Genomic DNA, 71,678 nt, shown 5'->3' with positions numbered 1-71,678 from the left:
CAGTCTGGCCTGTGGTTATCGGTTTTCCCATAAGAAAGTACAGATGTAGCAGGCAAGCATTCAGTCCTTGTAAGGCAGGGAGAAAATAGTGAGTATTGCCTTCAGGGCATTTATGAAAAGCTGTCAGATTCCATAGATAGACAGTGACAGTAAAAATGACACCAAGGTGACAAGCTGGGGACCCTGAAAAGACTCCTGCCTGACCTGAGTCAATGGCAGAATTCCTAACAAATAGTCAATGGGCCAAGACTACCAGAAGGAAAAAATGATATGAACCTAACCTATGAACCAGGAAATCCTGCCACCAAGGAGGTTTTCTTGCTTATTGAAGAAACATTGAGGGCGGGAGCTCTGAACCAGAGGAAGATGATGATTGTGAGGAGGATCTAGCAGTGCAAGAGAGCAGAGTGAGTCAGGGTGTGAGAGGACAGCTCCCACGAATGTGTAAGATGGGTCCTGAGGGCTGATGCTGTGGAGAATTTCAAGAGTGTGCCATGCAAATGCAAACAGGAAGAAGAGGCGCCTCGGCTTGGTGCTTTCTTTGGTAGAGAGTTCGAGGGATCTGTGTTCTTAGTTTGAGCCCCTGCCGTTTAGGCTATAGATCAAGGCAGGTCACTTAGAGCGGGAAGCAGGGAGGAGAGAGGACGCGCTGGGAACATACCAACTGTTCTACATGTGTCATTTAATCTCACAACCCTAAGTAAGCATGTTACTGTCCTCATTCTGCAGATGAGAAAATTGAGACATGACAAGGGTAAATAGTTTTTCCAGTGTGAGTCACCTATTAATTTACAGCCTCTGGATTTATAGGCCTGTGTGACATCACGGCTCCATGGATGACGTCCATTCAATCTCCTACCAATGACCACCACATCAAGCCTCTTTTTTTTTTCTTTTTCTTTTAAGACAGGGTCTCTCTACATAGAACCCTGACTATTTTGGAAATCACAGAGGCTAGCCTGCCTCTGCCTCCAAAATGCCAGGATTGAAGGTATCTATATGCCCAGCCAGTATATGCTTTTTTTTTTTCAGCATATGCTTTTTTTAAAAAATATTTATTTACTATGTATACAGTGTTCTGTCTGCACATATACCTGCAGGCCAGAAGAGGGCACCAGATCTCATTACAGATGGCTGTGAGCCACCATGTGGTTGCTGGGAATTGAACTCAGGACCTCTGGAAGAACAGCTAGTGCTCTTAACCTCTGAGCCATCTCTCCAGCCCCAGCATATGCTTTTGACTGCTATTTCTCTCCAGCCCAAGAAAAACATTTAAAACTTTTGGATACTTGGAGAAATAATATGTGAAGGTGAATTAAAAAAAAAAAAAAAGGACAGTGATGGCCTACACCTTCAGTCCTAGCACTCTGGAGGCAGAGGCAGGTGGATCTCTGTGAATTGGAGGTTAGCCTGGTCTACATAGTGGGTACCAGGACAGCCAGGGCCATATAGGGGGAAAAAACAAGACCACAAAGCAGAGCTCTGCATCTTTTACCCCTTTGCAAGTTGTTCCAACTGGCACCTCCCTCTGCAGCCCAACTATGGGAAGCAGCCATGAAAGCCTCATGTTTGATTGACAGGGTCCTAGTAGGTCACAAGCTGCACTAGAACATTCCCTGATGACTGCTAGAAGAGAACCAGGGAAATACTGCTGTACAGCCAGCAGAGAGCCACCCAACTTCACCGTGATCTATTGTGCAGCCTTCTCCAGAAAACTGCAGACTCCAGTGTTCTACAGCACAGCTTGAGAGTCCCTGCCCTGCTGTCCATATGCTCCCCCACAAGGAGGCTCCTTTTTTTGGTACTTCCTTTTCCACCAGCATCCGACCATGCTCTGCATTTACCAATAAATATAAGCTGCCCCTTGTCCTTCTCCAGCTCCCGCTAATTGCTATGTCAGCACGACTCTCCAGACAGAGCGAGAACCTCTCCAACTGCGGCCCTGATGAGTACTGGTCTGGGGACCACTGCTGCAAGAACTGTAGAGCAGGTGAGTTCTGCAATGGGACCCAGTGCCAGAACATAGACATGGGTGGCCCCACACCAGAGGCTGGACAGGATGAGGAAGGTGTGGGTCAGGGAGTTCACCTCAGCCACTATCTACTGGCTCAAACTCTAGGAAGTACTTCCTAACCCAGATACACAGACACCCCCAAAGGCGCCCCTGTGTGTGTTCAAGAGAGTTGGTGTGAATACTACCAAGGCCTCACTAGTGGAAGCTCACCCACCTATCCACTCTCCGAGGCATGAGCTGTGGCACCCAGCTGAGAGGAAAGTGCGGAAGGGGAGCTGGGAGGATTAATATTGCCTGCCTGTATTTACGGCAGGTGCCAGGAGCCCTCTGCCATCAGTCATGGCAGGGCAGCTCACCAAGCTGTCATAGGCTCTTCACAACTCATGTAGTCACAGACAGTGGGCTGCAGATACTTGGGGTGGTCCAAGGCCCTAGTCTGTCAACACAAATATATGAGAAATCACACCATGCCCACGGTGAATGAAGGCTCTCTTAGCAAGCCCATCCTGTGGAACACCCAAGCCCACTGAAGTGAAGCTGTCCTGGACCCATGACCCACCAATCCCCCACTCTGTCACCCCGGATAAATCATTTAGCTTACTGTTCCTTAGGCTCCTGTGCTAGGAGGAGTCTCCTTGCAAAGTCCAGTTCCCAGCTGTTGAGAAAACTGAGCAATTTTGGGTTCAGTGTAGACAGAGCCATGTGGGGCCAGAGTGAAACTACTTCCGGCTGTAAGCCTCAGTTTCCCCCTCCTTCCCCCAGCCCTGGGGCAGTGCCGAGGGGCTCCTCTGGAGACAGTACACAGAGGAGTGGTAAAGATGCACACCAGCCCTTGCCTGTCCAGTCTCTCAGGCTGGGTCCCATGAGGCACACCATGGCAGCCCTCGCCTGTCTGTCAATGTCAGCCTGCTACCTCCTGACATTCCTTCAGGAGAAGGTCATCCCCTAATACCAGTAAACAATTAGCTTTGAAGCCAATGCTGCAGAGAGTGGCAGGCACTACAGGGCACTGTACTCTGTCACCCCAAACTGGCCACTCATGTCACCCTCAATCCCAAAATTTGGAGCTTGACTTTAACATTCTTTATGGTCACTCACTTTCCCATTTCAAGATAGTTTCAAAAAGGAAACAGGGCTGGAAGGATGACTTAGCAGTTAAGAGAGCTTGTTGCTCTGGCAGGGGACAGGAGTGTGTTTCCCAATACCCACATCAGGCTTCTCACAACCACCTGACTCCAGCTCCAGAGGATCTGTTGCCCTCTTTGCTCTCTATGGGCACCTGCACATACTGTGTACACAGATAGATAGACAGACACACAAATAATAAAAATAAATCTTAAAAACAACAACCATCGAGCCGGGTGGTGGTGGTGGTGCATCCCTTTAATCCCAGCACTCAGGAGGCAGAGGCAGGCGGATGTCTGTGAGTTCGAGGCCAGCCTAGTTACAGAGTGAGTTCCAGGACAGCCAGAGCTACACAGAGAAACCTTGTCTTGAAAAACAAAACAAAACAAACAAAACCATCAACTACCATAAATGAAAAATTATTGATGTCCAAATAGATACAAGAAGCAAACACCGAGACTCAGTCAGCTGTCTGCTAGGCTTGACTCAGTCTCCTTCTACTAGTCTCTCCTCTCCAGTGGACTATGCATGTCTGCCACCTGCTCATGTCTGTAGCTGTCCTTTGGAGAATACATGAGAGTAACATGTTTGCTGGACTTGGTCCTTTTCCCCATAGTTAGTAGTTTATAGTTTCCTTTACAATTAATAGGAAAGGAAATTCCCAGTGCCACCTGAACACTTCCAAGTCGGCATCGGAGAGCCTGAACCAAGAGGAACAAAATGGTTCCAAGAGAACCTGCTAGGATGAAGAACTGTCCTGCCTTTAGGAAAGGCATAAGACACTGAGCATGGTGGTTCACACCTGTAGTCCCAGCATTGAGAAACTGAGGCGATGGGATTGCCGTGAGTTCCAGGCCAGCCAGGACTACTGACAGAGGCTTTGTCTAAAAAAAAGGTAGAAAGAAAGAAAGAAGCTAAGCTTAAACCTATAATCACAGCACTCAGGAGGCCAAGGCAAGAGGATTGCTATGAATTCCTGGCCAATTTGAGCCATACTGTATCAACACTACCAATAACAACAGAAAGATGCCTGAGGAAGAAAGTTCTTGTTCGGTGACATGTTTGTGAGGCAGTCAATGAGGTTTCACCTGGGTCCCAAGTGCTTCTCAGAACACTGGGACTGCCACTCAAAGGAAAGGATGTGGGGCTTGAAAGGCAGGAGTCAGTTACTTATGACTTAGAAGCTGAGCCCTGTAGCGAGTCGGAGGAGCCCATTCTATTCACCACTGGTTCTCTGGCTTCCTCGACCCCCGAGGGCCAGAGAGCCACAGGAAGGAGTGCAGCTCAGGGATCCAGCGGCCCTTACAAGTCCTCCAGCAGTCTGTGGCAGCCCAGATTACTTAGAATTTGTGCTTAAGACATAAGCCCACCTAGAGCAACCTAGCCCCTTCCCCCTGTGTGCCTGGAGCAAGCTGATCCCTGTCTGCCCTTATCCACAGGTGAGTTTGTCCAGAGGCCTTGCAACATCTCCCACACCCTAGGACAGTGTGGGAAGTGTCAACCAGGAACGTTCACAAGGGCTAGTAATGGCCTAGAGTCTTGTATACCATGCTCCAGCTGTGATGAACGTGAGTATGTGACTGAGCAGAGACTGGACTAGCACTTTTGTCTTTGAAAACTGCCAATAGAATCAGAAACACGTTAGTGTTAGTCCAGTACAGGGATGGAGTAGCCATGGCTGATGGATGCCAGGATGCATTTAGAGAGTCCCACTAAAATTTGTTTCTTATAGCTGGGCATGGTTACGCTCATGAGTTCAAGGCCAGCCTGTTTACATAGTGAATTCCGGGGCAGCAAAAGCTACACAGTGAGACCCTGCCTCAAAACCAAACCAAAGCAAAAATTATTCCTTAGGAGTGAGAAGGACTCAGAGTAAGAACTGTCTCAGAAAATCACAATCACAAAGACAGCCTTCCCCCTTGTTTAGATATTTTTCTTCTAATTGTCAATTGAATGCGGAACCTAGTAAAACACATGCAGTTAATGAGAAAAATCGCCCCTCCAAGGATAGGCAGCCACGTGTTCAAGTTCCCAAACAAGAGCTTCTAGAGCAGAGCAGTGGGCATGGGGATCCGGGGAGGCCTCTGAGAGAAGAGGCACATGGCTGCAGGAGTCACTGAGAGGATCCGGAAATGTATGTAATAAAATCAGTTTTCCAAAAACTTGAAGCAGGCAGGGCGTGATGACATATGCTTTTAATCCTAGCACTCTGAAGGCAGATCTCTGTGAGTTCAAGGCTAGCCTGGCCTACATAATGAGTTTGAAGACAGCCAGAGCTACATAGTGAGACTCTGTCTCAACAAACAAAAAACAAACTTGAAGCAATTGCTGGAGCCGGGGTAGCAGCTCAGTGAGAGAGTGTTTGCCTAGTATGCAAAAGACCTGGGTTTGTTCCCTGACAATACGGGGAAAAAATTGTTTCGGGTGTGCACATGTATGCATGTATGTATGTGTATACAGTCCTGTGTCACTGATATTGTTAAACTAAATGGCAAATACCTCTGTATCATGTGCCTCGGCGCTGTCACATGCTTCTCCTAAATATAAAGATGGGAGCAGGCTGAGCATAGTGGCACACATCTCTCTGATCCCAGAGCTCAGGAGGCAGAGATAGATAGAAATGTCACTTCAGTGTGGCCAGCCTGATCTGTCGAGTTCTAGGCCAGCCAGGACTACTTAGAGAAATATTATCTCAAACAAAGAAACAAAAGACAGAACCATATTCCACAATCACAGATCCCCTGATGCTGCAAGACATCTGCAGAGAGCCGGGCTGGGAGTCCTCCTTGCCTATGCCCACTGCTGTACTCTGAGAATGGACATGGTCTAGTTTCAGAGCACTGTGAGTGAAAGGTTTATGTACTCCGATATTGGGTTTCTCCACTGGTGCAATAAATCCAATCAGTCTGAATTAAAGTCCAGGTTTTCATCTGAGCAAAGCATTCCCAGGTGGTCTCAAGAAAGGGGGGAAACCTTGAGGCAAGTCTGTGAGCCGGACCTTAAATACCCTGTAGGTGGTCTTGAGGAGCTCCAGGGGAGGAGATGCTGCTTAGCGTGCTAAGGGTGGGGTTTGGAGTGGGGCTCCAAACTGGAGATCCCTAACAGTGAGGGGTTGACATTCGGCTGAAGGTTTGTGGTGCACTGAACTACAGACACAGGAACACCTCAAGTGGGAAAACCATTTTTTCTCATAAGCCACTGAGCCAGTCTCAATTGAGAGAAGTGCAAGGTCCCACCAGGGATCCAGACACATGGTCACTAGTTCTTCAGCAAAGAGTGAGGTAATTAAATAAGGCAAGTCAGAGATGTCTGGAGATTGTTGTAGTGGATAGCCATGGCTACCCACTACAGATCGTGGCCTCAGGGAAGGGAACTTTGTGGGGCAGCAGTGAACATACAGGTCAGGCCCACCTGTGATGGAGGCCTCAGGGTAGTTTGATGCTGTTGTATGGGATGCTGACCAATGAATCTCCCAAGCCATCACCTACCTCAGGTCTGGGTACCACTCTGGAGTCCTGAGGGTGATCGAATGTTCATAGTAGTTAGTCCTGTTGTGTTCAGTACATCTGTGATGGCTGGTAAAGCTTGTACTGGGACATGCTGTTCCTCTCAAATGATGGTGGGGTCTCTATGCGTATTTGAGGATGCTCATCTTGACCTAACCCTGCTCTTCCCTGGATTGCAGGCCAGGAAATGGTGGCTGAATGCTCTGCCACCATTAACCGGAAATGCCAGTGCCAAGCGGGCCATTTCTATTTTGAACCAGAATCCTCTGAAGTCTGCCGCAGGTGTACCAAGTAAGAACATTGTGGCATGGGTCGGTGGTGGCTTTATACATTGTTTGAGTGGCCTCTAATATCCAGAGAAGGGGACAATCTGTGTCATTCTTTGTCAGGGGTACTATGGGGTGGGGACTCTGTGGCCTGGATGGTGCAGGTCTTATTGCTAGACATCTCCAAGTCTAGTGCCCCTTGAGAGAAAGTAGATATCCCTGACAGAGACCCAGTTTTTCTGAGTGATGTCTTCCAGGAGGTTTCTTCAGTGTACTGGGATTTGGGAGGACTGGAGAAAGCCTCGTTCATTCCCAGGAAGGTAGATCTGGGTTAAACTGTATGGGAAAAGACTTCAGGGCAAGGTTTTGGGAAAATTCTGTCAGGTGTCAGATGGAGTTGTTGCATATTCAAACCACTAGGGGGTGTCAGCACAAGCCGCAGGCCTGGGGAGTATTGTTGCTCCCGGGACTATGAGATCTGAGTCCCTGATAACAGCAGGACAGGCCTCCTTTTTCTTACTCCACCAAAAGAGGAGGCCACCAAAGAGGCTATGGACATCAATGTAGGAGGGAAATGTAGTAAATTTTGTATATTTAGTGAGAACCACACAATAGTGTCTGAGACTCCAGTAGAGCTGGTAAGAGCTGTGTGGCCAGGGCCCTGTTGCAGATCTTGGATCACGATGCTGCCTGATTTGGTTTGGAGCTGGCATCAAGCCTTTCTGGGCATCCTCTGCCACTGACTGGCAGGAAGAACTGAGGGTATCTCTTTCCAGGTGTCCCCAGGGAACCCCTGTCCTCCAGGCATGCAACTCCACGGCGAACACGGTGTGCGGTCAGACTACAACAAGTAAGATAGATGTATTTTTAGACACTATGACTATCTTCTTATTGAATGAAAATTTACATACCATGGCATTAACTGTTTCAAAGTAGACATCAAAATAACACTGAATACCAGCCCTCCATCTGTTGTAAAATACATGTCCCCTAAACAGAATCTCTGTCTCTGTCAGAACTTAACCCTCCCAGGCCAATCTGCTTTAGTGGCCTGTCCTGTTCATATTGTTCAAAGATGTAGAGTCACCACATTTAGCTTCTGTGTCTGGATCCTGAGCATCATGATTTCTTGTAAAATATTTTACATGGATGGGTGTTTTGCTGCATATATGTTTGTGCACCATGTATACACAAGACGTGACAGATTCCCTGGGATTGGAGTTACTGATGGTTGAGAACCACCATGTGCATGCTAGGAACTGAACCTGGGTCCTCTGCAAGAGCAGCCAGTGCTCTTAATGACTGAACCATCTCTCCAGCCACCTGAGCATCACGGTGTTTTTTAATAATTTATTTAACATGCATTGGTATGAAGGTGTCAGATTCCCCTGGAACTGGAGTTATACACAGTTGTGAGCTGCCATGTGGGTGCTGGGAATTGAACCTGAGTCATCTAAAAGAGCAGTCAGGGCTCTTAACCACTGAGCCATCTCTCCAGCCCCTGAGCATCATGTTTTAAGGCTGATCTAGGTTGAAGCTATCAGGGCCTCATTTTTTTCATGACTGAATCATTATCTACAACCCACATGTGTCTTCATTCACGTGTTAATGGAATTTTAAATAGTTCTTTACAATAAGTAGACCCTTGAGCTGAACATTGTGTAAGGAAAAGGCAGCCTCTTCAACAAATAATGCTGGCAAGAACATACATGTGCGAAAGAATGAAGCTGGATCCTTATTTAACAATGTGCAAAAATTAGGACTTGGCTGAAGCCCAGTGGTAGAGCATTTTCCTAGCATGCACAAAGCCCTAAATTCAATCCCCAGCACTCCAAAAAGATACGGTCAAATTCAACTAAGACACGATGGCCCTGGCCTATAATTCTAGCACTGCACAGCTGTGAATGTCAACAGCCCAAGAGGGGAAAGCAACCCAGGGTCTGCAGGAGGATAAATGAACGAACAAATACAGTATGTATATTCAGTGGAGTAGCATTCTCTCTTGAAAAGGAGAGACACTCTGACACAGCAGTATAATAAGCCTTGAAGACAGTGTGCTAAGTGAAATAAGCCTGGCCCTAAGGGACAGTGTGGTTGTACCTAGGCAGTCCTGGAGCAACAAGCTGACAGAGGTGAAATAGAGAACATTGGGAACCACAGTCTGGGAGCAAGGCTGGGAAGTTAGTGTCCACTGGGGGCAGAGGTCAGTGAGGGAAGATAAGAAACTGGTGTGGAGATGGCTGCACAGCCATGAAAAACACCTCAGATTAATCAGCCGTGTTCTGAAAGTGGTGAGATATTAAGTTTAGTGTGATGTGTGTTTTACCAAATTGTATAATAGTCAAGAAACTCTTGGGAACGAGGATGTCTCCTTCCTGTTGGAACACAAGGCCAGTCCTTTCTGTTCTCAGGAGCGCCAGCGTGATGGCCTCCCTCCTGCTTGTGTTAGTCCGCTTTGTATCACTGTGATAAAATGCTGGCCAAAGCAACTTAATGAGAAAAGGACTTATTTTTACTTGCTTACAGCTTACAGTCCATCGTGAAAGGATGTGGGCAGGAACTGAAGCAGAGGCCATGAAGAAATGCTCCATGGCTTGCTCCTCATGGCTTGCTCCTCGTGGCTTGCTCCGTTGGCTTTCGTAGACTGCTCAGGAGTGGCACTGCCCACAGTGGGCCTCCTCTCTTGATTAGCAATCAGGAAAATGCCCCCACACACTTGCCTACAGGCAATCTGGTATAGGCATTTTCCCAGCCAAGGTTCCCTAGGTCACCCTAACTTAATGTCAAGTTGACCAAAAAAAAAAAAAAAAAAAAAAAAAGACCCAGTTCCACCTGTGCTGGGCCTGTCATCAGGCCTCTGCCATGCCAGGAAGAAGACCATAGGCTTCCCATTTTTCCTTCATCATAGACTGCCAGAAAAAAATGTCTGTTCTTGACTTGACCAAAATATTTCTTGTTTTTCCCACTTTTAGATCACAGAAACCGGCTATACCTACTACTTATTGTTTTTACAATCTTGATTATTATTGCTGTCTACCGTTACCTGAAAAAAGAAAGGTCCTGTAGATGTCTAAGTGATGAATTAACTGAAGGCACGGCCTGGGTGTGCGAGTCTAAAGAAGGTCAGAACAAATGGCTAACCATGGGGCCTATGAGCGTACCAAAGAACATGCTGGCCTCCAGACCCGCTCAGCACCTGTGGCTCTTCTCACTACACCCCCTGCCCTAAACTTCTCCAGCTCCTGGGCTCCCCTTCCCCCAGCTCCCCATCCCTATATAACCCTGCCATTTCAGCCATGTGCCTTCCTGGTTCTCCCTCTCTGGACAGTCTCTGGCCCCCTCTTTCTTAAGAGATCCTTTCCTCTCTTCCTCTCTCACCCCACCCCCTTCTCATTCCCTGATGCAGTCTGCTGGCCCATGTTTAGTCTACTACTTTCTCTGCTCTGGACTCTTCCAGATGCCTCTAGCTGCAGTCTCCCTCATGTCTGCAATAAAAACCTTCCCCCTAACCATTATTGGAGCGGACACGTCCTCACTTTATACTACATCTGGTGCCTGAAACCTGGGAGGAGCATAGGTGAGCCCCTTCCAAGGGCCTTGGCCTCTCCTAATTGAAGCAGGCTGCTGATTTGACTTTCCTAAGGCCTGTAGGTATGAATCGCTTGCTTCTGCTGGCTTATGCTACCCCCCATAGTGGACTCCTGTTCTAGAGTCCACCTCTTCAGCCCCTGCTTCCTTCCACTTATTCTAACCATTTGTCTCACCTTGCCTACTTGGTAAGTTTCTTCTCAGCCTCTCTGGCTCCTTGGTCCTGCTATGCCCTCTTGGGTACCCACTGCATGGGCATCTCACTGCTAAGAGAGTTGCCTCTCTTCCTCTGTTGGAACCCTCCCTTTTCCCAGCCTGCCTCTTCAGCTGTTTCCTTCCCTACCTGCTCTACCCACTCACCTCTCCTCCTCTACTGGGTAAGTGTCTCCCTGGAGCTGCCTGTAAAAGTCACACCGGTGTGCCAGGAAGCTTCCTCTCGCCTCCAGGACCCCCATCACGTGGGAAAGGACGCCTCTCCTCTATAATTTGGGATATTTCTCTCTGACAGGTCTCTCAGTCCCCTTGAGGGTGCCCTGGATTGAAATTCTTGTCACCGAGACACTTACCCTTCTCTCCTCTGCCCTTGTCTTTTCTCTCTCAGCTCCCTCCTGGAAGCCCTGCAGCTTCCTTCTGCCCTTTTGGGCCTCTAGGATGTTGGACTCCTCCTTCAGTTGCAGTTACTGTTTGCAAGCCTTTCCTCACCTCCCCTTCAAAGCTGCCTGCTCTGTCTGACCCTTCTTTCCCTCCTCCTGGGCCTCTACAGCATTGGAATCCTCCCTTGGATGGAGTTCCTGCTTTCAACCCTGTGTCTGTAGCTCAGCTCCCTCTTGGAACCTTCCCTCTGGTGGAGATCTGGCCTCTGACCCTTTCTCTTTTCCTCCTCGGACTCAGACATTTCTTTAAAGCCTTATTGTCTTACCGTAAATGGCTTGGCCTCAGTACAGGTCACAAAAATGACACACTTGATTTCTAAATTCTCTGATGTGGTAACAACTGCTGCCACTGCACAAACAAATGATCCCCAAGTCTCTTATACCTAAACTTTCTCTGCTGTACACTTCCTAAACTCTCTTTTCTCAAAGCTTTTCCTACTTTTGAAAATCTTCTGTCTCTATGATTTCTTTGTTCTCTGCTCTCAAAGAAAATCTCTTAAGACTATTGTGTAAACTGTATCTCAGGATTTGTATGTACTTAAGGTATAGTTAAAAATTTGCAAAATCTGCCGGGTGGTGGTAGTACATACCTTTAATCCCAGCACTTGGGAGGCAGAGGAGGGTGAATCTCTGTGAGTTCAAGGCCAGCCTGGTCTACAAAGTGAGTTCCAGGATAGGCTCCAAAAGCTACACAGAGAAACCCTATCTTGGAAAACAAAACAAATGCAAAATCTGTAATAAAAAGTTAACATAAAACATATAACAAAAGGCTGATAGGTAATCTTAGTTTGCTACAGCATATTATATATATATATATAATCTGCTGCTGGGCATGGTGGTGGTGCACGCCTTTAATCCCAGCACTCAGGAGGCAGAAGCAGGTGGATCTTTGTGAGTTCGTAGGCCAGCCTGGGCTACAGAGGGAGTTCCAGGAAAGGTGCAAAGCTACACAGAGAAACCCTGTCTCAAAAAACCAAAAAAAAAGAAAGGAAGATCTGTTATAGAATACTGTATCTGAATGTGTAACTGGGATTAAACTCTTGTTTAGGAAAAGAGATGTTTTTAAATAGCAACTATGGCTGAGTGGTGGTGCATGCTTTTAATCCCAGGACTTGGGAGGCAGAGGCAGGTAGACTTCTGTGAGTTCGAGGCCAGCCTGGTCTTCATAGCCAGGGCTGTACAGAGAAACCCTGTCTTGAAAATCAAAAAAAAAAAAAAAAAAAAATCAACTATGTGGCTTGCCTCCATCTTTGGCTGATGACATGTTTTAATGGAAGCAGTAATGACGGGCAGCCATCTTTACTAAGGCTAAAGAGCACATGTAACTTCACCACCACCTTGATTAAGATAACCATGTAGTATAAACCAACTAAGGCAACAATCATAAAACTTCTTAGTCCTACTGAGCCCTCTGCTTACCATTGTATCTCCTTTTTAGGCTAAGGAGGCAACAGCAGGTAGCCAAATTATTTTGGATTAGGTTGGATTTTGTATAATGATAAATTCCTTAGGTTATAGAGGTATATTCAGGTTAACAGAAACTGACTTAAAGATGTCTAACTAATTATGTCTTTACTAACTGCTCAACACCAGGTTTCTAGAAAATTTTAGATAACTACAATCTAGGCTTGATGAATTAGGGATATTTGATAAATAAGGTTTATACATTCCTAAATTATAACAGTCTGTTCAGATTAACAAAAGCTGACTTAGAGATTTATGTCTAACTACCTATGTATTTTCTGTGTTCACACCAGGCTTCCAGAAACATATAGGGAACAACATACGTTTGATAAATAAGGTATATTTGATAAGTAAGATTTTTAAATTCCTAAGGTCTGTTCAGGCTACCAGAAACTGACTTGAAGATATATGTCTAGCCTCTTTGTCTTTGTGACTGTATTTATGGTTTAAAATTTTATTTGGATGCTAAAGGATCTTCAATTCAAGCTTTTAAGGCCCAAACTTAACAGGGATAAAATTGTAAAATCCTAATCTTGTATAAGCTACTAACTAAACTGTTAAAGATGATTAAGACATGTAAGTTAATGCTTAGTCACCTTATAAGTGATCAAATTTTATTTAATGTGCTCAGAGCTATGCTCATAGTCATGCTAAGTACAAATGTAATTCATTTACAGGAACAAGCTTTATTTAGCCTCCTGTATATGTTTTCAAGATTAAGCCTATAGCAAGTAACTAAAAGTTTGATTAAAATTAGGTAAACTAAATAGATGGTCCTTAAACTCCTCAGAGATCTGCTGAATATGACATTTAAAGTGTTTAATGAAAAAAAAAAACAACAACAAACCACCAGATGATAGACAGAAATGCCAGATATTAGTATTGACCCTAAGGTCTCCAAAGAAGAAGATGGGGCACAGATGGCTATGCCTGGATTGTGGTAACACTAACCACTGGGCAAAGAACTGTTCCATGCCTCACACACCATCAGGGTCCTACCCAAACTGTGGCCAGTGTTAGGTTGATAGCCCTCTCTATCTCACCAAGATAGGTCAGTTTTCTCAAGTTCCTCCTGCGTGCCACAGGGGAACCTAGGGTAACTGTCCAGGTAGTGGGTAAGTCTCTGTCATACAGAGGCCATTTGGATTACACTGCTCTAACGCATTCTTCTCAGATCTCTGATACTGTTGATGGCTAACTGTAGCATCATCAGTTTAACAGCAGTAAGCACTCAGCTCCTCTCACGAGGCTGCTGCTGCCTGCTCAGTCCATTTCATACGTAAAAATCAGACTCAAAGACAATTTACCTTGTTGGCTGACTTCACACCGAAAGAAATAAACTCACAAAACAGGTTTCAATGTAACTTCTTACTATTCCTGAGTACCAGTGACTGCTACTAATCACTGGTATCTCATGGTAAATTATTGGATGGAAAGAGAAAGTCTTTGATGTTTATGTAAGTTGTGGGGGTCTAAGAATGTAATTTAAGGTATGTAGATGCAAATTGTGAAGGTCTGAGGATGTAAAAGCTTAAGTGAGTTATGAGGGCCTAAGAAAGTGATTTAAGACACATAAATAAATACAGGTTATAAAGGTCTGAGGAGGTGATTTAAGGTATATGAGAAATATTTCAGACTGCTTTCCTTCTTGCTATGCTATTGTTATACTAAGACTTCAAAACTTCAGAATTTTAAAATTAATCAATGGAGTTCTGATAAGCTATCAATCTAGCCTATTATCATAGTCACAAGCTCAAAAATTTAAATGCATGAGTCTGCTGCATTTTCTATAATGTAGATTTCAGTATAGATTATAAACAGTGGTAATGCTGACATATCTAAACCTTTTATCCCTTTTTGTAAACCTAAAAAATTCATGTCAGCTTCAGGGAGTCCTGACTTGAATCCACCTGTCATAGGTCAAACAGGTTCCAGATAAAGACTCCTGTCAACCAACATTCTAAGCTACCCACCTACTGCCTATTCTTGAGAGTAGGCTTTCTGTCTCTCTGTCTCTCTGTGTCTGTCTGTCTGCCTCTGTATCTCCTCTCTCTCTCTCTCTCTCTCACTCTCTCTCTCTCTCTCTCTCTCCTCTCTCTCTCTCTCTGTTTCCCCTAGTCTTGGGACTACTCCCACACCCTCAGCTACCCGGACCACAGGCCTGGAAGTTTCAAGTGTACACCCCTTATTTTCCCCTAAGTTCCTTAACTTTACCTTCTGACACTAGTCTGTATCTGTCCAAATAGATTTGCAAATCAACTGAAGACTACAAACTGCTCCAAATCAAAACCAGCTGCCCTGGACTTACTGTAAACTGACGAAAACCACAGGTGCTTCTGACAGGATTTCCAACCAGCCTGAACCCTTTCTTGACCAGCAGTTCCAGACTACTCCAAAGCAGCCTGTTCTTCCTGGCCCTGGTGTTCCTGCAGAACCTGAAACAGACGTTTGCCAGCCTGCACTCCTCCCCCTCCCTGGCCTTTGACAAGCATTCAGACTTCCTGGGTCCTGACAGTGAAGCCTTCATTTCCACTGAGAAGCAGTTACATTATGTTGCCCCTTATTAGCAAAAACACAACATTTTCCCCTTTTTGTTTAAATAAAAAGGAAAGATTTTAACTCTAGATAATACTCTATTGTATGTAGTAAAACTATATACAATAAGAATAATTATCAAGTAAGTATTACATTTACAATGCCCATTCAATTTGTTTTTGGCAGACTTCAAGAAAATACTCCATTATTTATCCTATCTTGGTGAATTCAAAGCTCTGTACCTAAATTACCTTCTATCATGACTAAGGAAAACTACAACTACCTAGTCTTCAACTCCATCAAACACCCCAGGAGGATAGATGTAATATTATCTGATTAAACAGGAAGTGCAATGCAAAATTACACAAGTGACAGAGACATCTGGCTGCCTGGAGAGTCAGTCACCTAAGGTTCCTCTATAATGTTGGGGCATCCATCTTCAACCTACAGGCCTAGGATTTCTGACAGACTTCTGTGAAGCAGGAGTTTTGAAGGACTGTCTCACCTTGTTTTGACAAAGTTCAACAGTCTTTTCTTTGTGTCTTATTTATATAGTTTGTACAACATACTGTCAGCAGTCAAGACAAGAGCAGTTTCTTGCTCAAAGGGCTAGTTTTGCTACATTAAAAGCAAACTCGATAGGGAGTTTCCTCGATGCCCATAATCTTCTCTGAAGTAAATTGGTGCTGCCAGGAGCATCACTGTCATGAAAAGCCCTAGGTTAACAAAACATTTAAAATACCATATTCTGTAGTCTTCTATAATATTAGAGGGACCAGCCTTAATATTATATATCCCAGGGGCTCAAGAGAGAGAACTACAAACAGCGAGGACTATTTTTGGGAGATAGAATCTCAGCACACCGCGCTCTTAGTCCAGTCATTTATTTTTCCAAATCTTCCCCTCCCATGCTCTGCTTGCACACTTACAATCAGTAATCCCTTGGCAGTGCAAAGCCAGGCTCCCAGGGTCCAACGGAGGGTGATAGGAATTACATAGAGGGACAATATATTATTAATTTATTAAGACTTATTTATTTTATGTATATGGTGCTCTATTTGCATGTTAATTATCATTTGCAACCCCAAAGGGAAGTGAACAGTGGGGAAATGAATTAACTAAAGGCTAAATTCGGGTAATATCTAAGAAGAGGGATCTTATGTGCTCAACTATAGTCTTAAATGTGATTGGTAGAAAATGTTAAGAATCTATAAGTTGCTAGGTCAATGGGAGAAAATAAAACTATCTTCTTTTTTCCTTTGGCTCCCATCTGTCCAAGCTATCTGCCATTTTTTTCTGCAGGGTGGGAGAAGGTGTAATCAGTCGCTAGGCAACCTGTCTGTATACAACTAGATGCCTCTGGTGATAGTTAAAGGGAGATCTGGAACTAGAGGTAAGATTTGGGAAAGGAGGAAGTTAAGCTTAATTGGCACATCCGCCAGGCCTTCTCAAATGGGTAATCTAGATGCTTAAGTCTGTTCTTAGAGAGTACAGAGGTATCAATGACAAGGTACTTTCCTCCATCTGGGGATGGACCTGGCCGGATGCTGCCAATGATGATAATTACAGGGAGGCTTGAACTGGGGTTCTGGCTGAGCATAGCTGTCAGCACAGAAAGTTATCTAAATATTCCTAGAAGTGGTTAGGTAAGTAGTTAAAGAAAGGAGGGTCCAAACTAAATTGTGTAAAGCTATTACTTAACGTCCACCTGACCTAGGCAGTATCTCCTTGTGGAATTTGCCTTAAATCAGAAGAATAGCATATGGACTGTATTACTGTTAGTCCTTGAAAGTGGCTAAGGGAGATATCTGATTCCAGAGGAAGCCTTTCCTGAGGCTGTTCTCCAAATACCTTGAATGTGTATGTCCAGAGAGTGACCAGTCCACACTGTTAGCCCTTCTTAGGGAAAAATCAATTGGGAAAACTATGAAGGCACACATGATTTTCATAACAGAAGACAACTGATATATAACAAGCCAAGTAACACCAGAAGCTCCTTGGAATTTGGCTTCCTCTGAATGAATTCCTTGATCCCTTCAAGTAGTGACTCTGCCATAACCAGCTAAATTCTTATGATACATTCCTGAGGTCCGTAGCACTGTAGGTCTTTGAAAACCATTTATCTATCTAAAATATATTTTTTATTAATGTTTTTTTTAATAATTTATTAAGACTTATTTATTTTATGTATAAGGTGCTCTATCTGCATGTATACCTGCACACCAGAAGAGGGTATCAGATCCCATTATAGGTGGCTGTGAGCCATCATATGGTTGCTGGAAATTGAACTCAGGACCTTTAGAAGAGCTGCCAATGCTCTTAACCACTGAACCATCTCTTCAGCCCCTAAAATATATTTTTGTATGACCTTGAAAACATACCTAACACGACTACAAATTTAACTGTTATACCTGTTTAACTACTAACCTGTGTTCCTTAATTATCCTAAATGGTTTATAATAATAGCTCTTAAGGACTTGAACTTTACATTACATTTCTAAATGAGCTACATAGGTACAATACCTTAAACAAGAGTAGAAACTTCTATACAGTATAGCAAAAATAACCTTAACTTTGTATCAATATACAAAAATCCATACCAATGTAAAATATCTGAAACTAGTGGTTGTTCAAAAGTAGACTCAAAAGTCCATCCTTTTATCCCATCATTTCTACACTATATCCCTCCCTGCCTTTTCTCTTCAGAAAGAGACCCCTGAATCTAATCTCCTTTGTTCAGCTTTTTTCCTGACCATTACCAATAACAACCTGAAACCAACCCCCAAACGATAACAAACATCCACAACTTACTGGATGACTGTGGTGGTTTGAAGGAAAATGGCCCCCAAAGGGGGTGGCACTGCTAGGAGCTGTGGCCTTGCTGGAGGAAGTGTGTCACTGTGGAAGTGGGCTTTGAGGTCTCTTTTTTCAAGCTTCAGTCAGGGTGCAATGCAAGGCAGTTAGCCAGTTTGGGCCTAGTACCTTTTTTTTTCTTTTAAATAACAATTTATTTATCTTTATTTTATGTGCATTGGTGTATGCATGTATGTCTGTGTGAGGGTGTCAGATCTTAGCATTACAGACAGTTGTTAGCTGCCAGGTGGGTGCTGGAATTGAACCCCTGGTCCTCTGGTAGAACAGTTGGTGCTTTTAACTACTGAGCCATCATTCCAGCCCCGGGCCTAGTACCTCTGACATGCAGATTCTTCCTTCAGGCAAGATCCATATCCATTGCAGCTCTCCTGGACCACCAAGTCAGAATATGACTTGATTTCTCCTGGATCATACCTAGGAACATCTTCATTGGACAGAGTTGGGACTCAGAGATAGCAGATAGTTCCAGAACAGTCTTGGGTTTGGGTTTCCCAAGAACAGCCTCTTTGGCAACTTGATCTGCATAGGTGTTACCTTGAGTTTGGGGGGCTTTTGTCTTTTTTGTGTCCTGGCCAGTAAATTATAGCCAGTTCCTCAGCAGCCAGATGGCCTCCAGCAACTGGACAATTTCATGTTTATTTTTACTTATTTATTTATTCATCTGTTTGTTTGTTTGTTTTTGTTTCAAGACAGGGTTTTTCTGTGTAGTTTTGGTGCCTGTCCTGGATCTTGCTCTGTAGACCAGGCTGGCCTGGAACTCAGGGATCTGCCTGGCTATGCCTCCCAAGTGCTGGGATTAAAGGCATGCACCACCACCTCCCGGCTTCATGTTTATTTTTAATAGTCTTTCCCTCTGAAGTGAACAAGCCCATTTATATATCTGTCCATGAAAATGAGCCATGAAAAATGCATATTGGCTGTCTGTGTAGATGTTCACCATTTTTCCTTCAGCCCTTCTTAAAGCCTATGTCAGAGCAATTATTTCAGCACTCTGGGTAGATGTACCCCTGGGAAAGGCTTGTGCCCAAATGACCTCCTTCTGGACTGTGACCACCACTGCCCTTGAATATCTGGCTTCTTGAATGAAGCTGTTGCCATCTGTGTAGAAACCTGCGTCTTTGGTGGTGAGAGAAACATCTGTCAGGTTAGGTTGCACACCTTGGATGATGTCCAACCTCTGCAGACAGTCATGAATGTTCTCAGGGTCATCATCAGGCATCAGAGTGGCGAGATTAATGGCCAAGGATTTATCAAATATGTTTATCCTTACCTAAAAGAAGGGGTTGGTACTGGGTCATTGGTGTCTTAGGGTTTCTATTGCTGTGAAGAGACATCAAGACCAAAGCAACTCTTATAAAAGAAAACATTGAATTGGAATAGCATTATAACATTATAATCATGGCAATGTTGGTATGCACGCAGACATGTTGCTGGAGAAGGAGCTAAGAGTTGTAGTGGTATTGGCTCTGCCCATGACCTTAGCCTGTAAGGACCGAAGGAGGCAGTGCTTCTTGCCTTGTTGTACACAACCTCTTGAAAGGAAAGGGAGAAGGGTCATGAGTCCCTTCTCCCTGCTCCCTGCTTCTTGGTGTGATTGAACTGGCAGGTGGATTAGCTCCTGTTCAGATAAAAGGACGACTTCAACTGTCTACTCTATTCTGTATTCCTGAGTGTATTTCCTCAATTTACCTTAATAAATTTTCCTAATACTCCTTAAGCAGACTCCCATGGATTTATTGCATTAGAGAGTTCTACATATTGATCTGCAGGCAAGAGGAAGTGAATTGAACTAGGTGTAGCTGGACCATAGGAGACTTCAAAACCAGCCCCCATAGTGACATGTTTCCTCCAACAAGGCCAAACCCACTTCAGCAAGGCCATACCTCCCAACAGTGCCGCTCCCTATGAGCTTATGGGGGCCAATTATATCAAACTTCCACATTCCCCTCCCTGACCCCCATAAGCTTGTAACCATAACATAATGCAAAATGCATTTAGTCAAATTTCAAAAGTCCCCATAGTCTATCACAGTCTCAACAATGTTTTAAAGTCCATAGTTCAAAGCTTTTTCTGAGATTCGTGCAGTCCCTTAACTACAATCCCCTATAAATCAAAATTAAAAAAAAAAAAGACCACATACTTTTTTTAAAAAGATTTATTTATTTACTATGTGTACAGTGTTCTGCTTGCATGTAAGCCTACCCACCAGGAGAAAGCATCAGATCTCATTACAGATGGTTGTGAGTCCCCATGAGGTTGCTGGGAATTGAACTCAGAACCTCTGGAAGAGCAGCCAGTGCTCTTAACCTCTGAGCCATCTCTCCAGCCCCAGACTACATACTTCTAACATATGATGGCACAGAATATACATTACAATTTCAAAATGTAGGGAAGGGACCACAGTTAGGAAATACTGGACCAAAGCAAGACTGAAAACCAGCCAGGCAAACTCCAAACTTGTATCTCCATGTCTGATGCCAAAACACTCCAGATCTCCAACTCCTTTAAGCTTTGTTGACTGCAACATATGTCTCTTTCTCTTGGGCTGGTTCCATGGCCTATTAGCAGCTTTTCGGGTAGGTAAACAAAGACTCTGGCATCTCTAACTTCTTGGGGTCTCCAAGGCAATCCAGGTTTCAACTTCAAACTTTACACAATGGCCTATCTGGGCCTCTATTCAGGGGTACCCTTGACACATGCCTGGCCTCAGCAACTTTCCTTAGGAACAGAGGAATATTTCATAATCTCTTTCTTCTGTGCTTAACTATAAAACCAGAACCATTTGGCCAAAACTGCCAAGTTCTGCTGCTTACTGGGGCTAGAACATGGCTCCCTCATTCAATTACATCTTCACCACCTTTCTGTTTTCTCATTGGTTTCCTTCACTGCCTGAATTTGGCTGTTCTCGAACTTGCTTTTAGACCAGGCTGACCTCAGACTCAGATCTGCCAGTCTCTGCCTTCCGAGTGCTGGGATTAAATGCATGCATCACCACACCTGACTCTCAGATTTTCTTTAATTCCTTTTCACAAACTTAACTGGGTGGGATTTTGTCCTGAGGTCTCCACTCCCTTTATTCCATCTCTTAATCTGTTTATCTCCTTGAACACTGAACTCAGTTCCATTCTACTTCCTAGTGCTTTTTATCCTCAAATTGCACATTTTGTATTTTTCCTTGCTCAGCTTGCTCCTTTTAATTATAGATCTTTATAAGCATGAACACCAGTAACCACATGACAAAGTCTTATCAGGTCATTTTGAGATTTCATCTACTAATGGGATTAATTCAAATCTCTTCACTTTAACCTTAGACAGACTCTTCAGACAAGGGCAAAAAGCAACCACGTTCTTTACCAAAATATCACAAGAACAATCTCTAAGTCATATATTAAAATTCTTCTCCTCTAAAATCTCTTGAGCCAGACCCCTAGAGTTCAGCAAAGTACATGCAATAGCACAGTCTTCCAAGCTCCTTCTAGTATGGCCCATTAAGCAGCACTTAAGCATTCAACTACTTTTCTAATACACAGTCCCAAGGCCCATATTCCTTCAAGAAAAGTATGGTCAGACCTATCACAACAATACCCTAGTCCCTAGTATCAACTTCTGCCTAAGAGTTTCTCTTGCTGTGAAGAGACACCATGACCATGGCAACTCTTTTTTTTTTTTTTTTTTTTTTTTTTTGGTCTTTCGAGACAGGGTTTCTTTGTGTAGCTTTGCACCTTTCCTGGAACTCACTTGGTAGCCCAGGCAGGCCTTGAACTCACAGAGATCTGCCTGGTTCTGCCTCCCAAGTGCTGGAATTAAAGGCGTGCACCACCACTGCCTGGCAGACCATGGCAACTCTTATGAAGTTTCCTTCATAAGAAAAACATTAAATTGGGGTGGCTAACAGTTTGGAGGCTCAATCCATTATCATCATGGCAGGACAGGGTGTGCAGGGGGATATGGTGCTAGAGAAGGAGCTGATAGTCCTACATCTTGATCCACAGACAACAGGAAGTGAACTAAACTGTAGGTCCCTGGCCCCTGTTTTGGGTAGCTGTTGCCTTGCTTGCTGACCTTGACCTTGATGTCCTCCTTATGCTGATCCCCTGCTGGTTTCCACCCTCCTGAATGCTTACAGGAGGTTCCTTGTTTGTGTATCCTGCATATTGGGTGTAGTGAACTTCTGCCCTCTGGGGTTCTCCCATTGTGCTGTAAGCCTGTATTTAAGGCCTCCTGCCCTCTTTAATAAACAGCATTTGGCATTCTGCGGAGAAGAATGACCCACTGTTTCTTGTCTGTTTTTTGATCCACAGCCTCTCGCTCGGACATGGTGAGCGGGTGGTGGTAGCACTATACTAAACTAGGCATAGCTTAAGCATAGGAGACCTCAATATCCATCCCCAACATGACACAGGTCTTCCACTCCTCCTAATAGGGCCACTCTCTATGAGTTTATGGGGGACAGTTACATTCAAACTGATACAGATGGGCATTAGACATCCACTGGCTGCTGACCTCTCTCAGCAGGGCTTTCACAACACATGGAGCTATTATAGCTAGAGTCTGTCCCATGTAAGCTTGTCAGATTTTTATTTTTATTTTTTTTACAAGAATTGTGGTGGCTGCAATGGCTCTTAAAGAGAGGGGCCATCCAGAGGCTACAGGACCCATTCTCTCTGAGATGCAAGCTATCAGCCTTTTCCAGGGACCCAGGGTCTGAGTCAGGACTCACTTGGCAATGTCTCTTCTTTCAAGGAGGTAAAGAGGAAAGGGCTTGGAGACATCAGGAAGAGTTAAAGTGGCGGCCTGTGCCAGGGCCTCTTAAGTTCTTAAAGGCCCATTCATGTTCCTCAGTCCATTCCAAAGGGTTGTTTTCCCAGCTGTGGCGGAGTACAAGGGTTTGGCAATTTCAGCAAACCCAGGGATCCAAAGACAGCAATATCCAACAGCTCCAAGAAATTCCCTAACTTGCTTCTTGATGGTTGGAGTTGGAATTTGCATTATGACCACTATGCAGGCCTGGGACAACAGTCTTTTCCCTTCTCTCGGTTCATACCCCAAGTAGATATTCTGGAGCTAGAAAATATGGGCTTTCTCTTTAGGAACTCTATGGCCTAACTGGGCTAGAGTTTCCAAAAGGCCTGTGGTGGCTCTCAGACAGTCCTCCTCCTCTCTAGCAGCCAATAACAAATCATCTACATATTCAAATGTGAAGATGAGCTGACTTAATTTTGACAGAGTGATGGAGAAGAATGTATCTTTTAAGTCCAATGCAATGTAAACTTTATGCTCTGGTAGTAATAAAATGAGCAAACTATGGGGATTTAGAACGGTTGAGTAAATGGGATTCTACCCTCTTGTTCCCTTCCCTCAAGTCTTGCATTAGTCTATAGTCTCAAGTTTCAGGCTTTTGGACAGGCAACAAGGGAGTATTCCAGGCTGACTGGCAAGGAATAAGTGTGCCTGCCTCAAGGAGGCACCTGATGTGAATCTTAATCACTTCCCTGTCTTCTGAATTGATGGTATATTGCTTGACTGGATGGGCATTAATGCTGATGTTAGATGCACTGTGACAGGTGGCGCATGTTTTGCCAAGCCAGGAGGATTGTCCTCTGCCCAAACTCTAGGACCTTTGTAATATGAGTTGCTAAATAGTCTGTTTAATAAGAAAAGAAAAGAAAACAAAAAAAAAACAAAAGAAAAGAAAAGAACAAAACACAAAACAAACAAACAAAAACAAAACAAAACAAAAACGGAGCTAGATATTGGGGTGAAAACAGAACAAGACAGCCACGCTCTTACCTCTATGAAATCTTTAGCCTCAAGAGAGAGACTCCCTGTTTATTCATGCCTTATATACCTTTCTGTGCCATCTTCCTTCTTTCCTAGTGCTGGGATTAAAGGCATGTGCCACCATGCCTGACTCTGTTCCCAGTGTGGCCTTGAACTCACAGAGATCCAGATGAATCTCTACCTACTGAATGCTAGGACTAAATAAAGGCCTGTGCTACCACTGCCTGACATCTATATCTAATTTAGTAGCTGGCTTTGTCCTCTGATTCCCAGCCAAACTTTATTGAGGTACACAATACTTCAGCACAGAACTTCCTGGATCAACAACTTTTTCTATTCCCCTCCCAAGGAATGGGTTGGATTTTGGAGGAGCAGATATTTCTCCCTTATTGGTCAAATAATGGTTAAAGCCTTAGCAGGGCTTCCCAATTGCAGGAACGTCTCCTGAGAAGGATATTGTTGCCTGGAGCTTGTTCAGGATATTCTGCCCCAGTAAAGGGTAGGGACATTCAGAAACAGCAATGAAAGAATGAGTCATAGTTCCTGGCCCCGGGTTAACATTCTAGTCAGTGATCCTTTCGTGTTCTTTGATATCCCCTGTTGCCCCTGGATTTTTATTGTTTGGTTGTAAGGGGTCATAGGGTCTCCTGAATGAGTAGACTTGTGCCTACCAGCAAATTTACAGGTTGGTCCCTGTCTTAGTTAGGGTTTCTATTGCTGTGAAGAGACACCATGACTAAGGCAACTCTTACAAAGGAAAACATTTAATTGAAGTGGCAACTTACAGTGTCAGAGGTTTAGTCCATTATCATCATGGTGGGGAACATGGCAGTGTGCAGGCAGACATGATGCTGGAGAAGAAGTTGCTACATGTTGATATGCAGGCAACAGGAAGTAGTCTCTCTTTCTGGGCATGAGTTAAGTATACATAAGACCTCAAAGCCCACTTCCACAGTGACACATTTCCTCCAACAAGACCATACCTACTCCGACAAGGCCACACCTCCTAATAGTGCCACTCCCTTTAGGGGCCATTTTCTTTCAAACCACCACGTGGTGAAGGTTACCATAGGCTCCTGGAGGCATAGTTTGAAGGAGCCTCAGCCTCACTAATTTGTTGGAGTATTCTGTGTTGTGTGGTTAGGTCGAAGAAAGAAGTCCCTCCAAGGTAAACTTTAAGGCCTGTGTGGCAGCAGGAACATGTAGCCTCTAATGAACTGAACCTCGAACAGCCATACAAAGGCATATTTATTGATTGTTACACAAAGTTGTTTTTGGATAAAGTATTTTCTCACACCAAGATCCCTAATCTAATCTAGATGTCTCTCTAAAAGAAAGCATCACATGCCCATGTGATCTTCGTCCTTTATTGTGTACCATTTACAGTAAGTACACAGTAATCTAAGCGCTTCAGGTGTGCCAGAGGCTTCTTGTGACCAAAATCATGCAAAGGCTGCAGCACCCCTCAGAAAAACAAATCTACAAATCACTGAACACAATCACTGTTTTCCACAAAGATTCTTTACTGCTTTCCACAGTGATTCTTCAAGGTCAAAGTGCTTCTGGAAAACAGGTATTCACTCCAATGTTTGCCACGGATACAGTAAACATTACTCATTCTAATGTTGACCTCAGATACAGTGACTGGGCTAAATCCCTATATCAGTAGTCCTCCACCAACAAAATCCTTTAAGGAACCAGCCTCAAAGACTTTCTCTCAGGGTCCAAAGAAGATGCTACAATCAGCGGAGATACTATAATCTGAGAGAGGGGAAAATGAATCTACTCACACCATGTTCTTCCTCTTAATGTCCCTTTATTGTTCTAACAAACTTCTTCTCTACAGCAATGGTGCCAGTTTATGTATACATTTGTGTATATGTATATTGATGTATATTAACAGGTAAATGTACACATTTACAACAGTAATTCTTTTTGCAATGTGAGGCTTGAATTTCTCAGGGTCACCAAGGCTGATAAGATTCACACACAGGGCAATAACTGTCAGCTTTCATTTATGGCATAAGATGGGATGTTGCAAGCAGCAGGAAAATGTAATAGAATTCAGCTACTATCACAAAAGCTACTACTTGGAAAAGTCAAGGACTTCTCTAAAGGTCAAGCCATGGCTTAAGAAGTCTTGGTGATATTTTAGCTTTTGTATATATATTAGCTGGTTCCTACAGTGATTTTCTTATAATGCTATGTGTGCTTTCTAGAACTCCTAACAGTGTATTTATCTAAAATACATATCAAGCATCCAAGGCCAAATGAAACACCTGTCTCCTAAGTCAGGTGATAGCTTTATTTCTTGTGCAATTTAGGGTGAGACCCTCCTTCCTTACAGCCTTACTAATAGACTCCTAATTCCTTTCTTCTTTCTTTCTTTCTTTCTTTCTTTCTTTCTTTCTTTCTTTCTTTCTTTCTTAATTTCTCCCCCCCCCAACAGGGTTTCTCTGTGTAGTTTTGGTGCCTGTCCTGGATCTTGCTCTGTAGACCAGGCTGGGCTCGAATTCAGAGATCCACTTTCCTCTGCCTCCCAAGTGCTGGGAAAAGGCCGTGCACCACCACCACCACATGGCAGACTCCTAATTTCTTACCTAACCAGTTCTGGGAATATAGATTGAGCACATAAATTCCCTTCTTGACTAACCAATCATTAGCACTCATTTGGGTTGTAAAAGAAAGCCTGACAGTCACTGCCTGAGGAAAATTCCTACCTGCCTTTATGACCCTGTAGGAACTCAAGCCTGGTGACCTGGCTGGAGCAGGAGGATTGCTATGGCTTAGATATATAACTGGATACCCTAGGGAACTGGGGGAGGAAAAGAACTGAGGGGTGTGAGAGAATTCAGAGGAAGAAGTTAAGAGAGAACTTAAAGATGGAGAACCGAGAGGGATAAGGAGATGGAGAGGAAGAGAGGGGTGGAGAACTTGAGGACGGAGAACTGAGAAGGATAAGGAGGATTTTGACCAGAGAGAACAAGTGGACAAGGTGGAAGATGAGGAAGAGGCAGATGGGGAAGTACTAGCTGGGTAAGAACAAGATGAGAAGGATCTAGATGAGGCAGAATTAAGATAAGAGAATTAAGATAGAACTTAGGAGGGAACAGTGGATAAAGGTAGAGAGAAATCAGGCAAGAAAGGAGTTAGGCATGAGAACAGAACTGAAGCTGTGTAGATAGGATTTTATCTCAGAGGAATAAAGTAGATGGACAAAGAGCTTGGTGTACCTAGACTCATTTTCTGAAAATAATTCTCACCATTCGTAGTTATCTCTTCTGAGCCCCCAGGAAGTATATAATATTAAGGCTAGTCTTTTTTTTTTTTTTTAATAGAAGAAAAAGTTTATTTGGAGCTTATAGTTTCAGAGGGTGAGCCATGACCATCATGGCAGGGAGCCTGGCAGCAGGCAAGCAGACATGGTGCTGGAGCAGTAGCTGAGAGCTTATGTTTTGATAAGCAGGAAGCAGAGAGGGAGTTAACTAGGAATGGTGTGGGTTTTTGAACCCTCAAAGCCCACTTCCAGTGCCACACCTCCTCCAGCAAGGCCACACCTCCTAGTCCTTCCCAAACAGTTCCACCATCGGGGCCCACGTGCATGAGCCCGTGGGGTCCACTCTCATTCAAACCACCATCCTCTCTGTGGCTTGTTCAGCTTGCTTTTCCACAACCCAGGACCATTGTCCAGGGGTGGTACTGCCCACTGTGAGCTGGGTCCTCCCACATCAATCTTTAATCAAGAAAATTCCCCACTGGCATACCTACTGGCCATCTGATGGTGGCATTTTCTCACTTAAGGTTCCTTTTCTCAAGTGACCCTAGCTTGTATCAAGTTGATTAAACTAACCAGAGCAATGTATATGTAGTTAAATCTAGATTCTGCTAGATTTCTCCAGGGGGAGAAAATGTGATATTTGTTTTTTTCTGTTCCCCATTCTGCCTCCTTCAGGCTGGTCCTTTTTAATATTATAAAAAAAAAAAATGGGAGTTAGTTAGTGAAGGCTCATTGATGAAGTCAACTAGAGATTAAATCAATGAGGGAGTCGAAGAGGGGAAGCCATGTGCTTAAATTACATTCCTAAGTATGGCTAGGTGATAAGCTAAAAGTCAATAATCAGTAAAAGTTATGAAAAAGGTAAAACAAACAAACAAACAAACAAACAAACAAACAACAACAACCTGTCTTTTTCTCTGTACTGCCTCTAAAGGCATTCTTGCCATTTTTTCCATGGTTACTAGGCAAGTTGCATAAGCAGTGGGAGAAAACTTGCAGGTTTTGGTCTGTTGTTGCACTTTCACCATAATCAGTTGCCTAAAGGGAACTTCTTTAGATCTAAGGATTACACCTAGGCTGTAGAACAAAGGAGAGGATTTAAGCTTAATTTGCACAAGAAACAGAACCTGGTACCTTCCAGCCACTCTTACCAAGGCTGTGCTGCAGGTCTTCAGGGAATCTGCTGGAAGGTTTACTTCCTTCTGATTACCTTTCCCATTGTTTTCTCAGGGTAAATGCAAGCAATAAATCTCTAAGATAAAATCTTGTGTTAATAAACCAAGGTGAAAGTAAATACAAGGAGTTAAGAACCTTTTAGTGCTAGGTTAGTTTAAGTCATCGCTACTCTTAGGCATACTTGTCCTCTATCAAACTAAGTAGCTATGAATCAACATTCTGGAAATGTCTCAAATGAGATACTTTTGCCAGGACACTTAATACTAACCAAATGCCTGTCAATAAAAATAATTGCAGGAAGGCAGATCTCTACGTCTGCATTGGAAAAGGAACAAAGGCCTGGTTGTGGGGAGCAGGTTTTTCACTATGTGTGTCTTCACGCGTAGTTAGGGGGTGTTATCAATATATCCCAAACACAGGGGAAATTGTACCCAACAGATGATCAAACACTTTTAAACTGTGGCAAATGAATCCCAAATTGTAACAGATGGGAATAAGCTATGGCTTCTGCAGCAAGAAGTCTGCAGCAAGAAATACTCAATTCATTCACAAGGCAATAACTCCAACATGTCTTGCATGATGCCTTAATCCTCTACCAGGACCCTTGGTTCTGATAGGTTGACCTTTATCGATACTGGCTGAATCCCTACTGCATAATCCTATGGCTCCCAGCACTCCACAGCTAGAATTAGCTAGGGCTTGGGAAGTGGGACTACCTGTTTCTGTCATGGACATCCATTTTTCCAATGACCCATTTCTTTGTGGTAGGTGCATTGATCCTTTTGTAGAGGTCTCCTCTTTTGATCACAAGGTGCATGGGCATAGTTGAGAGTAGCTGGGATTTATAGTACAGCCAGTATGATACATCCCAACTTCTTTATCAGAAGATCTTCTTTGCTGTCTCTGTTGTCAAATACCTTTTGGGCTATGTCTAACAGCTCTGACCTGTTCTTGCAAACCCATCAATCTTTTGTATCTTTCTACATATGTCAGGGGCTAACTAAGTACCAAAGGCCAAGTTAATCACCTTGAGATTTGCCAGGTCCTCTGGGCCTTTAGGGGTGTGGTGGTTTGAAAGAAAATGGCCCCAAAGGGAGTGGCACTATCAGGAGGTGTGGCTTTGTTGAAGAAAGTGTATCACTTGTGGGGGTGTGCTTTGAGGTCTCCTTTGCTTCAGCTACACTCAGTATGGGAGACAGTTCACTTCCTGTTGCCTGCAGATCAAAATGTAGAACTCTCAGCTCCTTCTCTAGCACCATGTCTGCCTGCATGTCACCATGTCCTGCCATGATGATAATGGACTAAACCTGAACTATAAGTGATCCACCCCAATTAAATGTTTTCTTTATAAGAGTTGCCATGGTCATGGTGTCTCCTCACAGCAGTAGAAATCCTAAGACAAAAGTAAGAAGACCAAGCATATGACATAACAGGCTGCTCAGTCTTCTCTCAGAGATCAGGCCTCAATTTCAGTTTCCTGAGACTGAACAAGTAGTTTCTGAAAGAGCTACAAATGAAGGGCAATTAATCACTGGTTCCCCTGACCACAGAGTCAAGGGAGATAGAATGCACCAAGCCTGGGCCACTGAGCCTGTCCCCACAGTCAGTATGTACTAGGCCAGCCAGCCTCCACAGCAACTCAAGGACAAAGCCTGGGACTTGTTCAGGCCTGCCCCAAAATGAAAGTTGTTGCCCTGACCAGCCCCCAACTAGCCCTGGCCAATTAAAACCTACTATTATGATTACCACTTGATTAAGCCAATTGTAGATAAAATGACCTAACTGCTCTAGGACCTCCCCTTAGCTATGCTTAAAAGGAGCCCAACACATCCCTCTTTGGGTCATTACCATTTTGCCTTTGTGTAGAATGGTTGGCCCCCATACACTGGAAACTTCCCCGAGATAATAAATGCTCTTTCTGATTGCATATGTGGGTGGTAGTCTTTTATGAGACTTCTCCAGGACCCTAACAAAAGGGTGTTTAACAATAGGCATCCAGGAAAGCTGAAGGTGATTCATCTTGGCCCTGTTTTATATCTGCTACCTTAGATGAGTCGGCTTTCAGGTTGCCTGTTCCATCCCTTCTAACAGAACCTGGTGGCACTCACTGAGTGACCTCCTACCTCTCTGTGTGTTGTCATCCCAATGGGGTCTCCTTCTTGGCAGGGTGTGATCAATTGCCTCTGCTCTCTGGTCATCAGCCATTGAAGCTGTTCCAGGGAGTGCTCCAGTTGCTTTCATGAGAATCCAGAATCCCATTCCCTTTCTTCAGTAGTGAAGAGGGTACGGAGAATCTACTGACAGTCATCCCAGTGGGGAGATGACTGAAAAAGATAGAATCAGTTGGAGAAATTAAGGAATCAGGGTTTGTGCTGAAAGAGGGGTTCTGGTTCTTCCAGTTGTAGAGATCTGTGCTGGAGAAAGGGACATACAGGTAGTGATAGTCAGGAAGTAGCCGAAGGGGAGTGAGGACTGAAGCAGGTGCCGCCCCAGAACCAGAATTGGAGGAGGAGTCAGGAGGGCCATATTGGACTCCCTGGTGTGTGGGGGGAAGGGAAAAAGACATGAGGAGGTAGGGATGAGCTAGCGGGAAGAAGACAGGCAGAGGTAGGGAAGAACTAGATGATGGGGTTGGGGTAGGCGTGGACAGGGGAGCAAAGTGAGGCTTCAGTGGTGGGGACTGGGGTGGCAAAGGTGGAGACTGAGGTGAGGATCAGAGCAGGGGGTGAAGACAGTTATATGGAGGGAGGAGGGATTCTTCCTCTTGAGAGTCCTACAGAACAGTTTTCAGAGGAGGCTCCTGGGTCTCTGTTACAGGTCCTTTATGGGTCTGCCTGCTGACAGCCAGGGCTTGGCCACCTTGCCTACTGCAGACTACATAGACCTTCATCCAGGGAGGCAGGTTGGAAGTGGCTTCAGCCTAAGGCAAGATGTATCCAATCTGATCCGGGTTACCAGACTTACTAATAGCGACATTCACTACTGCCCATGCTATCAGAGAATCAAAAGTACCCGGGAGGGCCAGTCAACCCATAATTCAGTTTCACAGAAGGTTTGGAGGCAATCCTTGGTGATAAATTAATCACAATCCCCCTTGACTATAGAGAGGTAATGTTTGCCAAAATTCTTTAGGACACAGATTAGAGGGCTGTTAGGCTTGCTAGTTTTATTACTCACACTGTCCAATAGTTCAGTCGCCCTAAGTCCAAGATAAACCAACGAACACAGAAAGTACAAAAGACAGAAAGAGAACAGTGAAAATGACGCCCAAACCAAGACAAGACAAATGGGACATAAAACCAGACCAAGAACCTCAGGTGGGCCATGCGATGTTTCGCTCTGTGCCCTGGACAGGAGAATTATTGGGGTCCTGCCAAACCCCCTCCATGGACTCAAAAGGGATCCCACAAAACCAAAACAGACTATCACTCTTCAGAAGGGCTCCATAGATGCTTGCTGCTTATTCCAGCACTAAAGTTCACTCTGATAGTCTGAAACCCGAAGGCAGCCTCAGAGCCCTGGAATGTCTCCAGGCACACTCCTTCTGAGGCAGCCCCTCAGCCTCAGAGTTCCAGAGCAAAGGTCTGGGTTTAGAATTGGGTGGGTGGTGAATCTCACTGGGGGCCTCCAGAAAATGTTAATCCCACTGGGCAAGAATAAGACCACTACCACAATTTGAACCAAATTTGGAGTAAGCTTGATTTTATTGGGGTGCACCTGTTTTAAAACGGCACATGGGCAGGTTGGGCCAAGGTGCCCCAGTGGGTGAGGGAGACAGGCCATGCAAACTCGGGTGGCAGGCTGTGGCGTGAAACTGTGTAAAGTTACTCACAGCATGCAGACACATGCCTATACAGAAAGTTCATTATTAGAGAGAGAGAGAGAGAGAAGAGAAGAGGAGAGGAGAGGAGAGGAGAGAGAGAGAAGAGAGAGGAGAGGAGAGAGAGAGGGAGGAGAGGGAGAGAGAGAGGAGAGGGAGGGAGGAGAGAGGGAGAGAGAGAGGGAGAGAGAGGGAGGGAGAGAGAGAGGGAGGGAGGTGTGTACTACCTCTGGCGAGAGGGGGGAGAGAGAGAGTGAAGGGGAGGAGTTTTTCCTTTTTTAAATTTAAATGTTTTTAAAATCAATTCTTAATTTTTTCATCCCTCCTCCAACTCCCCCACCCACTCACCCCTCATTCCCTCCTCCAAAAGGGTAAGTTTTCCCATAGGGGGACAGCTAAGCTCGGTACATTCATTTGAGGCAGAACCAAACCCCTCCCCAATGCATCAAGGGTGAGCAAAATGTCCAACCATAGGTGATGGGATCCAGAAAGCCACTCATGCACCTGGGATAGACCATGATCACACTGCCAGGGGCCACTCAAACAGACCCAGCTACACAACTGTCTTCCATATGCAGAGGGTCTAGCTCATCCCATGCAGGTTCCACAGCTGTCCATCTAAAGTCTGTGAGTTCCTATGAGCTTGGTTCAGTTGTCTCTGTAGATTTCCCCATCGTGATGACCTTGATCCCCATTGTTCATAGAATCCCTCTTCTCTCCCTTTGACTGGACTCCCGGAGCTCAGCCTGGTGCTTGGTTGTGAATCTCTGTATCTGCTTCCATCAGAAACTGGCTGAAGGCTCTCAGTCCAATTGGAGCTGCCGTCTTGGAGGATGGGTGGGTTTGGGGGGTGGAGTGGGGCTTCTAGGTTACAGGGTCCAGTAGGGGGATGGTGGTGGTCAGGCCTACCTGCAGGAGTCCTGCCTGCTGGCCTGGAACTGGGGCCGATGGGGGCAGCATCGAGGTGTGCCCTGGGCCTAAAGCCTAGAGGCTGGGGTGATCAGCTAGGAGAACAAAGACTCACCTCTTGGTCCAATCGGAGCTGGTGGAGTCTCAAGGAGTTTTTTCTTAAAAGGGACTTCACATAAGATGATGTCAGAATGCTGGGTGGGTCCCCAAGGGGCAGTTCAGAATACTAACAGCACCCAAGAGTTAGCCAGTGACTGCCTCCTAAGTTGGGTTAAAGAGAGCAGCCCTGAATCCTTTTGGTGGGCTCCTTTTCAGGACTAAAATCACAAGTAGTTGCAAAGCAGGTTTACAGAGGAAAGACAATGGGGCAATAAGGAAATGCAGAAAAATCTTGAAAAACATCCTGTGGTCACCATGTGACTAGATAGGGTAAGGGTATTCTCAAAAACAAGTCAAGGTCATGGGTTGGAGCATGTTAGTCTCCAGGAAACAGACTTAAAAACAGCAACTCAGTTCTTACAGTAAATGGAAACTTATTTTTAACAATGCAGTATAATGAGTCTTGTCTTCAAAATGGAGTAGGCAGGTTCCTCATTATCTGTACTTGGGCAAGTAAGGCTTACAGGTTAGAGGAGTTTTTGTTTTATAGTTCTCTTAAGCACAGTAATTAAAAATTAAAACATAACTTTAGCCCTCATATCTGAACCCCTGATGGGACTGCAAATTGATCAAAACCATCTACGTTTGGGGTTTATCAAGACAGATTTGCTGGAGCTGGAGAAATGGTCCCTTGAGCTCTCTCTGTCCCCAGCTCTTTGGCCAATCACCTGGTCGAAAAGCAATTTATCTGGGATGGTTGACAACTAGCCGTTGTCTCCAGACATGGGATGCTCCTGTGAGGCTTTCTGGAAATTGCTCATAACGCTGGCCAAGTTCAGTTCCGGTAACTTCTTGTGACTGTGGACCACATGACTTCCTGGCAGCCCCTCCACCTAGCACCTGTGATTGTAGTCTCATGAGGACAGCCTGATCAGTCTACTGAGTTTCTGATAAACCAATTTCTTCTCTTCTTGTTTCTTTCCTTTTTTAAAATTTTTTATTTTTTTTTTTTTGAGACTTTGTAGACCATGCTGGCTGTTGTGCCCAGGTTGCAAAACCCCCAAGCAAGACCACCACAGAGCCATTATCCGATGCAAGCATACAGAGGTTTTTAATAACTAAACAAGCAAGCTTGGTCCACATCCAACATCTCACGTAGTGGGTGGAGGAGAACACCCTGAGCACTCACTTGAAGGGTTTTATATAGGAAAGGTTTACATGCAGCTTGGGTTTGGACAAGGGGGCTAGGGGTGAGGTAGTTCTTCGAAGTTACTGGCTGAACTATAAGCATGAGGTTACTGATGGCTAACAGGATTCAGGGCATCTACAGAGACATAAATTTTTACTCCCTATGGCCTGCTTTTGTTGAACCCAGGATATACAAATTCAGATTTATTGTTGCAGTCCTGCTCTCCTATAAGTTCAACTTCTGGTCAGTTGAGCCCATTACTCCCCATATCTTGTTTTGCCAAGTCCAGGATACATAGATTTATTGTCCCAGCCTTATAAGTTCAACTTCTGGTCACTTCTAAAACTGCTGGCCAGCAAATACCTTTGGAGGAGGGGAGGGGGAAGTGTCTCTCAAGATGGCTACTTGAGTTTTCCCTTTCACTGGCCCTGAATTCATGGATATCATCCTGCCTCTGAGTGCTGGGGTTAAATGCATGCACCACCACACTCAGCTCCTTTTCTATTCTCTCTCTCTCTTTCTAGACACACACACACACACACACACACACACACACACACACACACACACCACAAAGGATCTTACATTCTTCTTCTTCTTTTTTTTTTAATTGGCTTTTTCTCTGTGTAGTTTTGGTGCCTGTCCTGGATCTTGCTCTGTAGACCAAGCTGGCCTTGAACTCACAGAGATCCGCCTGGCTCTGCCTCCTGAGTGCTGGGATTAAAGGCATGATGCCACAGAAGCCCGGCTGCATCTTACATACTTACACTCTTTCCACCCTCTCTTCCACAATGATCCCTCAGCCCTGGGAGGTGGGGGTATGGTATCCACACCTTATTTAAGACTGAATATTCTGGTCGGGCAGTTGTGCTGCATGCCTTTAATCCTAGCACTTGGGAGGCAGAGGCAGGCAGATCTCTGTGAGTTCGAGGCCAGCCTGGGCTATAGAGTGAGTTCCAGGAAAGGCATAAAGCTACACAGAGAAACCCTGTCTCAAACCCCCCCCCCCAAAAAAAAAAAAAAAGAAAAAAGAAAAAGAAAAAGACTGAATATTCTGAAGCCTCTTATCAGCTGCAGGACAGAGGCATTTCCTCAACTGAGGCTTCTTCCTCTGATGACTAGCTTCTGTCAAGTTGACACACAAAAGCAGCTAGTACAATCTACTTCAAAAAGAAGCTTCCTTTTTGTTGTTGTTTTGTATTATTTTGTTTTTGAGACAGGGTTTCTCTATGTAGCTCTGGCTGTCCTGGAACTTGCTCTCTAGACTAGGCTGGCCTTGAATTTACAGAGATCCACCTGCCTCTGCTTTCCAAGTGCTGGGATTAAAAGCATGAGCCACCACTGCCTGGCTCCAATTTCTTACTTTTTAAAACCACTCTGGCTGTGTCTGAATGCCCAGCTCCAAAGCACAAATCACATACATAGCACCGTTGTATAATCAAGCCAACCCCAGCCAGCAGTGTCCACCTTCAGAACTTCCCATCTTCCTAACTTCCTGAAATTCTATCCCCATGAGCCACTCATTCACTCTCAGCTTTCCTTCCCAGTCCTGGCACTCCATCCTGCTTTTTGCCTCCATAGACCTGAGAGAGACTACTGGGCTCAGCAGCAGACTTATGCAGTGTTTGTCCTTTTGAGACCAGCTGGCTCTTTGCAGCCCAGGGCTCTGGAGGGGCATCCAACATGTGGGAGGCTTTCCTTCTTCCTCTTTAAGGCTGACCCACAGTCCAGTGTTTGGGTAGACTTACATTGCATGCATCTCTTAGGCTGACTCTGCTTTCAAACAGAAGTGCCTTTTGCTGGCCTTTGGTACTATGGAGTGGTGAGTGGAGGTTTTGAGGAACTTCAATGTAAATTTCAAAAACAACGTTGGTTCAGGGGAGCAAGGAAGTCGAGGAGCCTGGGTGTGGACCTTACCGGAAGAACTCAGGCAGGGAGTGGTTTTAAAAGCCTCCTAGCTGGCTAGGGCTGCATCTGGGCTGCAACTGGCTAGCCCTCATACTCAGCATCCCAACCCTGCCTTGTCCTACCTCTGTCTCTGATGGCCGTGCTGGTACATCTGCTGCTGCTATGGTTGCTTCTGAGGGTGAGTGGAGGCACAGCAAGTGGGTGGGAACCCCAGCTGGGTTCTGGAAGACTGTCATGCCCAGAGCAGTATGCATGATTGGACCCAGAGGTAGTAATGGGTCTCCTTTGCAGCTCTTGGCCTGCATGGTGGAGGTAGAGGATGAGAGGAGATGGTCAGATACCTAATGAGACAGAGTTAGTTTAGATCCTTATCTTTACTTGCTACAAACGGTGGTTTGTGGCTTTTGTTTTTATTTTTTTGTTTTTATTTTTTTGCCTTGTTTTGTTTTGTTTTTAGTTTTTTGAGACAAGGTTTCTCTGTGTAGCTTTGCGCCTTTCCTGAAACTCGCTTTGGAGACCAGGCTGGCTTCAAACTCACAGAGATCCTCCTGCCTCTGCCTGCCGAGTGCTGGGATTAAAGGCGTGTGCCACCACCATCTGGCCAAAACAGTGGGATTTTTTTTTTTTCTGCTATCTAGCTCTCCTTTTTCTTCTTTGGTACTTTTTGAGACAGGGTCTCACTATATATCTTTGGCTATCCTGGAACTCACTGTGCAGACCAGTCTGGCTTCAAATTCACCTCTGCCTCTGGAGTGCTGAGATTAAAAGCATGAGCCAACATACCTGACTAACTTTTCTACAAAAATGGTCTCACCATTTTCTGAGACTCCTTTGTCCCTTCTCACCTTATAAAGGCTTATTTTTATTTTAGCTATGTGTACGTTGTGTGTCCGTATACATGTGTAGGGTGCCAGTGCAGGCTAATGGGCGTTGGATCCCCTAGAGCCAGAGTTACTGACTATTGTGAGTCACACTGTGAGTGCTGTCCTCTTAACAAGTGCTCTTAACTGCGGAGCCTTCACTCCAGCCCCTTGGGTTTTGTTTGTTTGTTTGTTTGTTTGTTTGTTTGTTTTTTGTTTTTGTTTTGGTTTTTGGTTTTTGGTTTTTCAAGACAGGGTTTCTCTGTGAAGCTTATGCCTTTCCTGGAACTCACTTTGGATACCAGGCTGGCCTCGAACTCACAGAGATCCGCCTGCCTCTGCCTCCCGAGTGCTGGGATTAAAGGCGTGCACCACCACCACCACCACCACCACCACCACCACCACCACCACTGCCTGGCAGCCCCTCGATTTTTATTTGTAATGTTTTATTATATTTACTTGTGGTGGTCGGTGGACAGCTGTCAGGAATCGGTTCTCTCCTTCAACCATGTGGGTCCCAGGAATCAAACTTAGGCTGTCAGGCTTGCTGGCAAGCACCTTTCCCACTAAGTCATCTCACTGGTTCCTTCCTCCTCCCTCTTTTGAGACAAACATTATGAAGCCCAGGCTTGCCTCTACCTCTCCTGCCTCAGCTTCCGACTGCTGGAATCCTGGGCCTGAGCCACCAAGCCTGACTACCCCTTGACATTTTCAAAGTGAATTATTCCCCCAGATTATGCTCTCAGCCTGGTGTGGGGTGCATAGGCCTGTAACTTCAGGACACAGGTGGGTCAGGAGTTCAAAGTCACCCTCAGCTACATAGGGAGTTGGAAGCCACCCTAAACTATAGGACATCCTGTCTCAAAAAAAAAAAAAAAAAAAAAAAAAAAAAAAGAAGTATTATTATTTTGCGTTGCTACAATAGCTAGTTTGTGTGAGAAGCAGGCAGAAACAGGCTGGTTCTGGGTTAACCTCACACCAAACAAGAGTGAAAGTAGTCACCCCAAGAAATGACACTTTCCTCCCCATGGTCTGCCAAGATTTTCCTAGATAGTAGTGCTGGCCTTTAGTCAGTGGACCTCAGTAACCTTTGGGGTTCTGTAAACCCCCAGAGCATTGAGTATCTTCAGGTTAAGTTCCTTGGGGACTTGCATGGATAGGCATGCTATTCTGGACACTTTCTCAGTGTGATGAAGTTCTTGTCCTCTGGAAAAAGATCATAGATTCAATTCAATTATAATGAAAAGATTTGTTGATTACTGCTAGCATGACATCAATCTCTGAGCCAAACTTGAGATTGCTGTGCAAAGTGGGGGTGAAGGGGTGTTGTTTTGTTTGTTTGTTTGTTTGTTTGTTTTGAGACAGGGTTTCTCTGTGTAGCTTTGGAGGCTGTCCTAGATCTCTGCTCTGTAGACTAGGCTGGCCTCGAACTCAGAGATCTGCCTGGCTCTGCCTCCCGAGTGCTGGGATTAAAGGCTTGCGCTGCCCCGCTTGTTTTGTTTTTTTTAAAGGCAAAAAACCATAAGAAGACTTTGAGTATCTGTAGAAACAAGCCAAGAGCTGTTTTGATTTGCCAAGATCAGGTAGTCAAGGCAACCTGAATATTTGCATGAGCAGGTTACAGAAGCCAGAAAAGAGTCAGTCATAATATAATTGTGGATGGTCCCTGTACATTTCTAGCTGGGGGAAATCACTGAGTCAGGTTTGTCAGAACACAGTTCAAGAATGGAGTTGTGTGAGGAGAATTCTGAGTGCTTGTAAGAAACACCGAGAAAGAGGGGGGAGGGGAGAGAGAGAGAGAGAGAGAGAGAGAGAGAGAGAGAGAGAGAGAAAGAGTCTTGTGACCTCAGTTTCTTCTAAAGCATGGGATTGTTTTCGGAATGTGTTTTTTACCCTTTCAGGTTAACAGTTAGGAGTGAGTTTATTTCAGATTACCTGTTACAACTGGCTGTTGTTATTCGTTTATATCCCTCCACATGCATCTTGTCCTTGTGATTGTCCACTTGACTCATGTGACTCTTCTTAACCATCAGAGCATAAAGTATCTGATGCTCTCAATAAAATTGGCTATTGCGGGTTGGGGATTTAGCTCAGTGGTAGAGCGCTTGCCTAGCAAGCACAAGGCCCTGGGTTTGATCCTCAGCTCAAAAAAAAAAAAAAAAAAAAAAATTGGCTATTGCTCCATTCTCCCAGGTCTCACAGCTGCTAGAAGACAGGGTTCCAGAAACTGGAGTTAGACAAATGACTAGTAGGTATCAAATGGGTGGAGTATAAAATGGAGTGGTTTTTTTTCCTTCCTTGCACCAGAGCGTGAAGGACACACTGTCACTTCCTCCCCTGGTGGCTTCCTTTGCTGTTTTCTTTGCATTCAGAACCCCAGCTACAGTGAGTCACTGTGATGAAAGCAGCCTGGACTATTTTTTAATGAACCAGCTGAGAGAAGGTGCTATTCTTTTTCAAGTTTTGATTTTCCCTTGTCAGGCTGCCCAGTAAGCCACCACTGTTGGGTTTACAAGAGAATGGCAGCATTCAGTTCAGTTTTTTACCTGGGTTCTGAGGATCCGAACTCAGGTCCATAAGCTTGTGAGACAGTGTTTTACCAACTAAGCCATCTCCTCGTTTATTTATTTGGTGCTTTAAACTGAATGGGATGGCACAGCCTGTATCAGCATTTGGGGAAGTAGAAGCAAGAGGGTCACTATTTCAAGGTCATCCTCAGCCATATAGTGAGAGCCCAGCCTGGGCTACATGAGACCATGTCTAACAACACCACCAGCAGCAAATAAAAAGAGGAGAGCCATAAATCTCTTGAGGACTGAAGTTTTGCTCTCAAGGACCAGTATAAAAGCAGTTGGTTATGGAAGCCCAACTCTAACCCTCGGGAAGCCGAGAGAGGCAGGGCTTCCCTAGGGTAAGCTCTGGGTTCAGTGAGAGACCTCACCACAGTAAACAGAATGGACAGAGGTCAAGGAAGACACCCAACACCACATCCTGGCCTCCACATACACCTGCATATCAAGGCAAGGGACCCACACATGTGCCCATACCTGCATGTGTGCCATATACATACATACTCAAAATAAATAAAGGAGAGCACTGAATGAAAATGAAGACATGATTATCCCTAGGTATGGCTGAGGAGGATTTTATTTTAGACATGAGGGAGAGAGCCACCAGAGGCAGGAAGAGAAAGTAGTAGGTGGGACATGGCCAGTAGACTGAACCAGGCCATGAAAGGAGAAAAAGGGTGGCCGGTGGGAGGGGAGAAAGGAAGAGAAGAGAGAGCAAAGAGGAGAGAAGGTAAGAGGACCAAGAGGGGAACCAAGGACCAGGAGGCCAAGAGAGCTCATTGCCAAAATGGCCCATTTTTATAAAAAGGAGAAGCTGGAGAAAGGGAAGGGAAGGGAAGCTCTGGGAGAGGTTTAGGGTAGAGGGAGAGGTGGGTGGGATGGGCAGGGTGAGAAATGCTGACAGGAGCCAGGACTCCTTAACAGGTACCTGTGATGTTGGAAGAGCCTGGCAGCCAGCAGCCAGAGGTGCACTTCAGTGTGTTAAATAGCCAGCAGTCCTGAGTTTCTTTGGGATCTCACGGACATAAGGGCTGAGGATGCAGCCTCATTTAGTAGACTTTGAACTAAGGAGCCTCCTGCCTCTACCCACCAAGAGCTGGGAACACAGGCATGTGCCACTACATCAATGCTATACAGGGCTGAGGATGGAAACCAGGGCCTCATACATGCTAGTCAAGTATTCTACCAACTCAACTACATCTTCAGCCCCTCAACCTTATTTTATTTTGAAAAATTTGGCAGTGCTAGGAACCATACCCAAGGCCTTGCCCATGGTAGGCAGGAAGTCTTACACTCAGCTACATGACCCTCTCCCATTTCAATTTCAAAAGGCATCGATGCCCTTTCGAATTTGCCCTTTGAAAAGCAAAAGTAAAAATGTCTGGAGTGAAGGTTCAGCTGTAGCCCAGCTATTTAGGAGGCCTAGGCAAACTGAAGACTTGGTCCAGGAGTTTGAGACTAGCCTGATATGGTGGTTTGAATAAGAATGACCCTCATAGGGTCATATATTTGAATGCTTAGTCATTAGGATGTGGCACTGCTTGAGAGGGATTAGGAGGTGTGCCCTTGTTGGAGGAAGTGTATCAGTGGGGGTGGGCTTTGGGTTTTGTTTGTTTGGTTTTTTTGTTTGTTTGTTTTTTGAGACAGAGTTTCTCTGCGTAGTTTTGGTGCCTGCCCTGGATCTCACTTTGTAGACCAGGCTGGTCTCGGACTCACAGAGGCTCTGCCTGCCTCTGCCTCCCGAGTGCTGGGATTAAAGTCTAGTGCTGGGATTAAAGGCCTGTGCCACAGCTGCCTGGTGGTTTTGGGGTTTTGAAAGCTCAAGACAGGTCCAGTAGCTTTCTCTTCCTGCTGCCTGCATCTAGATGTAGAACTCCCAAGCTACTTCTCCAGCACCATGCCTGCTTGTATGCCATGTTTCTCGCCGTGATGACAATGGACTAAACCTCTGAAACTGTGAGCCAGCACCTCAATGAAATATTTTCCTTTTATAAGAGTTGGTCTTCACAACAATGGCACACTGACTAAGACACTTGGGCAACTTACCAAGATCCTGTCTCAAAAACAAATACAACTAAATACAGCCCCGATTCACAGGCTTGTTATTCTAGCTACTCAGGACAAGGCAGGAAGATTGCAAGTTCAAGTCTTGCCTGGGCCACAGAATGAGTTCAAGGCCAGCCTGGACATTTAGTGAGATTCTGTCTCAAAATAAAAAAATACAAAAAGGACCAGGCATGTAGCTCAGTGGTAGAATGTTTGCCTAGTATAATGAGGCCCTGGCTTTAATTCCCAGTACTGTAAAAGAAGCTGGAAACAACCTAGATGCCCTTCAACTGAAGAATGGATGAAGAAAATATGGTACATATACACAATGGAGTACTACTCAGCAGAGAAAAACAATGACATCATGAGGTTTGCAGGAAAATGGATGGATCTAGAAAAAGTCATCCTGAGTGAGGTAACCCAGACTCAGAAGGACAAACATGGTATGTACTCACTCATAGTAGGATACTAGATGTAAAACAAAGATGACTAGACTGCTACATAACTCCAGGGAGGCTACCTAGAAAAGGGGACCCTAGGAAAGACACAGGGATCACCCAATGACAGAGAAATGGATGAGATCTACATGAACAACCTGGACAACAGTGTGAGTAATGAAGGGCAAGGTTTGAGGGAAAGAAAGCTTAGGGGAGCAGGAGATCCCAGCTGGATCAAGAACAGAAAGGGAGAATGAGGAATAACAGACCATGATAAATGATAACCACATGAGAACAGGAATAGGCAGAGTGCTGGAGAGGTCCCCAGAAATCCACAATGATACATCCTCTGTAGACTGTTGGCAATGGTCGAGAGAAAGCCTGATCTGACCTAGTCTGGTGATCAGATGGCCAAACACCCTAACAGTTGTGCTGGAACTCTCATCCAATAACTGATGGAAGTGGATGCAGGGATCCTCAGCCAGGCCCCAGGTGGAGCTCCAGGAGTCCAATTGTTGAGAAAGAGGAAGGACTATAAGAGCATGAATTGTTGAGACCAAGATTGGAAAAGCACAGGGACGAATAGCCAAACAAATGGAAGCACATGAATTATGAACCAAGGGCTGTGGATCCCTCAGCTGGATCAGGCTCTCTGGATAAGTGAGACAATTGAATAGCTTGAACTGTTTGGGAGGCACCCAGGCTGTGGGACCGGGACCTGTCGTTAGTGCATGAGCTGGCTGTTTGGAACCTTGAGCTTACACAGGGACACTTTGCTCAGCCTAGAAGGAGGGGACTGGACCTGCCTGTACTGAATCCACCATGGTTAATGAATCTCCAGGGGGAGTCTTGGCCCTGGAGGAGATGGGAATGGAGGGGAGGGGCTTGGGGGAAGGTGGGGGCGGGGGCGGGGGGGGGAAGGACAGCGGAACCCATGGCTGATGTGTAAAATTAAAACACAAATATAATAAATAACAACAACAACAACAAAAAAAAAGCTGGGGATATGGCTCAGCTGGTAAAGTGCCTGCTCAGTAGGCATGCATGCCCCATAAACAAGTGATGGTGGCTCACAGCTGTAATCCCAGAACCTTTGCAGTGGAGGCAGGAAGGCCAGAAGTTCAAATTTATCTTTAGCATGGGCAGTTAGGAGCAATTTCTGCTCTTACAGAAGACCTGAGTTCAGTTCTCAGCAGCATCCATTTCAGCTAGTTCACAATCCCCTGTGCCTTGGTTTCAGAGGATCTAATGCCCTCTTCTGGACTCCTGGGGCACTGCACTCACATCACATCTCAAACACACACACACACACACACACATATCTCTTTTTAAAGTAACTTAAGGATAGAAAAATGCATTTTGCCTCACAGTTTAAAAGCATGGTCCATGGCAGGGAAGGTTTGGTGGCAGGAGCACGAGGCAGCTGGTCACATTGATTGTGCAATCAGGAAGCAGAGAGAAAGACGCGTGCTGGTGCTCAGTCAGATTCCATCTTCTTATTTAGTCTGGTGTCCAAGGCCATGGGATGAGCCCACCCACATTCTGGGCCTTCTTACCTCAACCATCTAATCTAAAAGCTTCCTCACAGCCATGCTCAGAGGTTTGTCTCCATGGTGATTGTAGATCCTGACATCAATGTTACCAGCACAGAAATGAATGTGTAGAATAAGATGGTAGGAATGAAACTAAACAAAGCAGAATCTACTATAGACAAATAGGCTGCTATTGTTTATTGATTATCAGAGTGAATTAGAAAAGAAAAAAACCTCAGAAGTTGAGGAGATGCCTCAGTGGTTAAAGCTCTTGTGTGAATGTGACAACCAGGGTTCAGGGCCCCCAAAACCCACAAACACCAGATGCTTTAGCACAGGTGTCTGTAATCCTAGCACTCCTACAGGAAGATGGTAGCCTGTACCTCCAGCTCCAAGGGTATGCAACACCTCTGGCCTCTGTGGACATCTACACTCACACACACACAATTACAAATAATAAAAATAAACCTTTTTAAAATAAGAATATCACCCTTCTGTGGCTTTCCTCCTTAGCCATTATGAAGGAGACCCTGTTGTGGTGGTGTTGTGTTCCCTAAAATATTGTGCACTCTAATAAACTTATCTGGGGTCAGAGAACAGAACAGCCACAATATTAAACTTAGAGGTTAGGCAATGGTAGCACATGCCTTTAATCCTAGTATTCCAGAGGCAGAGATCTGCTTGGATCTCTGTGAGTTTAAAGCCACACTGGAAACAGCCAGGCATGGTGACTCATGCCTTTAATCCCAGGAAGTGATAAGACCATCTAAGATTCATGCTACACCCTGTTCCTCACCAATGTGGTCTAGACTTGATTTCTCCCATTAGATTATTATACACTCTGCTGCCTTCTGCTAGAATTTGACCTAACTCTGTCTTTCTGCCATTTATTTCCATCAAACTGTATCTGTTCTATTTTGTTCATTTGTTTTTGAGACAGGGTGTTTCTCTGTGTAGCCCTGGCTGTCCCAAAACTCTCTCTCTGTAGACCAGGCTGGCTTCATATTCAGAGATCTGCCTGCCTCTGCCTCTCAAGTGCTGGGATTAAAGGCATGAGCTACCACACCTGGTTTGTTCTTTATTTTTAAAAATGATCAGGGCTTGGTGATGCGTGCCTTTAATCTCAGTACTCAGAAAATGGGAAGACTTTTGGGAGTTCAGGGATATCCAGAGCTACACAATAAAGTGGGGGTCCACAGAGGCTCCAAAGTAAAGCTTTACTCAAGGTCAGAAAGTCTGAGCTTGCTTTACCCAGCAGGGCTGCATAATAGGATGATTTGGCCAAAGGCATGGTTACCAGGTGTTTTGAAGGGTTTACACTTGTTTGTACTTTATACCTCGACCTTGAGAGGGGGAGGTCTTTTGCTCCTCCCCTTACTGATGTATAAAAAGCTTATCATAATTAAAGTTGAGAAGACTGAGTATTGACCTAGGGCCCTCCTGAAGCTATCCTGTGTCCCTGTCTTTCTCATCATCTCCATCTATATTTCTAATACCACCTCATTTCTCACTCCTCCCCCCAAGAATCCTTCAACAGGTCAGAGCTGGCCTCCTACACAATACGACTCTGTCTCCAAAACATTTAATTTTTTTTTTTTTTTACTTTATGTATGAGCACCAGCCTATATATATGTATGTGCACTATGTGTGGGCAGTGCCTGCAGAAGCCAGAAGATCCTTTGGAACTGGAGTTAAGGAAGGTTGTGAGCTTCCATGTGGGTGCTGAGAACTGAACCTGGGTACTTTGCAAGAACAGTCAGTGCGGATGTGTTGAATTACTACTTTGCTGTACATATCATCTAATAAACTTTAGAAAGAAAAAAGAAGGCTGGGTGGTGATGACACACATCTTTAGTCCTTAGCACTTAGAAGGCAGAGGCAGGCGGATCTTTGTGAGTTTGAGGCCAGCCTGGTCTACAACGTGAGTTCCAGGACAGCTAGGGCTGTTACACAGAGAAACCCTGTCTTGAAACCTCTCCAATTTTTTTTAAGGCCTGGAGCCCTCCACAGGCACCAGACACAGGTGTGGCACATTCAGTCAAAATACTTATATACATAAAAATAAATAAACTTTAAGATTTAAAAAATATTTATTATGTGTGTCTGAGTGAGTTATGTGTACCATGTACATTATTGGTGCCCACAGAGGTCAAAAGAGGGTGTTGGATCCCCTAGAACTCGAGTGTGGATGGTTGTAGCCACTACGTGGCTTCTGGGAATGAAACCCAGTTCCTCTTAACTGCAGAGCCATCATTACGTCCAGGGAGACAGGATCTTTCAGTGAACCTAGAGCTAAGTTATGCTTGGTTTCCAATGAGCTTCAGGGATCTGCCTGTCTCCATCTTCAGCGCTGGAGTTGGAGATGTTCTACATGCCCAGGTGAATGCCAGGGATCCAAGCTCAGGTCCTTATGCTTTGGTGCAGGTACTGACTGAGCCAGCTCCTAGCCCAGAGGCTTGTTCTTGTAAGCCTCTGCCCACACTTTTATAAACTGGTCTGTAGATAATCTTATGTTTGTTTAAAGGCATCTTAAGTAATCTATGTTGATCAATATAAAACCCATGTTCCTCAGCCTGTAATTCACAGCTGTAGCAGTTTCTCCAACACACATGTGTTATCTGTAAGGTTATTTGTGACCTCCTAGTACTCTGGACAGGAAACAGTTTCTCACTGCTGGGTTTGGAGCCATTTTAAATGGCAAGATAAGCAATGCAAAATACCACAAAAGATACAGAAACAAAGGTAATGGGTATCCTGTAAGAGAGACTCACCCATGCACTGGAAGATGAAGCAGGAACAGAAAGTATTTCCTCACTTGCCCTTAACTGGCAGTACGTGTTCAAGTGACTCAAAATTTTTAACCCAGGTTTAATTTTAGCCCAGGGTGGTGACATGCACACTCTTTTTTTTTTTTTTTTGGTTTTTTTTGAGACAGGGTTTCTCTGTGTAACAGCCCTAGCTGCCCTGGAACTTGCTTTATAGACTAGGCTATCCTTGTGCTCACAGAGATCTGCCTGCCTCTCCCTCCTGAATGCTAGAAGTGACAAACATTTTTAATCTCAGCACTCAAGAGACAGAAGCAGGTGGATCTCTGTGAATTGGAGGCCAGGCTGAATACATAGCAAGTTCCAGGCCATCCAGGTACATAGCAAGACTCTCTCTCTCTCTCTCTCTCTCTCTCTCTCTCTCTCTCTCTCTCTCTCTCTCTCGGTGTGTGTGTGTGTGTGTGTGTGTGTGTGTGTGTATACATAGTAAGAACCTGTCTCAGTGTGTGTGTGTACAAACACATACATATATAATATACACACAAATATTTAACTATGTTGTTCAAATCTTAGAAGGTCTTTTAGTAAAAAACCCAGAGCCAGATATTGGAATGAAAGCTGAAAGATCAGAGAAGCAGAACAAGCCACAGCCAACCTCACCTTGCCAACTCCTCAGCCAATCCTGTTTCCGTGAATCCCTCAGACTGAAAGCTTGAGTCCTCACTGGAAAGGATCTCTGCTGAACTGCCTCAGTTCCTACTTCCTCGAGCCTTATACACCTTTCTCCACCCTGCTGTCACTTCCTGGGATTAAAGTCTGTGTGCTTCCCAGCACTGGGACTAAAGGTGCGGGCTACCACTGCCTGGCTGTGTTTCCAGTGTGGCCTTGAACTCACAGAGATCCAGACCTATCCCTGCCTCCTCCAGTGATAGGATTAAGAGTGTGTGCCACCACTGTCTGGCCTCTATGTCTAATCTAGTGGCTGGCTCTGCCCTCTGATCCTCATGCAAGCTTTATTAGGGTACACAATATATCATCACATAACTGAGTTATTTTTTTATTTATGTATTGTGTGAGTATATACACATTGTGAAGAGCCCAGAAGAGGGCATCATGTTCACTGAAACTGTACTTTCAGGCCCTTGTGAGCCACCTAATGTGGGTGCTGGGAATCATACCCGGGGCCTCTGGGAGACCAGCAAGTGCTCTTTAGTGTGGATCCATTTCCTTCCTCAGCCTCAGGGGGCTCAACTTTTTTGACACTCTGTGCGTATTAGTGAATAGCTAAAAAGTACCACTGATTTTGGTGTGAGGAGAAATGTTAGGAAGTAGGTGGATTCACAAATATGTAATTTGTGAGTAATGAGGATAAAATATACTGGTGAAATAAACAAACATGAAACTGTGTCCAAAACACAAAAAGCAGACTGAGTTTGGATCCTCAGCACCCTGTAAAAGCCAGGTATGGCAACATGTGTCTATAAGTCCAGTGGGAGTGGGAACAGGGCAGATGGATTCTGGGAGCTCATTGGTAGCCATTCTACCCCAAACTGAACTCTGAGTTTAGTGGTAGTCCCTGTCACAGTAACTGTGGGGCCAGAGAGGTGGCCCAGTGGATACAGGAACAAGTCACGCAAGCCTGCCAGCCTTAGTTCAATCCTCAGAGCCCACATAAAGGTGTGAGGAGAGAATGGACTCCACAACACTCTTCTCTCATTTCCAAATGCACACTGTGGCACATGCATGCCATGGTTCCTCCTTTCTCTCACTCACATGCACATACCATAACAAATAAAAGGAGGCCAGACCTTGGTGGTGCACACCTTTAATCCCAACACTCAGGATGCAGAAGCAGGTAGATCTGAGTTTGAGACCAGTTTGAGCTACATATTGAGTTTCAGTCCAGCTAGGGCTATATCTTAAAAAAAATCAGTGAGGTTATAAAAAATTGAGATCACATAATGAGCACACTTTGTATGCATACACAGGCATGTACACTTACAATATGTGTGCACAGATACACACAACTTCACAAACATACTTTCTTAAAGTGTAGACGCAGGGTTGGAGAGATGACTCTGGGTAGGAGCACCAGCAGCTCTTACAGAGGCCCAGGATTGGGTTCCCAGCTCCCACATGGTGGATCACAACCATCTGGAACTCCAGTCCCAAGGGATCCACACTCTTTTCTCCAAGGACACCAGGCAAGCACATGAGGTTCATATATACACAGAGGCAACATACCCATACACATAAGTGAATAAAAAGAAACGTTAAAGTATAGTTGTGGCCACTGAAAACAACATACACTAGAACACAAACAGATCACCGACAGCACTACAGGTCATACACCCATGGCAAAGATACAAAGCCACCCAAATCTGGAAACTGAAGACGACATCTGCAGACTGGCCCCTGCCCCCTGACTATTACCAGTCACTCTTGGGGAGATAGGAGCAAAATTGTAGTGTATGCTCTGCAGAAAGAGTCCGTATGAGAGCTGAGGTCAGGTGGGGAGCCATCTACCTCTTCTGTGCTGAGAGTCACCAATGGATGGTTTTGTGTTTCCCCTTCTGATTCTAGGTGACGATTTGCAACGAGAATAGTCCAAGCCAGTGTGGGACAGATGAGTTCCAATCTGAGACCTTCTGCTGCCAACTTTGTCCTGCTGGTGAGTTCCAGGATGCTTTCAGAGCATCCCACAAGCCTGGCCTTCCGATGGGAAAAGATGCTACAGGCCTTTAGCTAGGGCTGAACTGGAGACTGCTTTGAGAGAGGTGGAATCTGACAGAAAAAGGGAAGTGGGTGTCACCTTAGCAACCAGCTGCTACTTGCCCTCCCCCACCCAAGCACTGCCCCTGGCTTTGAAGGACAAAAACCAGAGACATGTGTGTGCCTGTCCAGAGATGGGCATTGGTGTGTTCTACAGAAGCAGCAAGGAGATGCCTGAGAAAAAGCCTTCATCCTACACAACTATCAGCACACATCTGTATGCATACCTACCTGCAAACACACCTACTCTAGCACTTATATGCACATGAGTCTGTAGACACCCATTTGGGTCTGTATGCACACCTGTACACACCTGCGGGTACATAGCCATGTGTGGGCACATCCCTACAAGCACATTGCACAAATAGTGAGATGGGACTGAGCTCACTGAACACTGTGGGAGTCAGCACATGTGCAGAGCACATATTGTTAGGTGTGTAGCTGTCTCCCTATGCTTCTGCCATAGGCTGAGAAGATGGTCACCGTGTAACTAATGTGGTAGGGACCTTGACTAAGGATCTAATCTTTAGACTTTGGAGTTCTATGAAACCATCATGGGCAGGCATGAGAGGGGGAGATGGACACGTAGGCCAGCTCTCTAGGGCTGTGGAGTAAAGAGGAAGAAGAACTCAGATGCTCCAACCCCCTGCAGGTCATCAGTCTCAGCCAAGGGGTGATGCAGGGCCTCCACACATTAAGTTTAGTATGAAGACCGTTGCAAGGAGGCTGGGGGCCTAGGAGTGGGTCGTGAATGGTTCTAGCCCCCAAGGGCTTCAGAGAATAGGGCTTTGCTAGGCCCCCAAACATCTCTTTCTCCTCTCACATAGGCACCTACTTCATTAAATCATGCCAGAGGAACCACAGTATGAGTGAGTGTGTCCCATGTGAGCTTGAAAACTACATGGACCACAGTAACAGGGAGTTTTCCTGTTTTCTCTGCTCTCAGTGCCGGGATGGTAAGTGTGCAGCCTCTTCCATCCATGGGGGCAGCCTCTCCACTGATCCTTACAGCAGGCAGACTGACAGGGAGAGGGGCCACAGAAAGATAACGAAGAAGGCAAATGATGGCTTCTTCATACTCTGCCTTACACAAAGGCCTAATAGGTTTTTTTCTTTCTCTCCTCACCCTCCCCCCGCCCCCACCCCTACTTAGGGCTGGGAGTACAGTAGAGCCTTTGCTTGAAAGGAAGCTTGGGGCTTGGGTACTCCTGAGGTATACCTGCTCCCCGTTCCTCTCCAGCCCAGATCGAAGGGCTCTGTGGAAGAAAAGGGAGGCTGGTTGTTGTGTCGGCATGGCCCCTGTGTCAGAGGACAGGGTGAGGGCAGATTGTGTGCCTAGAGTGAAAAGCTTGTGAAGATGACTACTGTGTCATGGACTGTTGTACACTGGGACAGACTCCCACCCTGATGACTGACCTGCAGCCTTCCTGCTTCCACAGACCAAGAGGAGGTGTCAGAATGCTCCCAGATGGCTAATCGTAAGTGCCAGTGCAAGCAGGGCACCTACTGTAACTCTGAAAACTGTGTGGAGAAGTGCCTTCCATGCAGCAGGTACCAGCTGGGGGAGAGACAATGAGTGTAGATCCTCACTCCTGCCCTCTAGTCCCCTAGCCTCTGAGTCCCTGTCTGGAGAGGGGCTCCTGAGGGCAGCACCTGCCACACAGATGAAATCAAACAAAGGATGTTTCCTCCCAGAAGCTGCCTGGAGTCAGTGCTCATTCATTAACTCACTCAACAAAAAACCTTTGAGCCCCAACAGTGAGACACACACAACAGAGATGCATACATAGCATAAGACCATTAATGATGGACTGGGGATGAAGCTAAGTTGGTAGAGTGTTTGCCTAGCATGTACAAGGTCCTGGTTCCACCCCCAGAACTGCACAAATCAGGCGTGGTGGTACAGCCTGTGATCCTGGAACTGGGAAGTAGAGGCAGGAGGATTGGGAGTGCAAGGTTAACTACATAGCAAGTTTGAGGTCAGCTTGGGATATAGATAATGTCTGGGGAAAAAACAACACTATTGGTGATAGGTAAGTTCATGATTGTGGGGGCCACCACACACTCAGTTGGAGGAAGCACAGGTTATTTATGGGTAGAGGCTCAGTGAATCAGGGAGAGATGGAACCATAGAAAGTTCAGGGGGAAAGAACTCTAGGCAGAGAGGATGGCAAAAGTGACCTACTGTTAATTAAGAATGGGGAAGGAGAGCTAGAGAGATGGCTCAGGGCTAAGATAAGATCCACTTTTCTAAGGAACTGAGTTCAGTTCACTGCACCCACATCAGGGGGCTATAACTCCAGCTCTAGGGAATCTGATGCCCTCTTCTGGCCTCTGAGGGTATCTGCACTCACGTCCACATGCACACAGACACAAACACATGCACATATCTAAACATAAAATGAAACTTTATAAAAGGAATTCTCTGGGACCAGGAATGTAGCTCAGTTGATAGAGTGCTTCTGTAGCATACACAAAGCTTTGGACTCAATCTCTAGAACCACATATACCAGGTAGGGTGGTATGCCTATAATTACAGTACTCTGGAGGCCAGATGATCAGAAGTTCAAGGTCATCTTTAGTTACATAGTGAGTTTGAGGCCAGCCTGGGCTACATGAGATTCTGCCTTAAGAAAAGAAAACAGTAAAAAAAAAATCTGGTGGCTACTTAACAATGACCATAAACAGGGAGTGAAAACAGAGTTATTCTTGTATGGTTCTGGAGCCAAGAAGTCCAACATCAAAGGCATTCACAGGTCTTCACTCCCTCTGCAGGCTCTAGGTTAGTGGTCCTCAACCTTGCTAATTCTGTGACCCTTTAGTTCAGTTCTCCCTGCTGTGGTGACCCCCAACCATAAAATTATTCTTGTTCTTATTTCATAACTGTTAACTTTGCTACTGTCGTGAATCAGAATGTAAATATCCAATATGCAGGATATCTGCTGTGAAAGGGGTTTCGACCCACAGGTTGAGAACCACTCCACTGCCTCCTCCCTGGCCTCTTCTAGTTTCTGGTGGTGGCAGCGATTCCTGACATTCCTTGGTGTGTGGACACATCACTCTTTGCTACCTCTCTCTCCATGCAGACTTTGCTCCTGTGCATCTGACTACAACTTCCTCTTGTAAGGACCCTAATCCCTTTGTTAAGGCTCATCCTAGCTGGGTGGTGGTGGCTCACACCTTTAATCCCAGCACTCGGGAGGTAGAATTAGGTGAATCTCTGTGAGTTCGAGGCCAGCCTGGTCTACAAAGTGAGTCCCAAGACAGGCTCCAAAAGCTACACAGAAAAACCTTGTCTTGAAAAACCAAAAAAAAAAAAAAAAAGACCCATCCTAACCCAATGTGACCCCCCAACTTCACTTAGTGTCATTTGCAAAGACCCTGTTTCCAAGCAAGGTGAAGTTCAAGGCCCATGAGTTTGGGGACACTTTTTTTTTTTTTTTGAGACAGGGTTTCTCTGTAGCTTTGGAGCCTGTCTTGGGCTAGCTCTGTAGACCAGGCTGGCCTTGAACTCGCAGAGATCCATCTCCCTCTGCCTCCCAAGTGCTGGGATTACAGGCGTTCGCCAGAACCGCCCAGCTGGGAGGACATTTTTGAGTGTCTATAGCAATAAGGCCACTTGTATAATAGCTTGAATCTGCATTTTTTTGTTTGTTTGTTTATTATGTGTGTAGTGTTTGTGTGTCTGATGCCCATAGAGCCCCAAAGAGGGTATTGAATCCCCTGGAACTATAGTTATAGCTGGTTGTGAGCCACTGTGTGGACACTGAGACTAGAACCTACTTTCTTTAGAAGAGCAGCAAATGCTCTTAACCACTGAGCCATCTCTCCACACAAACACTGGGTCTCACTGGCTGGCCTGGGACTCACCATGTAGACCAGACTGGTTTGAACTCACAAGAATCTGCCTGCATCTGCTTCCCAAGGGCTGGGGTTAAAGGTGTTCACCACTACACCAGGGAATAGCTTGCATCTGTGAGGCAGGTTCTACACCCATAAACACAACTCAGAAAGCACTGAACTGCGTGAGGACAGACTGCTCACCTCCAGTTTGCTGGAGGCCCTTGACTGTCTGTACATCGTTGCCTCTTCCTTACTCACAGCGTCTTTGTCTCTATGCAGACTTCCCTCTGTGTGGTGGGACAGCAGGTCAGGTCTTCAGAGCCAGACATTCTATCCAGGAGGGGAGAGAGATAGGGTCCTTCCCCAAATATAACAGACACCCCTAAACTCTAATCTCTTCAGAGTGCTTTTGGTCAGAATGGCAAGGTGTACTAAGGCCATGCTGGGGTGGGGCTGGTCCTTCCTAACACGGTGGGCAGTGTAGAGTGTGTTCTGGGCTGCCTGGGTGGGAGGAAGTAACATGCTGTGCTTTCCTCCCAGCTGTCCTAACGACAGAGTCATCAGGCAATGCAACGCCACGATGGACACACTGTGTGACACATTTGAGTCAAACTCAGGTAAGGATCTGTCTCCTAAACTCACATTAAAAATGTTCACTGGCTGGGTGGTGGTGACACATACCTTTAATCCCAGCACTCAGGAGGCAGAGGCAGGCAGATCGATGAGTTCGAGGCTAGCCTGGTCTACAGAGTGATTTCCAGGATAGCCAAGGCTACACAGAGAAACCCTGTCTCAAAATTACCCCTCTCCAAAAAAATGTTCACTGGTGTACTGGCTAGTTTTTATGTCAACTTAACACAGGCTGGAGTCATTTAGGAAAAGAGAATCTCAATTGAGAAAATTGACCCCTGCCAGATTAGCCTGTAGATACTCCTATAGGGCATTTTCTTAATTAGCAACTGATGGGAGAAGGCTCAAGGGGTAGGTAGTCCTGGAGTTTATAAGGAAACAGGCATAGCAAGCCATGAGGAAGAAGCCAATAAGCAGCATTCTTTAGTGGTTCCTGCCTTGAGTTCCTGCCCTGACTTCCCTGGATGATGGTCTCAGGCTGCAAACTGAAATCAACCCAAACTAAACCAGCTGAGAAGGTAACATTGACATTATAGTCACTATTAAACTCTGCCACAGTAGGAAAAATAGCCAGAGATTATGAACAAATGACTGTGTTTGCTGGGTTTTGCTTGGTGGGGAGGGGCAGGCTGCAGGTCAAGAATCTTGTCTTTGGGTTGGAGAGATGTCTCTGCAGTTAGAGGCTAGGCTCACAACCCAACCAAGCCATGTCCCCAACTCCTAAAGAAAGTTTTCATTAAATACTACAAGCAGGGTGCTGGAGAGATGTCTTCGGGATTTAGAGCACTTGCTCTTGCAGGGGACCTGGGTTCAATCCCAGCACCTCTATGGTGGCTTACAAGTGTTATTCCAGGTTCAAAGCTTTTGACACCCTCTTCTGACCTCTTTGTGCACTAGGCACACATATGATACACATACAGGCAAAACACTCATACACATAAAAAAAAGATCCTACAGGCAGGGGCTGGCATTAGAAATCTCAGAAGATAATAAAAGCACTTGCCATTTGGGCCTGGCAACCAGAGTTCAATCCCCAGAACCTGAAACCCACGTAAAGGTGAATGGAGAGAACAAACCAAACAAAATTGTCCTCTGACCTCCACACACATAACAGTAAAGTGTTGGTTTTTAAAATGGGGCTAGGGAGCTCAGTGGGTAAGAGTGCTGGCTGCATACACATGCAGACCTTAGTTCAAATCCCAGAACCATGAGTGTGACTGTGCTTCCATCTCTGGGGCTCACTGGCTGTTGTCAGCCTAGCTGCAGGTTCAGGGAGAGAGACCCTGTCTCAAGGGACAGAGAGTGATAGCGCAGGACACACGTTGTCCTCCTCTGACCTCTGCATGTATGTGTGTGTGTGCATGCATACAGAGACACACACATGAGCATGTAAATATAAATAATAATGAAATGAAATTTAATAAATAATAAAGTAAAACATCCAAGTGTGACAGCACAGGTCTGTAACTCCATCACATATGCTATTGAGGCAGGAGGATTGCTGTAAATTGAAGGCCAATCTGGGCTATTTACCTATTTCTAGACCAGTCAGGGCTACATGGCAAGATTCTATATCAAAAAATAAATAAGTAGGATCTGGAGAGATGGCTCATTGGTTCAGAGTACTTGTTGCTGTTGCAGAGGACCCAGGTTCAATTTCCAGCCCCCACATGGGAGCTGACAACCATCTGTAACTTCTGTTCTAGGGGATATGGCGCCCTCTTCTGACCTCCATAGGCACTGCATGCACACAATGCACAGACATGCATGTAGACAAATACCTATACACATAAAAATAATTAAACATCTCCAGGCAGTGGTGGTGCACGCCTTTAATCCCAGCATTTGGGAGGCAGAGCCAGGCGGATGTCTGTGAGTTCAAGGCCAGCCTGGGCTACCAAGTGAGTTCCAGGAAAGGCACAAAGCTACACAGAGAAACCCTGTCTCGAAAAATCCAAAAAAAATTTAAACATTAAACATTAAAAATAAGGTAAACAAATGAGCAACAATTTTAGAAGGATGCTTAATACTAAAACCACTTAATAAATACATAATCAATAGAAAGACCTTATCTAAGACTAAGAAAGCCTTTAGGTTGACTGATATGTAGCTTCACTGACCCCCAGCCATTCATGCAGCTGCTGACAGAGCCTGGGGTCCACAGTTCCCTCTAGCCTGATCCATCCCTCCTATATCTGCATCCTGGGCTCTCCCTGGGCTGTGATATCACAAAAAGCGAGGCCAAGACTCCTGAAGGTTCTGAGCAATCTGTGGGGAGCAGAGTCCCCTGCTGGTGTTCTGGTAAGGCACACCCTTTGCTCCTTCCAAGGACCTTAACAGGATCCCCTGGACTCTGAGCCTGGACAGGAAGCAGGAACTTCTGTGGTTTGTCACTCTAATAAAGACAGCCACCGGGCAGTGGTGGCACATACCTTTAATCCCAGCACTTGGGAGGCAGAAGCAGGAGGATCTCTGTGAGTTTGAGGCCAGCCTGGTCTACAAAGAGAGTTCCAGAACAGCCAAGACTGTTACATGGAGAAGCTCTGTCTCAAAAAACAAACAAAAAGACAGCTGTCAGCTGTGCTCAACTCTGCCTCAGCAATCTTCCATCCATCTCCTTCCAGGGATGCCAGATTGTCACTGTCTCTGCCTGTCTGGCCCTCTGACTGTTATAGTTGTCATAGCTGCTGTCATCATCATCATTGCTGCTATCATTGCTGTCATTTGGTGTGTTTTAAAAAGAGGTGAGTGAATGCTGGGAAGTGCTTTTAATCCCAGCACTCAGGAGGCAGAGGCATGAGGATCTCGGAGTTCGAGATCAGCCTGGTCTACAGAGTGAGTTCTAGGACAGCCAGGGCTGTTACACAGAGAAACCCTGTCTTGAAAAACAAAACAAAACAAAACAAACAAAAAGAGGTGAGTGAAAGCTAGAGTAGTCTGTGTATCCATGAGACGTGTGTGTGTGTGTGTGTGTGTGTGTGTGTGTGTGTGTGCGCGCGCGCGCGCGCGCGCATAAATGTAGGTGCTCAGAAACCAAAGCATCAGATGCCCTGGAGCTGGAATTACAGGTGGTTGTGAGCTGCCTGACATGGTGTTGGGAACCAAACTGGGGTCTTCTGCAAGAGCAATATTCACTCTGAGCCACCTCCTCAGTCTCAGGAGAGGCAATGTGTGTGACAAGGCTCTGGCTTTATCATTAAGGATAGAACAGCCCCGAATAGTGCCAGCAGCATCTCAGGTTAAGGGAGTCAAGGTGGCAGTGAGCACCTTCCAGGGTGCCCCAGCCTGGAGCAGGGGACAGAGGGATGGGTTAAGGTGGCGCCTCAAACCCCCTCCCCAGACAGAGGGTCACCTATATGTCGCCAGGTTCTGAGTTTGCTATGTACTGAAGATGTTTCTTCTTCTAGTTCTTTCTCCGTCCACTGCACCAAGGAGTCTAAATTCACCTCGTGTTTCAGGAGAGGAGATTCAGCTCTGTAAGTAGCATGCTGGGAATTCTTTGTCAGAATCTCTTATAGCCCAGGCTAGTTTCAGATTTATTATGTAGCTGAGGATGATCTTGAAATTTAAAAAAAAAAATGTTTTTTTAAAAGTGTGTGCATGGGATTTTCTCCCTGCACTTATGTTTGTACACTATGAATACACAGTGCCTATGGAGGCCAGAAGAGGATACTGGATCCCTTGGAACTGGAGTTACTGATCCATCCTGCAGACGCTGGGAACTGAACCTAGGCTCCCCAGATGAGCAGCCAGTGAGTTCTCTTAACACTGAGCCTGACCAAGAGCTCCTGATTCTCTTTCCTCCACCTTAAACACCACCACACCAATTTCCCAGGCTCTCTGGGTGCTATGCCTGCAGTTCCTTCCTAGAAATTCATGATGGTATCTCCTGACCCTCCAATTGCTGAGTGCTTAGCTCTCATTAGGGTGGTAATGCACTCCCAGAAAGCTGGGGAGGTGTGGGCATCCTGCATCCGGGGCTTTAGATGGCACCATGGTGTTTGTGTCCTCCTTACAAGAGCCAAAGTCTGTGCTGGGAAGAGACTGAAGTTCTAGTGGTTTTGACACTGAGTAGAAACTGAGGCACAGAAAATCAAAGGGAGATGTTCTATCTTTATAAAAAGAGTGAGTGCCTGAGCTGTTGTATCAGATAATTACAAAGTGGGGGTCAACCCATCAGGAATCTACTGTCTTGCCCGTCTGGTGGTTAGAAGTCTAAGCCTAAGTGTGACTAAAGCTAGATCTCTCAGGGGCTCAGAGGGTCTTTCCTGCCTTTCCAGCTTCTAGGAACCGCCAGTTCTTGGCCTGAGGCTGCTTAAGTTAGTCAGCCACCATCTTCAGATGATCCCTGCCTGACCATTCCTTGGAGTGTGTCCTCACCTATAAAAACTTATCCAGCTGGGCAGTGGTGCATGCCTTTAATCCCAGCACTTGGGAGGCAGAGGCAGGTGGATCTTTGTGAGTTCGAGGCCAGCCTGGTCTACCGAGAGAGATCCAGGAAAGGTGCAAAGCTACACAGAGAAACCCAATCTCAGGAAAAACAAAACAAAACAAAACAAAACTTATCCAACTAAGATCATAGTTGCAGGCTACAGTTCAGGACATGGGCTTGTCTTTTGGAAGCCACAGGAGACCTCACAGCAGGCTTGTCCTAGGATCTGGTCAGGCCCTGACTTTACAGGGTATAAGATCTCCCTGGCTAGCTTCCCAAATGCATGGCATCCCTTCTTCTCAACATGCCTTGGGAGCTTGCCAGGCACTGCCCTAAATACTGGAGGCCTCAGTAGGGTAAGGAAGGACAGGGCCAATCTCCATAAACTGTTCATCCTGGGCCTCTGGCCTCCCTAGAAGAGACCAGAAGTTCCTTCCAGAAGGAAGACTGAAGCCATGTTGGGCTTGGCTGCTCTCCATCTTGAGTAATTGATAAATAGTAAGTTGTCCCAACCTGGGTCTTCTGACCACTGGGGATTACTTGGGGACACAAAGAGCCTCTCATATACTGAGACACAATCACAGAAATGCTGCAGCTTTCCTCCAGAATATCCCAGAAATATAAGTAGACTTTTGGTTGTTTTCTGTTTGTTTGTTTTTTCCAGCCTCCAATATGCTACAAAATTCTGAGTAAACAGATGGCATTCCTGAAGCTAACCGGACTTAAGGACACTGATATTCCTGAGCATGGAAGTAGAAGCTTGGTAGTACTTGTGGAATATCTCTTTACACTACGTGAATATATATCATTGGTTTAATAAAGAAGCTGAGTGGCCAATAGGTGGACAAGTAGAGGTTAGGTGGGAGGGCCAAATGAAGAGGATGCTGGGAAGAAGGACAGAGTCTGGGAGTTATGAGCAAAAGCAAAGAAAAGCAAGATGAGCATGCTGTGCTGAGAAAAAGCACCAAGCCATGTGACAAAGCATGGATAAGAAATATGGGTTAATTTACAATGTAAGAGTTAGTTAGTAACAAGCCTGAGCTATTGGCTAAACATTTATAACTAATAATAAATTTCTGTGTGGTTACTTGGGAGCGACTGGCAGGACAGAAACTTCTGCCTATAGGTAGGTACTGTTTCTAAACTTGGGACTGGCCTCCCAGAAACTAATAATTTATATGTGTTTGCAAGCTGTGATGATTTAGCTGCTAAAACACATGTATATGCTAGGTCCTCAAGCTAGAGTCAGGTGTCTTTTGATACAGGATTGAGACATTCCAAATAACCCAGCTGAATTTGAAGCTGGCACCCATCCCACTGCATGCCCTGTGGGATCCACACACATCCAGATATGTGATGTGCCCTTTTCTTGTGTAAAGCACATCAGCCCTGTGTGCGGCTAGTGGGCTTCCCTACTTGAAGCCCACTGTGGCCTTAGAGATATGAGGCTTTGTACTCTGAACTTGTCAGTTAGAGCCAGTTTGGGATCATGGTGCTTGGAATGTCTTCCTAGGAGCCAAATGTCCTTTGAGCCACCATGCCCCTGCAGTCTATAGCAGGGTGTGACCCAGGTAAGGTGCTTTGTTATACATATAAGCTCACAACAAAGACTCCTGGCAGGCCTGCATAAGCAACTATAGACTCCGCCACACTGGGTACTGGGAACAGTCTGTGCTTTTATGCAATCCAACCTCCAGGCATCTGCCTAAGAACTAGCCTTAGACTTGATTCCTCTCAAACTACAGTGAGCATGTATGAATGAGAATTCCTCAAAAGAAGCTGTATCTACATAGGTTGATTAATTGATTAAAAATTTAGCCAGGCTGTGGTGTCACAAACCTTTAATCCTATCACTAAGGAGGCAGAGGCAGGCAGATCTCTTTAAGTTTGCCAGCCTGGTCTACAGAGTGAGATCCAGGAAAGACAGGGTTACACAGAGAAACCCTGTCTTGAAAAAACAAAGACTAGATAGTTATAGATGTACTTTTCCTTAGTTGTGATAGAAAGTAAATTAGGTATAAAACTTTGGAGTCACAAAGATGGTATGGATGGTGGAGTGTTTTCTCTGAATTTACTAAACACAAATGGACTGAAGATTGTAAATGTAATTCTTACCTGATAATGGCTTTTGTTGTATATAGTTTCATTACATTAAAGTTAAAACCTTTCATTTTGTTTAGACAAAAGAGGGAAATGTGGAATATTATTTTAAGATGTGTTACATTTGTTTATGCTGTGGAACATTTGATTAATGATGCAAAGATGTGTTGCATTCCTTTATGTTGCATTTGTTTAACTCTGTGAAGCTGTGTTACTGTGCCTGTCTAAAACACTTGGTCAAATAAAGAGCTGAATAGCCAATAGCAAGGCAGGAGAAAGGATAGGCAGGGCTGGCAGGCAGAGAGAATATATATGAGAAATCTGGGAGGAGGGGATCAAGGAACAAGAGAGGAAGGAGGAGGACTTCAGGGGTCAGCCACCCAGCCAGACATGGAGTAAGAAGGAAAGAAAAGGTATACAGGAATAAAGAAAGATAAAAGTCCCGAGGCCAAAGATAGACAGAATACTTTAAGAAAAGTTGGCAAGAAACAAGGCAAGCTAAGGCCTAGCATTTATAATTAAAGATAAGCCTCTGTGTGTGAATTATTTGGGAGCTGAGTGACAGGACCCCTAGAAGAACAAAAACAATGTTCCTAGGAAAGTCCCTAATACCTGACTTCTGATTGGTAGAAAAATGTAACTAACTTGGCATAGATGTTTGTGGGTTTTGTGCTTAAATACTTGCTGAAATGAACATTGCGGGGCACAGTCATCTCCTGAGTCTGTTGCTCCCAGCAAGTCAGTTTTTGCTGCCTAATTCAATAAAGATCTTGCTTTGTATGGAGTCTCTTGTGTGTGCTTTGGTTGATTTGGAGCCTTGGACTCCACAAAGCTACTAAGTCCTGTTGGACTGGATTTCCCCTTTGCCTCATGAAGATTGTTACTCTGTCAGCCCTGGTGTTTGCAGAAATGCCCACAACACCCTGACAACAGATAGAAGCCTTTGGAACAATTCATTTGATAGCACTCTAGTCTCCACCAACCTGAAGTCTATGAATGCTGTCATGCACCTGAGCCATAGCTGAGATCTGCCGCTGTGCTGTAACAGACACGTCACATTTCCACTAATATGTCTGAAGAATGCCTTGATTTTTTTTTTTTTCGAGACAGGGTTTCTCTGCGTAGCTTTGCACCTTTCCTGGAACTCGCTTTGGAGACCAGGCTGGCCTCAAACTCACAAAGATCCGCCTGGCTCTGCCTCCCAAGTGCCGGGATTAAAGGCGTGTGCCACCAACGCCCAGCGAATGCCTTGATTTATAACTTTGTGTTCTGTCCTACAAAATTCCATGAAACCATGGAATTGGGGTACCTAAATCTATGTTTCTGGGGCCACAGACACTCAAATTTGGCTCCAGAATAAGCTATTTCTCATTCCCTTTGAGAGCTGTTTTTGCATCTACCCAAGGACTAGGGATGGTGACAGTCACCAAGACCTCCTGTTATGTGCTTTTTGAAATATTAATGTTAACAACATGGTACTTGTGCCAAAGTTGTACAATGTGACAGTATGTGCTTTGATCATTTCATTTCTCTGTATATAATGTGATAGTTAATTCCTTAAAGTAGGAATTCTTTTTCTTGATATATATGGATGTGTTTAGTTAGGTTTCTATTGCTGTGACAGACACCAAGACCAAAAGGAGCTAGGGGAAGAAAGAGCATATTTCATCTTATACCCGGTAATCCACCATCTTAATTGACTCACCAAATTTGCTGACAATGATGATTCAGACGTGAGGCTTACTGCTTCTGCACAGAGCAGTAGAAGCCCGAGTGAGTTTCAAGGCAGCTACCTAGTGTGGTAGCAGTCTGAGATGGGGATCCAGAGAGAGCCCACAAACCACCAGGAGAGAAGAAGCCAAAGAGACCCCAGCTGCATGCAGCTCAGGTCTGAGCTGGAGGCCTGCAAGAGCACAGACAAGTAGCTTTTTAGTGAATTTGTGCCACAAACATTGGGTCACCAGATGTAAAATGAGTTCCTAAATGGTCTTATTAATAATAAATCCAGAGCCAGATATTGGAGTAAAGCTGAAAGGTCAGAGAGGCAGAGCAGCAAGTCATTAGTTCTTACCCCTGTGAAATCCTCTGCTGAAAGACTGTGAGCTCCTCTCTCTACCCCACCTTATCACTTCCTCTCTCCATCCAGCTCTATCACTTCCTATCTGTCTGTACAGACCTCCAGACCTCTATGGTTAACTAGTGGCTAGCTCCTCCTTCTGATTTTCAGGCAAGCTTTATTTGTTAGAGCACAAATAAAATATCACCACAGAAGCTTGCAGGCTTCTCTTAAGCACAGCTAAGGGGAGTTCCAAGGGCAGTTAGGTATTTCAGATATGATTGACTTAAGCAAGTGCCTATCATAATAGTACATTCTAATTGGCTAGGGCTAGTCAGAGGCTGGTTAAGGCTACAGCTTTTCCATTTGGGGGCCAAGTCTGGACAAGTCCCAGGCTTTGTCCCTACTTGGTTATCACCTTGAGCTGCTGACTGTGGGTTCAGGCCTGGTACTGCACATATTAGCCTTCCTTGTCCTTGCTGTTGGGGGTGTTGGAGATTGATTGTCCTTTGTTTGTGGCTCTTCCACAGATCTGCTTGCTCAGTCTCAGGAAACTGAAATTGAGGCTGAATCTCTGACAGAAGACTGAGTAGCCTGTTAGAGCATCTGCTTGGTCCTCTCATTCCCCCCTTGAGTAATGCATCATCTCAAATCCTGGAGATGTTTCTTCTAGGTTTACAGATTTGTATTGCTGCTTTAAAACTATCAGTTGGACCATGAAGATACATTCTTTGATAAACCTAACTACACAGATCAGAGCCAACTAAAAGATGATTAAGGGTCCAGCTAAGGCTGACAAGAGACTAGTTAACCAGGGTGACCAGCTGAAAGATTCATACCATCCTTCATTTTGTTATTTCTCTTGTTTTCTATCATGTAACCTTTTTTTTGATAAGGTTCATGGAGTCTTTTATAACTCCTGAATGGTTAGCATAACAACAGCATGTTCTCCCAGAGCCAGACATAAACCTCCCTGTTGAAGGAATAGTAAATCTAGCCCCTTTCTATTCTGGAGAACCATCTCAGCTAAAGAGGAGAGTGATTCCTCTAGATGGGTGATTGATTTCGCTAGGGTGGCTATGTCTTCATCTATGGCCATGCTCAGAATCCTATAATGCTGCTGGTCTTGGAGAATGAGGGCTGACATTCCAGTGCCTATGGCTCTGGTTATGCCCAAGCCTATGAGGATATAAGGACGGCTGTGAAAACCTCCCATTTGTCCTGTCCCAGTGGTTCTAGCTGATGGAGAATCTCTCCCTGGGGGTAATAGGCTATCTTAGGGACCAGCTGTACCAAGACACAAAAACTTCAAGTGCCATTTAAAACTTGGGCATGCATGCAGGGGGTTAAACCAGTGGCACAGGCCCACCAAACATCATCCAGAGGAATGAAATATCCCATTCCTGGCAGACTCTAAGTTTTATTGCAGAGGTCAACATAATTAGATGGGGGTTGGCCCATGCAGAGGCCATTTTCTGTCATAGATTGTAAGATAAGTGTCCCTCTGCCTGAGTGTTGCCATCTGCATGACTGCCTGTCATAGAAATAATGGAAACAGCAGATGTTATGACTCAAATGGATTTAACAGATATCTATAGAACGTTTTACTAAAACACAAAATAATATACCTTCTTCTCCGCACCTTGTGGAATCTTCTCTAAAATTGACCACATATTCAGTCACAAAGCAAATCTCAACAGATACAAAGAAACTGGAATAACCCCATGTATCTTATTGGATTACCATTGGATTAAGTTAGAATTCAACAACAACACAAATTACAGAAAGCCTACAAACTCATGGAAACTAAACAACTCTGAACTGAATTACCAATGGGTCAAGGAAGAAATAAACAAATCAAACACTTCCTAGAATTCAATGAAAATGAATGCACAACATACCCAAACTTATGGGACACTATGAAATGTTAAGAAGAAACTTCATAGCACAAGTACCTAAAGAATTTGGAGAAACCTTACACTAGCGACTTAGCAGCACACCTGAAAGCTCTAGAACAAAAAGAAGCAAACACATCTGGGAGGAGTAGACTGCAGGAAATAAACTGAGGTCTGAAATCAATAAAATACAAACAAAAAGAACAATGCAAAGAACCAATGAAGCAAAGAGTTGGTTCTTTGAGAAAATCAAAGATAGACAAACCCTTATCCAAACTAACCAAAAGGAAGAGAGAGAATACCCAAATTAACAAAATCAGAAGCAAGAAAGGGGACATAATAACAGACACTGAGGAAATCCTAGAATCATTAGGTCACACTTCAAAAACCTGCACTCCACAAAATTGGAAAATCTAAAAGAAATGGACAACTTTCTGGATAGGTACAACATACCAAAATTAATTCAAGCCCAGATAAACAATTTAAATAGACCTATAACCCCTAAGGAAATAGAAACAGTCATTAAAAGTCTCCCAACCACAAAAAGCCCAGGGCCAGATGGCTTTAGCACAGAATTCTACCAGAATTTCAAAGAGGAGATAATACCAATACTCCTCAAATTGTTCCACACAATAGAAACAGAAGGAACATTGTCAAACTCTTTCTATGAGGCTACAGTTACCCTGATATCCAAACTACACAAAGATGCAATAAAGAAAGAAAAATTACAGACCCATTTCCCTCATTGAACATTTATGCAAAAATACTCAATAATGGCAAACCAAATCCAAGAACACACACACGCAAAAATCATCCAACATGACCAAGTAGGCTTCATCCTAGAGATGCAAGGATGGTTTAACACATGAAAATCTGTCAATGTAATCCACCATATAAACAAACTGAAAGAAAAAAACCCATGATCATCTCACTAGATGCTGAAAAAGCCTTTGGCAAAGTCCAACACCCCTTTATGATAAAGATCTTGGAGAGATCAGGGATATAAGGAACATACCTAAACATAATAAAAGCAATATACAGCAAGCTGACAACCAAAATCAAATTAAATGAAGAGAAATCCAAAGTGATTAGACTAAAATCAGGAACAAGACAAAGCTGTGCCCTCTTTCCACATCTATTCAATATAGTACTTGAAGATCTAGCTAGAGCAATAAGACAACAAAAGGAGATCAAGGGGATACAAATTGGAAAGGAAGAAGTCAAACTTTGGCTATTTGCAGATGATATGATAGTATACATAAGTGACCCCAGAAATTCTACCAGGGAGCTCCTACAGCTGATAAACACCTTCAGTGATCTTGCTGGATACAAGATTAACTAAAAAAAAAAAAAAACCCAGTAGCCTTCCTATATACAATATATGATATATAATATATGATATATATTATATACTATATATGAAAAATGGACTGAGAAAGAAATCAGGGAAATAATACCCTTTACAATAGCCACAAATAATATAAAATGCCTTGGGGTAATTGTAGTGGGTAGCCATTCCAGCCGTGGCCTGGAAGTTCCAATACCCATTGAGGCTTCGGTAATGGTCACACCTACAAGGTGGGGCTGAGGGAGGACGCTGAAGACCCAGGATCAAAAGGAGAGGCTTCTCTTGGTTCCAGGACCCTGGATGCTGGAGGTAGACCGAGAAGAGTTCTCCAGAGGACACCACTGGACTGCGCCATCCCTTTCCCAGACCCTGCAACCTATCCCTTCATTTGTAAGTTACCCTACAAAATAAACCTCCCTTTTAACTACATGGAGTGGCCTTAATAATTTCACCAATAGGTAACTCTAACCAAACAAGTGAAAGATTTGTATGATAAGAACTTTAAGTCTTTGAAGAAAGAAATTGGAGAAGGTATCAGAAGATAGAAAAATCTTCCATGTTCATGGATCAGTAGGATTAACATAATAAAAATGGCAATCTTACCAAAAGCAATATACAGATTCAATGCAATCCCCATCAAAATCTCTACACAATTCTTCACAGACCTTGAAAGAATCATACCCAACTTCATATGAAAAAAAAAAAAAAAACACCAGGATAACTAAAACAATCCTGTACAATAAAGGAATTTCTGAAGATATCACCATCCCTGATTTCAAGCTCTACTACAGAGCTATAGTAATAAAACCAGCTTAGTATTGGCATAAAAACAGACACATGGATCAATGGGATCAAATTGAAGAACCTGATGCAAATCCACACACCTATGAACACCTGCTTTTTGTTGTTGTTGTTGTTGTTGTTTTGGTTTTTTTTTGTTTTGTTTTTTTACAAAGAAGCCAAAATTATATGATGAAAAAAAGAGCATCTTCAACACATGGTGCTGACATAACTGAATGTCAACATGTAGTAGATATTTATCTCTCGTCCTGCACAAAACTCAGGTCCAAGTGGATCAAAGACCTCAACATAAATCCAGTTACACTGAACCTGATAGAAGGGAAAGTGGGAAGTAGCCTAGAACGCACTGGCACAGGAGACCACTTCCAGAATATAACACCAGCAGCACAGACACTGAGGTTGACAATTAATAAATGGGACCTCCTGAAATTGAAAAGCTTCTGTAAGGCAAAGGACACTGTCCATAAGGCAAAACAGTAGCCCATAGAATGGGAAAAGATCTTCATCAACCCCACATCTGACAGAGGGCTGATTTTTCAAAATATATAAAGAACTCAAGAAACTAGACCTCAAAATACCAAATAATCCAATTAAAAAATGGGGTACAGATCTAAACAGAATTCTCAACAGAAAAATTTCAAGTGGCCAAAAGACATTTAAGGAATTGTTCAACATCCGTAGTCATCAGGGAAATGCAAATCAAGATGACTCTGAAATACCATCTTACACTTGTCAGAATGGCTGAGATTAAAAACAAAAACAAAAAACAACAACAACAACAAAAAAAAAAACTGATGACAGCTTATGTTGGAGAGGATGTGGAGTAAGGGGAACACTCCTCCACTGCTGGTGGGTGCTGTCTATAGGGTGTAGGCTCAGGTTCATGTGGTCCATGTAATCAAGACACAGAGGCACCTCAAGGATGATTCTAGCCTCTCCCAGCTTCATGGGGGATCCGTCTCTGTGGGCTGGTCCACTGTCGTTTAACAAAGGGCCCTTTTATTGTTCTCATTACTCTCTTTTAAAACTAGATGCATGAAGCATATAAAACTTATTGTGATAATCTTGGGTAGTATTGACTATGGATAGCCATACTTGAAAGGTTATATTTAGACACTGAATTCCATTTCCCATACAAATAGGAATTCCTTATACTCCCACAGTACAATTTTTAATCTCTTTACCCTCCTCCATTAGCTGAGCAGGTCCTCAGTTGTCAAAAGGACCAGGAAGATTCATTAACCACTACAGGAATATTTAATCTTCCCAATTTTCTGCTAAGTTAACTGGAGTATTAGGAATACAAGCCCAAAAATTATGATCAGACCCTTTTACTTGCAGTTACCACCAATAGCATAGCAAGGAATGAATTTGTAGCATTCAGAAGTTTCTGAGTTATACAGATTATTGCCTTCCCTTTGTCACACCAATTCTTAAGATGTCCCCAGGTGGGAGGATTAGCTGTCTGCTACAAAGGCCTTCTGTGGTTTTTTTTTTTTTCCTTATCAGAGGCATCTCAGCAGCATCCAGGAGACTCTTCTTGTTCATGCCTGATTTTTATCAACTTTGATGAGATCCACAGTCTGTGGAAACATAAGCATAACTTCAACCCCATGGTAACACCTCCCCCATTTTCCATACTGATGTCAAGGCATCCTTGTAGTACGTGGGCTGATTTAACTCAGCAGTTCTCCTCCCCCCATGGTCCAATGCCTTTCAGCAGCTGTTGTCCCTGTTTCATTAATATTTTAAAAATTTAAGGTTAATAAGGCATTATGCAGACTGTCTCTGGGGGTTCTCATATTCCCCTTCTATTTAGCAAGTATCTCCTTTAGAGTATGATTAGATCTTTCAACAACTGCATGTCCTGTAGGATTGTATGGTATTCCTATAATGTGTTTTATGTTGTAACATGCAAAAAAAATTGTTTCATTTTACTGGAAACATAAACTGGAGCATTCTTAGTTTTAATTTGTATGGTATGCCCATTACAGCCATTGTTTATAATAAATGTGTAATTATAGACTCTGCCCTTTCAGAACTTAAGGCAGATGCCCATTGAAACCCAGAGTACGTATCAATGATATGATGAATATATTTTAATTTTCCAAATTCTGCAAAGTGAAAAACATCCATTTGCCAAATTTCATTCCTTTGTGTACCTTTAGGATTAGTTTCTGCAGGTAAAGAAACTTGATTATACAAAGAACAAGCAGGATAGTTTATATATATATATATATATATATATATATATATATATATATATATATATATATTTTCCTTAGCTTATTGCCAAGTAATAGAAACTTTTTCTTTAAGCCCCTACTAGTAACATGATTTTTTTTAAATGAAATTTTGAGGCTTCCAACACATTTCCTATAAGTAATTGGTCAATTTCCTCATTTCCTTTTGCTAATGGTCCAGGCAACCCAGAATGAGATTAGATGTGGGTAATGTAAAGTGGTCAATTCTCAGATTGCCTGTTGTAGTTGTACAAATTATGAAGTTAATTCTGGATTATCAGGAATAAATTAATCAGTTTCTGTATGCAGTATAACCCTTTCTGCATATTGAGAATCAGTAATTATATTAAGAGATTCATTAAAGTCTAATAAAACAATCAGAATGGCATACATCTCTGATTTTTAAACAGAGTCATATGGACTTTGAATAACTTTACTGTTATTTACTGCTTTATAACCAGCCATTCCTAATTTATTTGCATCAATATAAAATGTAAGAGCCCCAGGAAGGGAAGAATCCTTTCAGTTCTTTTTATAAGTTGTAGTTCCTTACTTTTTGAATATTTGTTGTTAAATTCTCATAAGAAATTACTACAAGCTCTTTGCCAACTGTCATTAATCACCCACAATTACACAATTCCAGCGTTAGTATAGGGTAGTACAATTTCAGCTGAGTCCACTCCTGACAATTGACAATTCTTTCCTGTATGACTAATTCAGAAACTAATTCTATATAAGTCTTTCAGTATTTTTTTTACTCTGTTTATGAGCTAGGAAACCTATTCCAAAACATTATCCTCCCTCTGCATAATGAGTGAAGTAGGGGAATGATTGGAAAGTACAGTCACTAAAATACATCTAATTTTGAGATCTAATCAATCCACATAGGCATTTTGTAGGTTTTGTTCTACTTGAGCTAATTCCCTTTCAGCCTCAGCTGTTAATTATCTTGGAGTGTTTAAATCTGAGTCACCTTGCAAAACTGGAACAAATTACTTAATTCTTGAGTAGACAATCCAATGGTAGGACACAGCCAATTAATATCACACTATAATCATTGAATGCACTTGATCTCTCCTAATCTCTATCTTTTGCAGCTGAATCCTCTGTTTACTTAACAAGAGAATTAATGTACAAAATATTGACATAAAATTGGGCTATTTAATATTCTCTGGGGAAGGACATTCCAATGATATTGTCTTACTGGCTGAGCATTATTTTAAGTAGGAACTGTAAAAGCAAATTTTTCTCTATCCTGTTCTTGTAAAGGAATAGTCTTAAAGAAGCAATCTTGTAAATCAATAACTATCACTGGCCAATCTTTAGGTAATAAGGTAAATGAATTACAGGCTGTAAAGATCCTACAGGTTGAATTATCTTATTTATCATTCTCAAGTCAGTTAACATTTTCCAAATTTCTTTTTTATTACAAACACAGGAGTATTCCAAGGACTAGTAGTTTGTTTCCTCTATGTGCTTAGCATCTAACTGTTCTTCTACTAGTTGTTCAAGCACCTGTAGTTTTTCTTTAGTTAAGGGACACTGCTCCAACCATGCAAGCTTCCTAGTCAGCCATTTTAAAGGCAGTCGGGTTACTGGCAGTGACCCCTACTCCAAATTTGAATAGCCAGTTCCCGTCCTATCTTGCTTTTGTACAACCTGCATAGTCTGTGACTTTCCCTTATAATTCTTCCTAATGCTCTTTCCAGGAATATATCCTATTTTAAACATCATTTTATGAACTGTTTCTGAAATTTCAGGAATATTCATTTGAGCTCCCCATTGTTGTAACAAATCTCTCCCCCATAAATTCATGGTTACATCAGCTACATACGTAAGGCTTTAACATCCCTACTTGAACTTCAGGCCCTATATATTTAATCCACTCGAGACACTTTGTTTTATTTGAGATAAGGTTCCAATGCCTACAAATTGAGTGGAGACCTCTTGTAAAGGCCAGTTGGGATTCTTATGAAATTATGGCTATATCAACACCAGAATCCAATAATCCTTCAATCTCAATCCCATTTAGTTTTACTTTTAATTTAGGCCTTTGTCCCCTGTACTTCCAAAACCTCCTGTTCTACATATGGGATCTGCTTTGCCTGTAAAATATGGGATTAATAACAACTGGGCAATTCTATCACCAGCTTCTATTTACACAGTCCTTTTTTATGTATGCCATAATTTTAATTTCTCCTTGGTAATCTCCATCTATAATTCCTGGGTGTACAATAAATCCTTGGAATGTTAAATTGCTCCTTCCCAAAATTACTGTTCCTTGGGGAAGGGGATATACATCCCAGTGTGTATCTTATGACAAGGAATTTGTGGAGGAAGATGTTTGCCCACTGCCAGTTCTAGAGCAGTGCTGCCTGAAGTAGCATGCATTAAATCTCCAATGCTGAGCCTGGGTTCCCTTGATAGCTTTGCTGATGAGCCATTCCACTGTTGACAAGAAATTAGTATCTCGTATTGTTTGTTCCTGGCTCCCTGAGCTAAGCTCTTTGTCAAATTTTCTGATGTTAGTCTAATTTTTAACTTTCCCACATCTCCTACAGGCTTCCTATTCTGATTATCTTCCAAAGAAGTATTCTGTTTAGTAACAGAACAATAACAATCTTTCCTTAAATGTCTCAATTTTCCACAGTTAAAGCATCTTGTATTCTGAGATCTAAGACCATAAGCTAAAGCTTGGCCAATTATATTAGCATTATAGTCTGTGAATCCAATATCAGCAGTAGTTTTAATCCATTCCTCTAAAGGAGCTCCCTGAGCATTTAAGGGTCTTATGGCCTTTTGACATTCAGTATTAGCATTCTCAAAAGCCAAAGACTCAATTAAAACCTTTCTAACATCAGGATCAGCTACTGCTCTATGAACTGCTGAAGTTATTTTTTTTTTTTAATCAGTGTAGACTTCTCTTGCACTTTGTGTGATTTTTGTGGAGTAGATAGATCTTTTCCCTGGCTCCTTAATCTTATCCCAGGTCCTTAAAGCCACTACACAACATTGCACTACAGTAACATCATCAAACTGCACTTGTCTTTGTAAATCAGCTGTTCACCCTCTCCTAACAACTGGTCCCTTATATTTACTCCTCTAGTCTGATTACTCTGTTCCATGGCTGCTGCTTCCTCTCTTCACCAAGTGAGCCATTGTAA

General features: G+C 44.2%; 2 protein-coding genes across 2 annotated transcripts; both read left to right on the top strand.

Annotated features, from left to right (window-relative positions):
• Positions 1-1,893: 1,893 nt before the first annotated feature.
• Positions 1,894-15,183, top strand: LOC118577569 (tumor necrosis factor receptor superfamily member 22-like). The gene is made up of 6 exons (XM_036177904.1): positions 1,894-1,990; positions 4,579-4,707; positions 6,825-6,936; positions 7,688-7,761; positions 9,884-10,033; positions 14,960-15,183. The coding sequence occupies exons 1-6, from the start codon at positions 1,894-1,896 to the stop codon at positions 15,181-15,183; spliced, it is 786 nt and encodes a 261-aa protein (XP_036033797.1).
• A 33,704-nt stretch (positions 15,184-48,887) lies between these two features.
• On the top strand, positions 48,888-59,061 carry LOC118577565 (tumor necrosis factor receptor superfamily member 26-like). The gene is made up of 8 exons (XM_036177890.1): positions 48,888-48,899; positions 48,978-49,065; positions 49,994-50,122; positions 50,606-50,717; positions 53,550-53,626; positions 56,264-56,383; positions 57,047-57,115; positions 58,736-59,061. Exons 1-8 carry the CDS (start codon positions 48,888-48,890, stop codon positions 58,762-58,764), a joined length of 636 nt encoding a protein of 211 aa, XP_036033783.1. The 3' UTR covers positions 58,765-59,061.
• Positions 59,062-71,678: the final 12,617 nt, after the last annotated feature.

This window comes from Onychomys torridus, chromosome 1 (assembly GCF_903995425.1).
Source record: "Onychomys torridus chromosome 1, mOncTor1.1, whole genome shotgun sequence".
Taxonomy (NCBI): domain Eukaryota; kingdom Metazoa; phylum Chordata; class Mammalia; order Rodentia; family Cricetidae; genus Onychomys; species Onychomys torridus.
Note: the sequence above shows the minus strand (reverse complement) of the source record. Positions and strands in the feature narration are given on the sequence as shown.

Excerpts from the sequence above, each read along its gene's own strand:
- LOC118577569 (XM_036177904.1), top strand. The coding sequence starts at position 1,894 with ATGTCAGCACGACTCTCCAGACAGAGCGAGAACCTCTCCAACTGCGGC. Across the intron at positions 1,991-4,578 it reads CTGCAAGAACTGTAGAGCAG|GTGAGTTTGTCCAGAGGCCT; the intron begins GTGAGTTCTGCA and ends CCTTATCCACAG. Across the intron at positions 7,762-9,883 it reads GTGCGGTCAGACTACAACAA|ATCACAGAAACCGGCTATAC; the intron begins GTAAGATAGATG and ends TCCCACTTTTAG.
- LOC118577565 (XM_036177890.1), top strand. Across the intron at positions 49,066-49,993 it reads CTGCCAACTTTGTCCTGCTG|GCACCTACTTCATTAAATCA; the intron begins GTGAGTTCCAGG and ends CCTCTCACATAG. Across the intron at positions 50,123-50,605 it reads CTGCTCTCAGTGCCGGGATG|ACCAAGAGGAGGTGTCAGAA; the intron begins GTAAGTGTGCAG and ends CTGCTTCCACAG.